The sequence below is a fragment of the Electrona antarctica genome (assembly GCF_951216825.1).
Source record: "Electrona antarctica genome assembly, chromosome: 9".
NCBI classification, from domain to species: Eukaryota; Metazoa; Chordata; class Actinopteri; order Myctophiformes; family Myctophidae; genus Electrona; species Electrona antarctica.
Window position 1 is genome coordinate 6,667,148 of NC_136790.1, and position 51,651 is coordinate 6,718,798.

The window sequence follows — 51,651 nt, forward strand, 5'->3', positions numbered from 1 at the left end:
ACAAAAGCAGGGGACCAAGTATAGAGCCCGGACCCCGGTCAATGAAGTTAAGACTTAAACCCTAATAGACGTGTAAAAGTTTAAGTAGTTCAATACACGGTCACTGTCCCTGTTGAGCATGACATTACACTGTAGGTGAAAAATTCCAAAACTAGCGGCGGGTCGAGCGTCTAACGCCACATGTCTGTGTCGCCACATCTCTGTGTCACAGTGCGAGGGAGTCAGAGGGAGACAAACACAACATTTTCTTTGCCCACTGACCGTGTGTTTTCCATGCTGGGCCGGTTGTGTTGTTGTTGTTGTTCCGTGTTGTTGTCGTTTCTCCATGAATGTCATGTGTCTACTGTACGTGTATATTCTCGGGCCATCGCATCACGGAAAGCCTAACCACGTGGAGCTGGGTGGAAAACGCAGGGGTATAGGGTCAGTGACGTATCGCGCCCGCTGAGCACGGGCGTATATAGAGGGTATGTGTGTGACATCATCATCAAACCAGGAAGTTATGCAGGAACGCTTACCGAGTGGCAAAAAACTACTTTCTGGCCTTGACAGCCCATACATCCACACAGAAAAGTCTTATCTTATTGCATTAAACAACATTAAACAATGTTAAACTCACTTTGCCTGTTGCTTTGCCACTCGATTTGCCACTCGATGTGCCATTCACTTTAAGCGTGCGCATACTCTCTATAGGCGGCACTTCCGCATGATATGACTTGCCCAACTGAACTGCGCACAAAGTGCGAGCTCACAACTTGTTACCGTCTCACTTAGAGAGAAAGCAAACGCATATCTACATTACAAGGTCTACAAGCTCACGTTGCGAGATTCTGTGGATCGCTTTGTTCCTCTATTCTTCGTGTATATATATATATATATATATATATATTACGTGATTAAGAACAGGACACGTTGTGGGTGGAGAGGTTCTGTTGAGACGCAGACGGGGAATAAGGAGGACAAAGAGGAAGAATGATGAGGAGGGGTTGGCAGGGTGGGAGAGAGAGATAGATGGAGAGAGAGAGAGAGAGAGAGAGAGAGAATGAGAGAGAGAGAAAAAGAGTGAGTGAGGAGGAGAACTTGGAGCGAGGACAGGGAAAAAAGGGGAGGAATGAAAATAAAGAGAGAAGGATGAGGTTTGAGTTACAAATTCATAAAATGAAAAGCGTGCTTAGTTACACTCGGTCATATCCGCCTGCCACGCAATAGTCCAGAGAGGGGGACGAGGGGCTCTCTTTTTCTGCGTTGTTTTTTTCCCCCCTCCCTCATTCATCTTGGACTCTACCCTTGCTCGGTGATTCTCTCTCTCTCTCTCTCTCTCTCTCTCTCTCTCTCTGTCACTGTCCCTCTCCCTCCCTCTGTACGTCTCTCACTACCTATACAATTCTTCTCTCTTCTTGCCTCCCTTGGTTTTTCTCATTCATTATGCCATAGATCAGAGCACAGACAGGGCCACGTGCGTTCACCTGGGGGATAACGTTAGTACTGTCATGGGGGGGGGGGGGGGGGGGGGGGGGGGGGTTGAGACAGAGTTATGGCGGGATCTCTGCCGTATATGTCCACTACGTATATTTACAGTATGTCCACTACTGCTCTGCTGTAAAGCATGCTTTATTTATACCACCGATCCTGTCCTCGCACTGTGCTCCCCAGTGGTGGAAAGTAACAAAGTACATTTACTTAAGTAGGCTACTGTACTTAAAGGACCACTTCACCACTTTTCAACATCTCTTCATATAATTGGTCCTCATTAATGTTCATGATAAAACACCACCATTTTTTCCTACTCAGTCTGTGTCTCATAGGAGGGCTTTGGGCAGTTCGGACACCCGTCCACCAGTGACATCATCATTAGGCAGATTTTTTTTTAAACAAGATTTGTTTTAAAATATATTTAGATTTGTATTATCGTGAGAACGATGGCTTCAACTTTTGCATTGCAACTTTTCAGGAAAAGAAAGCCTGCCGTTTCTATTAGCTTGGATTCACCATCGATGATGTCACTGGTGGACGGGTTTCTGAACTGCCCACAGCCCTCCTATGAGACACAGACTGAGTAGGAAAAAATGGTGGTATTTTATCATGAACATTAGTGAGGACCAATTACAGGAAGAGAAGTTGAAAAGTGGTGAAGTGGTCCTTTAAGTACAATTTTGAGGTATTTCTAGGCCTCTACTTTACTTTCCAGCACTTTTACTTCTACTCCACTACATCTCAGATCAGATCGAAATGTGCTTTTCTTTTACTCCACTGCAATCATTTTAAAGCTTTAGTTACTTTGTAGATTTTGACTCTTATTACAATACAATACATAACTACATTAACCACGTCAGAACTATACATTTCGGCCATTTGAAAGTAGCCGATCAACAAGCTCCGAGCTTGTAGATCGTCTATTTTCAAAAGATTTGTGTACGTTTTAGGCATTTGAAAACTTGTGAAATGGGACATTCTGCATCATGAGTACTTTATACTTTTGGTACTTTAAGTAGCCTACATTTTGATACCAATACTTTGGTACTTTTACTTTATAATTCCGGACTTTCACTTGTAACAAAGTATTTCTACATTGCAGTATTGATACTTTTAAAAAATGTGAAAAATATGAGTAGCTTTTCCACCACTGCTAAAGCATGTATAAACCATGTAAAGCATGGTTTATACATGTATGCTCCCCAGTCAGAGTTAGGCTGAGCTCACACCTTTAATGCAATTCTGGTGCTCGTTGGATGCATGTTGTGTAGTGTCATGGCCGCCCAATGTATTTCCAATGGAGGTCACATGGTTTGACCCAACATTGTGTTGTGTGAGGGGGAGGGGCGTTTCGACTGCGCCCCTCCCCCTCACACAACACAATGTTGGGTCAAACCATGTGACCTCCATTGGAAATACATTGGGCGGCCATGACACTACACAACATGCATCCAACGAGCACAGAGCATTGCATTAACCGTGTGAGTGCACCCTTAGGAGTTTGAATGAATGTAGAATTATGTGCAGTAATTTCCATACAGAGGGGACATTTGCTGGTGTGTTTACAGTATCTATTTTGGTGTTTTAAGCATTATGTTATACTTTAGCTATTAGCTATTGAAAAATAACAGATCTACAAGCTCATAGCGCGAGAGAGAGAGAGATGCGCAAATCTTTGAATATATATTCTTTCAGAGCGAACGTTTTTTAACTCAAATCTTTGCTTCTGAGGGGTTTCCTGGAATAACATATTTTCATATGGGGGTCGGTGGCCAATTACATATCCTTTTTGGGGTCCTTGACATGAAATTTTGAGCACCACTGATATAGAAACATGGGTATTTCAGAAAACTGTCTTTAGATTTAGAAGACATTTTTTAAATTTTGACGTCAGGCCTAAATGGGCTAAGGTTGCCTATACCCAGTGGCGTGCACAGATAGACACTAGGGGGTGCTAGAGCACCCCCTGCCCTTTTGGCAATGTGCCCTTTTTTGATTTTTCAAAAATAGCAGACCTACAAGCTCGTAGCGCGCCACTCGGTGGCGCGCTATGAGCTTGTAGATCTGCTATTTTTCAATAGCTAAAGCATAACATAATGCTAACACCAAAAGGGGTTCCCGCCCAAAATAGATTAAGGCAACCGGCCGGTTCCACGCGCTGCACAAGGTGCCCTTTTTTAACTTGAGCACCTGCCCCTCTAAATGTCTGTGCACACCACTGCCTATACCCCTGGTATACTGACAGATCATGTCCTCACAGTACTGTGCGTCCTGCAATGGCCTCTTCTTGTCTGTATTCACCTGTCCTTCATAGCCGCTTCAACTGGGCCCCATTCTGGGAGGGGGGGGGGGTTGCCCTTGCGAGGCATACAAAGTCAACACTGACGCAGGGGTCAGAATCTTTTAGGTCTTTAAAACAACAATCATCTGTGGTTGCCATGTCTCTGTCATGGTTGTGACTGGGAAACAAACTGTAACTGTAGCCACGCACGCGTGCGTACGTCTGTGCGTGTGTGTGCGCGTGTGTGTGTGTGTGTACACTGTGTATCTCTGGTGTGTGTGGCTGGCTGTGGACGTACGGTGCATGCACGCCCGGCAAACATCCTTGTATCCCAAACAGTGGGTCGTGACCTAACCCATTTGTGGGTCGCAGACACATTGTTAAAATTTGTTTCCTAAATGTCCTAACATTTTCAAAAAACTTTCCCAAAACAGCAAAACTTTTCATGAATTAATAACACAATCAACAATTTCTTTCCAGTCATGTCATGAAGAAATTAAAGACAAATCTATAAGAAATTCCATAAATTAGAACAAATATAAATAGTGAAAATAGGCGATCTACAAGCTTGTAGATCGCCTATTTTCTGTAGTTTGCGTCCCGGGGCGAATATCTAATTTCTGTTTTGGGTCACGGGCTGAAAAGTTTGGAAACCTCAGACGACTGCGTCTATAATGTGTGCATGTATACATTCTCCACTAGAGTGTATGCCTGCGTGTGCATGCATGCATTGCATGGTCCCAAGCCTGGTATCGATGACAGTCACTTAGAGTAGTGTTGGAGGAATGAGTCAGAGTGTTTACTGTTTTCACAGATGGAGCACTGACACTGTCTGGATAACTGAGATAAATGGCTCGCACTCCATCCTCGCAGATGGGAAAAACAACAGACACGCGCACGGGCACACACACACGCACACGCACGCACACACACACACACACACGCACGCACACACACACACACACGCACACACACACACACACGCACGCGCGCCCATATGCATGCATGCCGATCGACACACTTGCTGAATACACATGGATGTGATTGAATTCAGGCTCAGAGATCATATTCAGTGCTATGCAGCAGTGCACTGTGCACATATACACACACACACACATGTGCGCACGCGCACACACACATGCATGCACGCACACACACACACACGAGTGTGTATTGTGTTTAGTATGCAATATGCACTTAGGGTGGATGGGGTAAAGCTGCTCCTCTTTGCCTTAAGCCTTAAGCCTTACTATAGCTGGGAAAATAAATGTGTTATTTTGGGCGAGCGACGCAGTAGTGACAGTGTATAACTCAGGCTTTACAGCTCATCTGTGCTCCACGTTAACACCATTCCTGCAGTGAGACCGACACTTCATCAGCGTACAGGAGCGTTTCTTATTAGAAATGATGCGGCACATCCGCCGATATATTTTTGTTCCTAATTACAGTCGTGCAGAAAGCCACAGGAAAGAGTAGCTACTCATTAGCGGTGAAACTTCAGCTTCTGATTGGCTCAATATGGCCACTGAGTCGAGCCAATAGGGAGAGCTCATCTGTTATCAATTAGCAGCTGCAGGAACACAAGTGTTGGTTACAGCCAGGGGAATGAACCATGAACTGGGGAGAGAGAGAGAGAGAGAGAGAGAGAGAGAGAGAGAGAACCTGAAGATAGTGCCAATAACCTTTTCCCTTATGCATCTAACTTTGAAGTCACAACATGGCCCTTTAATAATTTCTTCTCTACAGAATAGATTTTATTAAAAAAGGGGGGAAAAAAGAAAATTGGTTATTTTATCACTATTCTCCAGTAAACTATTTATGAATGACCAAAGCCAAATATTCTTTATCAGTTTTACACAACAGGTTGTTGCAAGTGTAGAGTCATGCTTGCCAATATACATTTCACTGATACACCTTTCAAATACTGCCCCCATGTGGCAGAAGGATTTAAGTAGTGAGGACATCTTGGCTTAACGAATCTAAAAAGGCCAATCCTCTGTTCTGTGTTACAGAACAGAGCAGAGGTTCGTCACCAATGGGATTCAAATTCAAAAAGATAATTTTTCTTAATAATATGCTTTTCTTTTTTCAGTTATTACATGGTTTATTGATAGCTCTGGTCCATAGTCTTAAGGGTCGTTTGCACCAAGAAATATTAAGCCTTAATCTGGTTTAAATCCAGTTGCACCAAACTTTAAACCTAGTTTTCACTAATCCGGTTTAGTTTTAAACCATCCTTTTAATTGGTTTTGTTTTTTTAATCTTGGTTTTAATTTTCACAGTAAACCTGGATTAATGTCAATCCTGTTGCACCACTACTTTAAACTTTGATTTAAGTATCAATAAGGGATTAATTCTAAACCAGCAGGAGAGGAGGTTTAAATGAAAACAACATGCTTATACGTCTGTTGGTTTTTTTTTTAGCGAGCGAGGCGGTTTTTATTATTATATATATTTTTGCTGCAGGCACTATAATTTAATTTAAACATTCTCAAATATGAATGAAATAGTAACGCTAATGATGCTCACGACTGCTGCTGTTTATTTACAGCGCAAAACCAAGATGGCGGACACACAACAAAGTTTAATCCATGAATTAATCACAGTTTAAAGTTTTAATCACAGTTTAATGGATTTTAATCACAGTTTAATGGATTGTAATCACAGGTTAAGGATTTAATCACAGATCTGTTAAGCAATGCTTAAAATTAAGTGGTGCAACACAACTCGAATTAAAATTAATCCTTGATCAACAAATCCTTGATTAACACTAAACTAAGCTTTATTTAATCTTTCTTGGTGCAAACGACCCTTAAGGATTAGGGACCAGAGCTAGTGTATTGAGTGGAAAAGTGCTTAATAAACCACCAGAAACCAGAATGAGAAGTCTCTGTCTGTGTGTGTAATCCAGAACCGTTCGCCCCACAGTCTTCAAATTCGACACACGCGTTCCACACCACCGCAGGGGTCGAAGTCGGTCGGACCCAAGGTTGTCCAGAACCACCCCAAAACGGCTGACATCATTCTGACGTCTGCATAGACTCTACATTTGGGCATGCCTGACAAAGAACTCCATATATGGGCATAAAAAGGACACAGACATAATATCTGGGAGAGGCATGCATTTCCAACTTGCATCGTTAGTAGGCCAGTGCCCAACGGGCACCGCTGTAAACAAAACACAAAAAATATCGCTTTAATAGCCTACCTCTACCTTTAAATTGACAAACATGATTTTTCTGGAATGTTAACATTAACAATGATCAAAGATTCAACCTCAATGTGGAAATGAATCAGTGACAACACTGATCTGTCCCTGTGGCAAACCGGTGTTAGACCGCCATCTTGTGGCCATACAAAGTCTCAACACTGGTGTTGTAGAAACTTTTATTAACAGTTTGTAGAATAGGTACAAAAGTAGTGAAAACAGAACATCTACATGCTCACAACACAGCACAATGAACTTGCAGATATGCTATTTTCTTCTATTTTCAATACTACGCAAAACGTTTGTTTTCTATTTGATTATTCTTGTATTTCTCCATGAAACGAATTAAAAACTATTAATGAAAATAACTTTTGGGAATGTTTTTTTTCTTATCATCATACATCACATTCCCTGCTCAGCCAATCACTTTTCTGCCCTCACTTTTATCTTCAATATGTACTTTGCTCAGCCAATCAAATCATCGCTATGGGGTCCAGTCACAAGCCAATCACAAGCCAATGTTTGTGTTCACAACTTCACACAAACGTGGAAAGCTGGGCATAGGAGGGGCTGGTGCCCCTCAAAAACATAAAAAATCACACCCGTGTGAACTGAGTGGTGTAAGGTCTTATATAGCCTGATCAGCTGTGGTCTGACGTAATGTCTGACGTAATGAAATCACACCCGGGTGAACTGGGTGACCGTAGCAACCATGCTAATTTTTTGAGCACAGACAGACAGACAGACAGACAGACAGACAGACAGACAGACACGTAAACTAACAAAGCCAGTCGTAGGAGTGGTTTACACCACTCAAAAAAAGAAAAAACATAAAAACAATTGTCCATGACCTACAAATGGGCTCCGACCCAGTGTTTGAAACAGTGTTGCAGATTATGTTCATGATATTGATAAACATTAATATAGTATCTATAAAACGAGTAAATCACAAGAATTAACATACTCGTAGAAGAGGTAAGTTACACCTTGAAAGTGACTTGTGGGGGTCATTTCCACACGGGGGTCCTTGATGTGAAGCAGTTTGAACTTGAATCTATTCTACACAACACAGACTCTGGGCAGTATTATGCGTGTCTTAAGTACAAGGTCTTATTACTTAACTTAAGACCTGGAGGCGTGGCCAATGCTGTTTGGCCACTCAGAATAGCCAAATGGCATTGATCACGCCTCCAGGTCTTAAGTTAAGTAATAAGACCTGGTACTTAAGACACGCATAATAGGGCCCAAGACCTGGTACTTAAGACACGCTTAATACTGCCCTTAAAGAGTCTCAAATGAATGATGTAATGTAATACACACGCTACTAGGCTCATGATCAGTGGTGGATAAAGTATGTTTTACTTAAGTAAAAGTATCAATATAGAAATAATAAAAGTCCGGAATTCAAAATATACATAGTAGTATAATAGTAGAATTACAAAGGTATTGGCATCAAAGTGTAATTTAAGTACCAAAAGTAAAAAAAACTTTATTTCAAATGACCAACATGTATATAGGGCTGAAGTGGTTTAAGCTCAGCTCAAGACCCACTTCTACACCCTTGCTTTTAATTGATTTATTTGTCTTTTTAAAAAATGTTATTCATGTCCTCACTGTATTGTTTATGCCCTGCCTTTCTTTTCTTTTTTGTGTAAAGCACTTTGAGCTGCATTTCATGTCATGAAAGGTGCTATACAAATAAAGTTTTATTATTATTATTATTATGTGTTTTGTACAAATACATCAAATTCAAAATTGTACTTAAGTACAGTACTTAAGTAAATGTACTTTGTTACTTTCCACCACTGCTCATGATAAACAAAACGTAACTAAACAGAGTATCAACAACACAAGGTCGAGTAACAACACTGCAGCAGTTTACTGTATGATAACCTTTATTAAACAAACGTTCTACATTTACCAAGATATTACACAGTATCTAAACTACGAGATAACATGAGCTTCTATAACCATCAGCTGACCATGTGTGTGTTCGCGCTGTCAGCATGGCTGTTGGACTAAAGCAATCTACAGAAAGATAATAAAGAAACGTAATGTGTGCAGTATAGCCTAATAGCTCATAGTTCCATAGAATCATCCCATTGTGTAGAATATGTCAGTCACATGATCAATAGAGCAGTCATTTACACCAGGGGTTCTCAACATTTTTGGCCGGGGACCCCCGGAAATGCTTTGGCAATGTCTCGGGACCCCCGCCCCGCCCCGCCCCCCTCCCGACCCCCAATATAAATTGACTGCTACAATAACCTTAAACCATTTTGGGCGGGAACCCCTTTTGGTGTTTTAAGCATTGTTATAATTTAGCTATTTAAAAATAGCAGATCTACAAGCTCGTAGCGCGCCACCGAGTGGCGCGCTACGAGCTTTTAGGTCTGCTATTTTTGAAAAAAAGTGAAAATAAAATGTAAAAATAAATCTTTTTTTTTTTTTTGAAAATAATTTGGGGACCCCCTAAAATAATTTGGCGACCCCCCGAGGGGTCGCGACCCACGGGTTGAGAACCCCTGATTTACACATCCTACCTGGCTTGCGTGTTTTCCCCCCATTCTGAATTCCCATGGACTGTATTTATGGCGTCCGTGTCAAATAAAAAAAAACCCGGTTTGACTCATAATTTATGGATATGAAGAATTAACTGTCGGCGCCGAATTAGTTAAACTTTAGGCAGAAATGGCCTGGATGAATTGAACATGGTGGACATGGTGGACCCTGTTGTAAACAAGTGTAATGCTTAATTGGGTCGTCCACTCACAGTTAACAGCCTTTGTATTGAGTTTGTGCTTGAAATGTACTGTAATTCTGCAAACTGTTAATACAATTTGCAATCAATCAATCAAAATGGCCTAGCAGTCCGGGGACCTAGGCTGGTAATCCTGGCAGCGTGTCACGGGTTCGAGTCCCGATTCCGACAACCTTTGCTGCGTGTCACTCCCCCATCTCTCTCCCTGTTTCCCCTGTCACAATGCTGTCTACCTAACCTAACCTAACCTAAAAAAAGTCATAAAAAGCCACCTCCCCAACAATATCGCGGAGACAGTTTGTTTATTTTTGGACCACAATTCTTATATGAGACGATTTAAAGATGACCCCATGTTATTCTCCATAGAGGAAAAACTGCCGCGACCTAGGGATGAACGAGTGACGTCAGGACTTCTGTGCTCTATAATATGAAGTCTACATAAAAACGTCTAAAAACATTTCTCAAACTATGGTTCCAAGATGAATATCTTCACATAATTATCGTTGCTGTTGGGCAGAAACCTCATATGTTCATAACGGTTGCTCTTCACGATCCAAATATAAAACATAGCAAAACCTTTGAGCGACAGCGTAGTATGACGCAGTAGGGCATTCAATTACGAGGAACAAAACAACAACAACTAAAAGGTTAAAGGTTAAAATATGGAGATACAGCGTTTCTGCCCGACAGAAATCAGTCATAACAAACAATACACTGAATCTCAAACAAATAAATGTACATACAAACTATGCAGATTGTTGTAAATGATAGCGACATGCACGTATACAGGTTTGGAGTATAAACATTATAAAAGTTAACGTACAAAAACGAGAGTTTATCTATGAATGGGCAGGTCAGCTTGATCAAAGAATTGACGTAACTGAGATTTACATGCAGAACTCTTTCCACTTCTATACATGCGGACAGCATCCACTCCCATTGCTCCAGCACTCTGTCTCTCTAGCTGAGTTCCAATACCCAACATCTCGACCACTCGCTCACTCACGCTCCAGCATGGCGGTGTTACGGTGAAATATGTGACCTATGTGACAACCGTGTATAGTGTAGACATCACATAACGTCAGTCAGTGTCCGAACGTAAATCAGTGTGGCCACGCATTAAAAGGAGGTAAGTTATGTGAAGTCCACAGGATGGTCACATATTTTGGCAGCTAGGTCACCAATTTCACCGTAACACCGCCATGGTGGAGTGACTGAGATTTTGGGCATTCGAATTTGGCCTCTCTCTCTGTCTCTCTCTCTCTCCGTCTCCCTCTCTCTCTCTGTCTCCCTCTCTCTCTCTCTCTCCGTCTCCCTCTCTCTCTCTCTCTCCGTCTCCCTCTCTCTCTCTCTCTCTCTCTCTCTCTCTCTCTCTCCCTCTCTCCAACACGACCTACCAGCCAATTAACCTCAAATCCATTTTTGTCCTTTTCTGCAGCCTATATTCTGCACCACTGATCACCCTAATTGTGATCAGTTTGTGATCAGTTCTATACAGCCTATTCTGTACTACCTCAGTAATGAATTAACATGTCTGAAGAAGGGAGCGTCCGGCTGGCACAGGGTGGCACAGCATGGCACAGGGTGGCACAGGAGTCCAGGAAACTGGGGTTTGACTCCCAGTCCACGGTGCATCTGGCTTGCAGGCCTGTTCAGCCCCTCCAACACCAAGATGAAGTAGGCTGACATGGATGGTTGCGTAGCGACATTACTAGCCCTACCCCTAACCGTCTGCACGCGGAATCCACGGGTGAGTCTTAAACAGCCACGTATGTCAGACTGTTGGTACGTCGGACTAACGTGTGGCCCCCGACAAGGATGGAGGAAATTGGGAATTTGTATAATGACTAAAACAAAGGGGGACAAAATGTACGATCAAAATCAAATAACATGTAGTCGTGGTCCTGTCCTTATGAGAGAAAAAAAGTATACTATTACATTGACTAAATGAAATGGGAGAACATTTGCATCTAGTATCACTATCTATGTCTTATATCTGTTTAATTCTACTTAAACCTGCACCATGATACCTTCTGAAACATGTGTGAACATGGAATGTGTGTGCGTGTGCGTGTGTGTGTGCGCGTGTGCATGTGTGAAGGAGGTCCTGTGTCAGTCAGTGGAAGATGTGTGTGTGTGTGCCTGAATGCGCTCTCAGTGGAAGCTGTGTGTGTGTGTGTGTGTGTGTGTGTGTGTGTGTGTGTGTGTGTGTGTGTGTGTGTATGTGCTCTCAGTGGAAGCTGAATCTAGAGTGGTCTCGGGTCTCTGTCGTCTTGATCAGCAGCTTAGGAGCCGGAGAGCTGCTGTTACCATGGTAACCATTAGTCTTAGTACCTGGGAGAGAGAGAGAGAGAGAGAGAGAGAGAGAGAGAGAGAGAGAGAGAGAGAGAGAGAGAGAGAGAGAGAGAGATCGTAAGTTTTATATTTTAGTCAATTTTTGTACCCAATGTATAGCCAAAGGCTGTAATCCTGGGCGCTACTCTCCCTCTGCCAACCTGGGGAGAGCCCCGAACTGAGCTCATGGGAGTTTCCCCAGTTGGACATAGCGCGTGGAAGGAACACGTTTTTCCAACCATAGACATACAAATGTAGATGGTTCTGGGGTGTGTGCTTCTCCAGAGGAGCTCTGGGGTGTGTAGATGGCTCTGGGGTGTGTAGATGGCTCTGGGGTGTGTAGATGGCTCTGGGGTGTGTGCTTCCCCAGAGGAGGCGAGCTTTCCCCAGATTCCTTGCGAAGCATAGCAAAAGCATGCGTCGCAGAAGGGGACGTTCGGTAGGCCAATCAGAGGCAATTTCTCATGCCAATAAAGCTCCTTTGAATTGAATTGATAAGTCCCGGAAAAGACGCGCTGTGATTGGCTAGTAGTCACTTGAGCGGCATCGACGCAGTATTCAATCAATCAATCAATCAATCAATCAATCAATCAATCAACATAGCAGACACTTGTACTACTGTATAAACATGGAATAGAGGTACAGGAAACAAAGACATTGTACTTACTGCTGTACTACTTACTGTAGCAGTTGACTGGCTGAATGCTGACGATGGACTGTTGTCCCAGTCTAAAAGAACAAAAGAAGTGAGTGGGCGCGCAAGCAGAGCGTGCAAGTCAGAGTCTACAGCTGGCATAATGTAGTTGTGAACCACATAGCAGCGGACAGTCTATAGCTGGCATAATGTAGTTGTGTCGAGGCCGGGCACAGGACTCCTTGTCTACTAATCCAATAGTTATGGAATAATCACTAAGAAAATGAGCTATTGCAGACCTAGTTTTGCTCCAATGTGCTGTCCGTGTCACTGACAGAGTCACTGTGCCGTGTAGTACCAAGGTACCGCACCAAGTTGTCATACAGTGGAAGTTTTACTCATAGTGCCGGTGGCGCCACGGTCATCGACTTATCGTGTCATACTTTATGTTTATAAAGCTCTCAATGGTCTCGCACCTTCCTACCTACATGACTGCCTGCCGAAATATGTCCCAAACCGCCCCCTAAGGTCTTCCACTGCTGGCCTGCTCGCTTTGCCTAAAAAAATGGCAACAAAAAAATACGGGGAAGCAGCTTTTTGCTTCTACGGGCCGACGGCGTGGAACAAACTCCCACTGTACCTTCGACAGGCAGCCTCTGTAGACATTTTTAAAGCTCAGCTCAAGACCCACTTTTACACCCTTGCTTTTAATTGATTTATCTGTCTTTTAAAAAAAATGTTATTCATGTCCTCACTGTATTGTTTATGCCCTGCTTTTCTTTTATTTTTTGTGTAAAGCACTTTGAGCTGCATTTCATGTCATGAAAGGTGCTATACAAATAAAGTTTTATTATTATTTATTATACAGTGGAAGTTCTACTCATAGTGCTGGCGGCAGCTGGAAGAAGGTGTCATACAGCTGAGTTCTACTCAAAGTTCTGGAGGTCCTGAAGGACTTCACGACATAGTGACTCTGTCAGTGACACGGGAGAGAACATTAAGCCAAACTATGGCTGCAATAGCTCATTTTCTTAGTGATTATTTCATAACTATTGGATTAGTCGACTGGGAGACCTAGACACAACTGCATTATGCCTAAGTCCACTGCTATGTTTTTTTCACAATTGCAGTATTCCAGCTAGGGATGTTAATTGTTATGTCTATGTAACTAAATCTTTTGCTTTTTTTTTCTTTTTCTGGGTTGCCTGATGCATCATGAGGACACCTCTACACCTGCATCATGAGGACACCTCTACACCAGCAGTGGATCGAGAAGGGCTTTACCCAAATTATGTTTATTTACCCAAATTATGTACAGTGTCTCGCTATTGCAAACATAGTGGATTTATACCAAAAAAGCATGTTTTTGCAATAGGCGCCCCCTACGGATGGAATTGCTTAAACCACCATGTGAATGAAATTTGGGGTGGACTTTGGAAGCCGCTGAACGATATACGGACTATTCTGCCTGTGGTGTGTTTTAATCGGATAGGTCATACGGAATGCAGGGAAAGTGAATTTTTGATTCGAGGATTTAAAAAATCATGAAGGATACTACACTGATGGTAGATCTTGTGATATGCTAGCTTATCCCTGGAATAAAAGTTATGTTGAGATAAGCTATGCATACAAAAATGTAAAAACATGTCACCCAGGTATAAGGATACACTTTAAGTACTATTTAACTGTTTTTGCTGAACTGTAAATCTGTATAAAAAATACAAAAACCCTGTCTACTTGATGACTGTGACACACATATTTCTAACTTACTATGAAACTCACTTTCTATGAGAGAAACTTCCTATGAAACACATATTTCTAACTATGAGAGAAACTTCCTATGAAACACATATTTCTAACTTACTTTCTATGAAACACATATTTCTAACTTACTATCAAAGTCAAAGTCATACGATTTGTCACACACGTTACCGCAGTGAAATTTGTTCTCCGCATTTGACCCATCTCTTGGAGCAGTGAGCCGCAGCCAAGGAGCGGTGAGCTGCAGCCGTGCCGCGCTCGGGAATCATTTGATTAGTAGATTTGACCCCCCAATCCAACCCTTTGATGCTGAGTGCCAAGCAGGGAGGCATTGGGTCCCATTTTTACAGTCTTTGGTATGACCCGGCCGGGGATCGAACCGCCGACCTCCCAGTTTCAGGGCGGACACTCTAACCACAAGGCCACTGTCTGGTTATGAAACTCACTTTCTATGAGAGAAACTTCCTATGAAACACTGTTAGTGTCTTCATTCTCTAGAATGTTAGTCTTTCTTCTCTAGTATTCTCTAGTTTCTTTCTTCTCCAGTGTCTTCTCTAGTATTCTCTAGTTTCTTTCTTCTCTAGTCTCTAGTGTATTCTCTAGTTTCTTTCTTCTCTAGTGTCTTCTCTAGTGTCTTTCTTCTCTAGTTTCTTCTCTAGTTTCTTTCTTCTCTAGTGTCTTCTCTAGTATTCTCTAGTTTCTTTCTTCTCTAGTGTCTCTAGTGTATTCTCTAGTTTCTTTCTTCTCTAGTGTCTTCTCTAGTGTCTTTCTTCTCTAGTTTCTTCTCTAGTTTCTTTCTTCTCTAGTGTCTTCTCTAGTATTCTCTAGTTTCTTTCTTCTCTAGTGTCTCTAGTGTATTCTCTAGTTTCTTTCTTCTCTAGTGTCTCTAGTGTCTTTCTTCTCTAGTGTCTTCTCTAGTATTCTCTAGTTTCTTTCTTCTCTAGTGTCTCTAGTGTCTCTAGGGGGTGTGACACTCTCTCTAGTCACACCCCCTTCCTCTCTCTCACTTCCTCTCTCTAGTCACACCCCCTTCCTCTCTCTCACTTCCTCTCTCTAGTCACACCCCCTTCCTCTCTCTCACTTCCTCTCTCTAGTCACACCCCCTTCCTCTCTCTCACTTCCTCTCTCTAGTCACACCCCCTTCCTCTCTCTCACTTCCTTTCTCTAGCCACACCCCCTTCCTCTCTCTCACTTCCTTTCTCTAGTCACACCCCCTTCCTCTCTCTCACTTCCTTTCTCTAGCCACACCCCTTCCTCTCACTTCCTTTCTCTAGCCACACCCCTTCCTCTCTCTAGTCACACCCCCTTCCTCTCTCTCACTTCCTCTCTCTAGTCACACCCCCTTCCTCTCTCTCACTTCCTCTCTCTAGTCACACCCCCTTCCTCTCTCTCACTTCCTTTCTCTAGCCACACCCCTTCCTCTCACTTCCTTTCTCTAGCCACACCCCTTCCTCTCACTTCCTTTCTCTAGCCACACCCCTTCCTCTCTCTAGTCACACCCCCTTCCTCTCTCTCACTTCCTCTCTCTAGTCACACCCCCTTCCTCTCTCTCACTTCCTTTCTCTAGCCACACCCCCTTCCTCTCTCTCACTTCCTCTCTCTAGTCAAGGACTGTCTAAAGAGGACGAGACGCGAAGACCGTACGGGCAACGCCATGTTACTTATGGTGCTCCATGGAAGGAAAGAAACATGCGCAATGGGCTATATGCAGCCAACACTTCCACGTTCAGCTTCCTTGGTCTCAACTGCGCATGTTTCTTTCCTTCCATGGAGCACTATAAGCAACATGGCGTCGCCCGTACGGTCTGCGCGTCTCGTCCTCTTTAGACAGTCCTTGTCTCTAGTCACACCCCCTTCCTCTCTCTCACTTCCTTTCTCTAGCCACACCCCTTCCTCTCACTTCCTTTCTCTAGTCACACCACTTCCTGTCTCTCTCTCCTTGTATTAAGATTTCAGCCAGATCTGGATTTTATTTTCATAACCACCTCGTTTTATTGTCCTAGACCACCAGGGGGCAACACCGCCCACTCCCATACATGGTCCATGACTTATCAACCGGTAGGAGAACTCGAGTGATGGGGCGCAGGTAGAGTCTTTCACAGGGTAACCATTGCGCCACCACAGCGTTCTCCTGACTGAGTGAGATTTCCGGGTGCTTATATCTTCAAAGTAAAGTTTCAGAGTAAAGAGCAGAGCGGGATTCGAACCCACAACGTCTGGATCATGTGTTCAGCCATGTAACACACTGAGCTACCGGGCTCTCTGTGTTCTGTCATGGTTTCTCCTCTGTATTATCTGACTAACATCCATGATAACACTTAAAGGCACTAAAGACACATGTGATGGAACAGCAAACGCTGTTAAGATGCTCTGTATATGATCCCAAGGCCCCATTTGAAGTGACAACCAGAAGAACCTAAAACAGAAGCCAAACTAGAAAAAGTGCCCTTCTGGGCACAGGTCTCCACCAGGAGGATAGGAGTGTGTGTGTGTGTGTGATGTTTGGCAAAATGTTTAGGAGCAATATAAACGTGTGTGTGTGTGTGTGTGTGTGAGGCGGCTTGGCCTGTTGTAGCGCCACCATGAGGCTGATTTGAAAACTGTTAAGTGGCATTTCTTCCAAAGCCTAGTGGGAATATGCATGCACAGTTTCACGCTGCGTTGAGTAGTTGTGGCGATTTGTACAAAACGGGTACAAAGCGGGCTACTCCTGAAAAGTTTAGAAGCCAATCGTAGCCAATGAGGGTGGATTATGAGAAATCAAACAAACCCGTCTTAAACACATGACTATGAAGAGCATGTGTACCGATTTGCGTGTAATTTGGATAAAATCTGAAGGAGTAATATTAGAAAATGTGTTTTACATATGTCGGCCTCCTGGTGGCGCTATAAAGAGCAGATGTGAAAAATTCGAGGCAAAGGTTTTTCCTTGGCCTCTAGGTAGTTGGCATACAAAGTTATCCACAGATCCGTGCAGTTAGAGGTAAAACACTTTTCGGCCAGTTATAGCGCCACCATGAGGCTGAGTTGAAAATGTTCATGTGGCATTTCCTCCTCGGCCTAGTGGGAATGTGCGTGCACAATTTCACGGAAATCACACGATGTGTTCATGATTTGCAGCATTTTGTTTGAAACTGAGCACTCCTGCAAACTTTGGAAGCCAATCTTAGCCAATCAGGATGAAGTCTGAGAAATCTGAAAGACCTGTTTCGTTGAATGGCTCTAGAGAGACTGTGTACCAATTTGCGTGATGTTTGGACAAAATCTGTAGGTGTACTGTCCAAAAACTTGTTTTGCATAAAGCGGCCTCCTGGTGGCGCTATAACAGGCTGTTCTGGAGATTTTGGGGCAGAGGTTCATCGTTGGCATCCAGGGAGTGTGTGTGCAAAATGTGGCATCGACCGGGTTAACGGTGCCGGAGGTTAGCTGTTCACAGACGGAAGGACGGACGGACACACGGACGGACACACGGACGGACGGAGTGCAAAACATACTCTCTCCCCATGCCTTCGGCCTGGTGGAGACAACTAAGGGACTAAGGTGGTGTACACACGAGGACGTATTTTGAGTTCCCTGGGCAAGTAATTAGCCGATCTGCCCTTTTTGCCACACGGAGACAGCGTTTTGGGGGATTAAAACGGCTAATTTTGAAACCACCTTCCAGAGTGGGAAAGTTTGGAGCCCCGCCTCTCTCTCATTCCCCCCTCTAGCCTTTCCGTCAGACAGCCTGTGCAGCCGGGGTGCGGAGTGTACTAGTGTGGCTGGGAGCAGCCGGGGTGCGGAGTGTACTAGTGTGGCTGGGAGCAGCCGGGGTGCGGAGTGTACTAGTGTGGCTGGGAGCAGCCGGGGTGCGGAGTGTACTAGTGTGGCTGGGAGCAGCCGGGGTGCGGAGTGTACTAGTGTGGCTGGGAGCAGCCGGGGTGCGGAGTGTACTAGTGTGGCTGGGAGCAGCCGGGGTGCGGAGTGTACTAGTGTGGCTGGGAGCAGCCGGGGTGCGGAGTGTACTAGTGTGGCTGAGGGGGTTCCCTCAGGTGGCCCCCAGCTAAATGATGGAGAGTTGGTAACCAAATGAACCCTTATAGATCTTTAACTCTTGAGAGTGTAAAATGAAACCAAGTGGGTCCATTTGGTTTAACTGTACACTCTCAAGAGTTGAATAATTGTTAAACATCTGCATTACTTAAGTTAATTTACAAGAAGTCTACACAATTAGAGAACTTAGAAAACATGTTATTTTGATCAACATTGGCCTGTTATCTCTCCTAATGGTACCAACATACAGTTCTTTAGTCATCAAATGGTGGTCCGTGGCTCAAATGCAGAATAAATAATGGACCTTGATATGAAAAATCTTGAAAACCACTGATTTAAGGTATATTTAGAACGGATACAAAATATGCGATTCATTTGCGTTTAATCGGTGATTAACTATGGGCAATCATGCGATTAATCGCGATTAAATATTTTAATCGACTGACAGGCCTAATTTGCACATAATGTCTATAAATCTCTTCTCCAAAAATAGCCGATCTGCAGCCCGCATGCATGAGCTTGTAGATGAGGTATTTTTGGAGAACAGATATAAATTATGGTGATTACCAATCTGGAAAGACAAGAAAAAAACGGATGATCTTCTACATTATTGTTACTATTAAATGGTGTAGTGTAGAATAGATTAGTATAGGCTATACAAGTTAGGCAGCACAGCCTAACTAGGGGGGAGAGAGAGAGAGAGAAAGAGAGAGAGACGAGTGCATTATATTTATATATCAATCTGTCATAATGCTTATCGCAGTGGTCAGCTGCGCAGCAGCTACACACAGCTACTCGTTCGCACGTTGCATCCATTTCCAATAATGCCCGCCTGTGTGAATCACTTACTTTGTGCTTGCTGCTCGTTTTCAGAAGAATTAATCCAAGGTTTGTCATATTATGGTTTAAAGTAGGCATACACTTTAGCTGGTCAGTCAGTGTTTGCAGACTCAGAGAGAGAAGCAGCACTGCTCTGCTGATTAAATTGATATGACCTGATATGTCATATGCGCATCTGACTGGCAAGATAATTAGTTATTTGGCAACACCTGTGTGAAATACCAATGCTTTCATATAGCCTACTCTTAGAATAAGCTTTTTTTTATTTTTTTGGTGGCCATCTACAGGCCGGCCATGTGTACTACAGCTTTCCCTTGAATGCGGAGCAGTTTACCGGTCTCGTCTATACAGCATAATAATTAACATAACCGCAATGTGGACGAAGGAAAGTTTTATATCGTTCACAAACTTGCGCGGGGAACAGCCCGAGCCGTCCTTGTGTGGAAAGCCTCTAAGATAAGAGCATCTAGCGAGAATTCTACAGATATGAATTTCCACTTACTTAACACAAAAGCACATCGATCTGTTCCACCCATTGTTATGTCTATCAAAAACAACTTTTCTATATTTGGAAATCACGGAGAAGTGCAGAAAGTTCAGAAATGCCGCTGTACTAGGCTAATGGGCTACAGGGCTAGAGTCGCTTCGTGGTCCCTTTTTATCCCAGACTGCTTTGCGCCCACCCAGAATGCATCTCGATAGATTTAAGATGTCAGTATCTGCGAAACGGCTTATGGCATTCAATGTATGTGTTAGGACAATGTTTGTGTTTACACAAACCCTCAGAGCTGGACATAAGAGTCTTAGCTGTGGACCCCCATCTGAAAATATTTGGTGCCAGGGACCCCGTACAAGGTTTTTGTTGTTAAAAATGTTTAAAACATATTCCACTTCCACATATTCCATTTCTTTCTAGATTTCACTTGTCACATCACAAGTTTGCCAGTTCTGGGAACAATTTAGCGAGCCTAGCTTTGCTAGTACTACCCAATGTAGTACTTAGTACTAATATTAGTAGGATTTGATGACCCCTGGGGTCCCCGACTCCCCGGACACCACTTTGAGAACCACGGCGCTATCTGATAATTGATCGAATAAAATATTTAATTGTAACGGATTTCCCTGCCTGTTTCACAACATTGGCAACGGGACTGACTGATGATTACTATATTTACCCAGGGTATCTGGGCTAAGCTCAATAACTTGTTTCCAGCCAGGCCCTGCTCATAGAACACATTTCATCGTAGTGGTTCAATGCCTTGTTCAAGGGCACTTCTGAGATACACACTGTTTTAATTTGTAGGCCCACATTTGTCATTTTAATATTATGACCAAGGTTTTGACAAAACAAATTCAGTGGCCTTATGGTCTCTCACAATTTTAATTTAGACAGCTACACTCAGCTGGTTAACGGAAACATCCAAACAGGGTCCCCCAACAGTATACTTGAAAAACGTGTTTTTTTTTTAATCTGACGTGGGGCCAAGGGGTGATGGGAGGAACGGGCGTGCTCAAGCTACAGTATCTGCTGAACCTAATAAAAGAGAGGATCTGATCTTCCACAGGGAGAAGTTAAGGTGACATCTGTTTTGTGAAGGTAAGAATTTATTTTACATTTCTTTTTGGTCATGTGTGTCGTTATTTGCGTTTTTCCCATTAAATGTATAGGCTAAGTAATTGTGCTATACCTATAGCTGCACCATGTGTACATTTTTTGACAATTTCATAAAAAAAGGTGACTACACATGTCCATATTGAGGGATAGAATATTAGAGCATAATATGGTCAGTGGGATAACGTTGGGGGAAGCAATGCTGTTCTTGCAATTAAGGAAAGAAGTGCACAGACAACTGAATCACTTGACTGCAGTCTGTTGATCATTTAATTTCACAGTTGTTCTTTTGCATTTGATTTGAGTGACTCTCACCTCTTTCTGTCTGTTTTCTTATTTAGATGAAGTGGATTCTTGTGTCTGTTGCTTGCGCTCTCTTGCTCACATGGGCTGTAGGCAAGGCAGAAGCTGGTTTTAATGCCTGGCATGGCAGCAGCGGAGCTTCCACCTCAGTCGGTAGGTTAAGTGTTTGGTTTGATTTTGAAGTAATTTTACTTGTATATGTACATGGCCAATTGGCCATATGTAGGCTATAATGAGCATTTTGTTTTTGTAATTTTCTCCCGCAGCTTGGTGTTACCATCTTCCAGATTGCAGTAAGTCAATTGCGCATAATATTCCTCTAAATACCTAAGCACTATCAGTGGTTCTCAAACTTCTCAAACTCTCAAGGAAGGAGAACCCCAAACAGGGGTCGGTCATCATCACCCTGTGATGGACATTTTTTGTTTGCTACAGACATATCAGGCCTATACGGAGGTCAATTATTACCAGAAACATTTGTGCCAATGTGCTACATTTTTTAAATGGTCTAGAATGTCTGCATTCATATCAGTAACCTACCAACAACAAAAAACAGGAGGGTGGCATTACTATAATTGGATTGTGTGTATGTGTGTGTGTTGTTGAGGACCCCTGCTAAATCAATATGTTAATCCTGATATATTTGAAATAGTTATACAATGAACACCTATGCTATGATATGCTGCTTGATTAATATAAACTCTTGTGTTTGTGCTCTTTTAGATGATACGACTTGGCCGACCATTTCTCCGAATCATTGTAATGGTTCCAGGCAATCTCCGATTGACATCGTCTCGGCATCAGCCACCAGTGACTCCAAATTGGGAGCCTTCACCTTTAACAACTATGGCAGCAACTCGTCGATGACAAACGCCTCCAACACTGGCAAAACACGTGAGTCGCAGCTTTAGAGACCTGCTTTCGGGCAGCCAGAAACCTTTTATTTTTTTGGTAAATTCCGTTCCTCTTAAGTGTTTTGAATGGTGTTTGTCCAACTACAGAATTAAACTGTACAAGATGTTAATACATTAACTTCCCCCCCACCCCCGAACACACACACACACACACACACGCACACGCACACACACACACCAGTCAAAGTAGGACTTAGTGGGGTCAGTATTTCAGGAGGTGATCTAGCGGAGGCCTATGACAACCTGCAGTTCCACTTGCATTGGGGCAACGGCTCTTCAGTCGGCGGCTCAGAGCACACGGTGGACGGCAAGCGCTACCCCATGGAGGTATGGCAGTTTTCAACTATTCATTTTCAACTATTTTTGAGTGGTGCAACCACTCCTATAGACAGATGTGTGTGGCTGTGTCCCTGTGTCTGTCCCCGTGTCCCTGGCTGTGTCCGAGCACAAAAATAGCGTTATAGCATTTGTTCACCACCAAGTGTCACTAACACACAGACACAGACACACACAGGCCAGGGAGGAGGGCTTGTAAAGTACAGTACAGTACAGTACAGTACAGTACAGTACAGTACAGTACAGTACAGTACAGTACAGTACAGTACAGTACAGTACAGTACAGTACAGTACAGTACAGTACCACTCACTTCAGACGGTCTGATTTTTTATCTATTCATGTATTATTTACACATTTTGATATGGTGAACCTATTGTGCTGTCCGGGTAACGGGAATAGAATCGTTCTCGAAATAAACCACTGACCTGCTTATCTACTTCATGTCTTAATTTTCCTCCCTCCTATAGTTGCACATTGTCAGTGCGAAGGCCTCATTTAACGGGGATACAGCGCAAGCTGTCCTGAACTCCACTGGGCTTGCTGCTCTTGGATTCTTCATAGAGGTAAAGAAGGAGATTCACATTAACATCAGATGCTAATAAATGGGACCTGACACGTGTGGTAATAATACAGTGTTTACTGCACTTTGACAGGAAATGTCAGGCAACGAAACTGCTTCACCTGCAAGCTGGAAGACCTTGACCTCCTACTTGGCCAACATCACACAGAAAGGTAAGCGTTCGTTCTTCATCATTTCTCTTCAAATTTGACCTTGTAATGAATTCAGTGAAGGATCAGCTGCAGTTCCTTCACCAGTCCATGTGCATTTTGTCTACAGACCAGAGTGTAGAAATTGCTGCCGGCGTTTCCCTGGATGATCTGTTGAGTGGAGTGGATCGTACCAAGTACTACCGCTACCTCGGATCGTTGACGACCCCCTCGTGTAACGAAGCTGTGGTTTGGACCGTGTTCAAGGATTCAATCAAAGTCAGCAAAGATCTGGTGAGTTTGATTTTACATGAATACATGCAACCGTTTTGAAATCATGACATGATGTTCTGTATTTCACTTTTCCCTCAAATAATGGGTCGCGAGCCATCTTTGGGACGCAGACCCCATTTTAAAAATAAATATTATAAGATAACATGAACAAATGAGAAATTAAAAGAAATGTCACATTCAAAAGAATGTAACAATTAAAAATCTTAAACACTTTTAAGGAGCAGTGGAAAAAAAGCAGATTGATATAATGCGATGCATTGTGATCTTAGATTTTGGGTACCGGAGAGACCTCTTTTGGGTCTCGGGATTACTGCGTATGCATGGGAACGCATTGGCCGCTCTGGGCTAGAAGTGGGAGTCAACCCTTCCGGTTGGGCATCGCTCCAAATGATGTGACGTAGCACGATCCGCCCCTCTAGACCAGAGATCTAACACATTAGCTCAGGCTAACTGCCGTATAGTTGATGAAGTGATGTGATGTCTCCTCTGCAGATCGACCTCTTCAGCACCACGCTGCATGTTGGCGACTCCACCTCGGAGCTGATGACCAACATCTTCAGAGGCGTAGAGCCGGCCCAGCCAGTGACAACCCAGGCCACAAGTGGATCCTCCACAACGTGTTTCTCTCTAGTCCTCATTTATTTATTTTTTTGCCTATTGGAGGAGTGTTTAGACAAGATTCGATACACCACCAAGATACCCATGTACCTGTCTAGATACTTCCTTAATGTTAACCCCTTTATGGCCAGTGACGTAATTGACGTAATGAAATCAATAAATCCATCATGGCTAGTGACGTAATGGACGTAATCGATTGATTCCCAATAATCGGGAGCTTATTGTCGCAAAATTTTGCATTTTTTAGCTAATTTGGCTAACGGCCGATGTAATCTTCCTAAAACCGGCCGAAAATCCGCGCGTGCACGGTCGATCACACACGCGCGTGATCGCGCATGCATCGCTACGTAACATGCAATGTTTTGGGCTTGATTAGAGCTTAATTTGACTTAGTTATGAAAAATACGATGATAGCTTAGCATTCCGGACATCTGAGAGTGTAACACAGTAGCAAAGCTACTGCCGGATATTTTGATCCAAACCGGAAGTGGTCATCGTTCACTCGCTCTCTTTGGTCAGAATCGGCAAAATGGTGACGTTACCGCCACCATCAGGACTGATTGTCCCAATACTATAGTCTTGCCCCGTCAAAATGAGATATAGTGTGTATATCGCGGATTTTTCTATTGGCATTAAAATGACAAATTAAACATTTGAAAAATGCTGGCTGAAGGCACAATCCACTGTTAATTAGGTATAGCAATAAGAGGGTTTTAACGAAGTCCACACCCACAACACCAGAGGGAGTGCAACGAACCATGTACAACCCAGATTCGGCACAAACAAGGGACTAAATTCTTTTCGCTCCTATGCCACCAAAATGTGGAACGCCCTACCAACAGTCATTAAGACATGCGAATCCCTTGACTCCTTCAAAACCGCTCTCAAAGGGCACCTACGGATGGCTGCAATTCGAAACTGGCCCCCGTAAAATCTGAATCCCCCCCACCCACCCCCCTTTTTCCCTCACTGTATATGTTTATTTTCCCTTTTTACCTCCATTATGATGAATTCCTGTTCTGTTCTTTGTCTAGAAGTGTCTATTTGTACGTCTCTAAATGTTTTGATGAATTGAACATGGTGGACCCTCTTGTAAACAAGTGTAATACTTAATTGGGTGAGTCGTCCACTCACAGTTAACAGCCTTTGTATTGAGTTTGTGCTTGAAATGTACTGTAATTCTGCAAACTGTTAATAAATATTTCAATCAATCAATCAATGAGATTTTTTAGATTGTACCTCGTCATCGTGGGGGTGGGGCTCGCTCCAGCGAACACACACTAGTTCTCTACTAGTTCTCTTCTTTTTCGCCGCATCTAACTACTTCCACATACTTTGTGCTAGAAATCGAGTTCAACACTTCAACATGTTCAGCTTTATGCAGTTATTTATGCTTGTATTTTTCTTTTTACACATTTTTCTTTTGTAAAAGTTTTAGCATTGTCTGTCTGTTTGAACGCATTCAAACCTCTGCTGCTTCCTTGGGCAGTGAATACGTCACCATCCATCATCACGGCGCCGGGGCAATTTTTGTTAGGTTTTTTTTTTAAACTTTGTCTTCAGCTTTAATACATTTTCTATACTGTACATCATATACATTGCGGGTTTTCAGCAAGCCCACGCAGTTTCTGCAGGAACTTCTTTTCTCGTTTTAAAATCAACTGCCGCTATGAAATTGTTACGTATAATGTTGTCTGTTATAGTTATTATTATCATGATGTTATTATTTGGCCTCATTAGTTGTATTAGTTTATTAGATTATTATTTGTGGGCACTAAAGGCAAACTAAGGGACTAAGATAAGAGCATCTAGCGAGAATTCTACAGATATGAATTTCCACTTACTTGGCTTTATATCGCCGATTATTGTTGCACATGTAAACACAACAGCACATCGATCTGTTCCACCCATTGTTATGTTTATCAAAAACGACTTTTCTATATTTGGAAATCACAGAGAAGTGCAGAAAGTTCAGAAATTCCGCTGCCAGGGGTTCTCAACCCGTGGTTCTCAACCCTCGGGGGGTCACCAAATTATTTTGGGGGGGTCGCCAATTTATATAAATAAATAAATAAATAAAAAACCTTTTTTGCAACTGAATGGCTGGAAAATGGAAATGAAGAGTTTACATGGTACACATAGTACATGCATACATTTCCTTAAAGATTATATCTGGTTTCAGTATTCATTTATGAATGATACATTTTCTCTATTATTAGATAAAGTTATTTTTGCAGTCAGTTTGTATTGGCGGTGGGGACTGGGGAGGGGGGGCAGGGCGTGGGTCGCGATACATGGCCAAAGCATTTCCGGGGGTCCCCAGCCAAAAACGTTGAGAACCCCTCTATAGGCTAGAGTCGCTTCGTTGTCCCTTTTTATCCCAGACTGCTTTGCGCCCACCCAGAATGCACCTCGATAGATTTAAGATGGCAATATCCGCGAAACGGCTTATGGCATTCTATGTATGTGTTAGGACAATGTTTGTGTTTACACAAACCCTCAGAGTCTTAGCCGTGGACCCCCATCTGACCCCCATCTGAAAATATTTGGTTATACATATTCCACATTTTTCTTTTTAGATTTCACTAGCCACATCACAAGTCTGTCAGTTCTGGGAACAATTTAGCGAGCCTAGCTTTGCTGTAATGAGCCCAATGTAGTACTTTAAACTGGATTATAGAGGGTCTTGCACAGGAAGAAGAGGCGTTGATGGCATTGAGTGCCTCTGGCCAATATTAGTAGGATTTGATGACCCCTGGGGGTCCCCGGACACCACTTTGAGAACCACAGCATTACCTGATAATTGGTTGAATTAAATATTTAATTGTAACGGATTTGCCTACCTGTTTCACAACATTGGCAATGGGACTGACTGACATTTGTCATTTTAATATTATGACCAGGGTTTTGTCAAAACAAATTCAGTGGTCTCTCAGAATTTTAATTTAGACAGCTACACTCAGCTGGTTAAAAATAAATCCAAACGGGGTCCCCCAACAGTATACTTGAAAAACTAGTTTTTTAACCTGAAGAAATAGCCTCTACTTCAGGGTTTAGGCCAAGGGGTGGTGGGAGGAACGGGCGTGCTCAAGCTACAGTATCTGCTGAACCTAATAAAAGAGAGGAGCTCATCTTCAACAGGGAGAACTTAAAGGGATAGTTCAGATTTTTTGAACTTAAGTTGTATGAAATACTTGCCATTAATATAGTGGTTGCAACTGTATTAATTGATTGCCCGAGTCCTGTGGTGGGAGTTCTGCTCTGGTTTTGTTGAAATATCAAGTAGTTCCGGTCATTTTGTGGGGGGCACTGGGGGCCACGCAGTAAAAGTAAATTAATCCACAAAACTAACGTCATTTGTATTGTTGACCTATTTCTAAAATATTAGTGCAACTTCCGTTCTTTTTTTTACCCCTCTATCACACAGAACTATGTTTTTTGTGTCCATATCACTACGCCCAAAAAATAGTTCCATGTGATAGAGGGGTCAAAGTTGAACGAAAGTCACGCTAATATTTTAGAAATAGGTCAACAATACAAATTACGTTTGTTTTGTGGATTCATTTACTTTTACTGCGTGGCCCCAGTGCCCCCCACAAAATGACCGGAACTACTTAATATTGACCAAAACCAGAGCAGAACTCCCACCACAGGACTCGGGCAATCAATTAATACAGTTGCAACCACTATATTAATGGCAAGTATTTCATACAACTTAAGTTCAAAAAATCTGAACTATCCCTTTAAGGTGACAACATCTGTTTTGTGAAGGTATGAGTCTATTTTTGGTCATGGGGGTTGTTATTTGCGTTTTTCCCATTAAATGTATAGGATAAGTAATTGTGCTATACCTATAGCTGCACCATGTGTACATTTTTTGACAATTTCATAAAATAAGGTGACTACACATGTCCATATTGAGGGATAGCCTATTAGAGCATAATATGGTCAGTGGGATAATGTTGGGGGAAGCAATGCTGTTCTTGCAATTAAGGAAAGAAGTGCACAGACAACTGAATCACTTGACTGCAGTCTGTTGATCATTTAAGTTCACAGTTGTTCTTTTGCATTTGATTTGAGTGACGTGAGTTGCTGACTCACCTCTTTCTGTCCGTTTTCTTATTTAGATGAAGTGGATTCTTGTGTCTGTTGCTTGTGCTCTCTTGCTCACATGGGCTGTAGGCAAGGCAGAAGCTGCTTTTAATGCCTGGCATGGCAGCAGCGGAGCTTCCACCTCAGTCGGTAGGTTAAGTGTTTGGTTTGATTTTGAAGTAATTTTACTTGTATATTATGCATGGTCATATGTAGGCTATAATGAGCATTTTGTTTTTGTAATTTTCTCCCGCAGCTTGGTGTTACCATCTTCCAGATTGCAGTAAGTCAATTGCGCATAATATTCCTCTAAATACCTAAGCACTATCAGTGGTTCTCAAACTTCTCAAACTCTCAAGGAAGGAGAACCCCAAACAGGGGTCGATCATCATCACCTCGTGATGGACATTTTTTGTTTGCTACAGACATATCAGGCCTATACGGAGGTCAATTATGACCAGAAACATTTGTGCCAATGTGCTACATTTTAGAAATGGTCTAGAATTTCCGCATTCATATCAGTGTCCTACCTATTAGAAAAAAATCACACCCGTGTTAACTGAGTGGTGCAACCCCCCCCCCCTCTCTCTGTCTCTCATTAGCAGGCAGCAGTGCAGCACTATCTCTCTCTCTCTCTGTTTCTGGCACAACAGCGCCACTTTTGGTACTCATTGGTACTCGTGCTCATAGTGACATAGTTAGGTGAACACATAGGTGAACACGGACATTGCTGTTCATTGGAGTGGTTGCACCACTCAAAAAAAAAAAAAAAAACAGGAGGTTGGCATTACTATAATTGGATCGTATACAGAGAGTGCTTTCATCGCACATTCAACTAGAAAAAGTGCCCTTCTGGGCACAGGTCTCCACCAGGAGGATAGGAGTGTGTGGGATGTTTGGCAAAATGTTTAGGAGTAATATAAACGTGTGTGTGTGTGTGTGTGTGTGTGTGTGTGTGTGTGTGTGTATGTGTGTGTGTGTGTGTGTGTGTGTGTGTGTGTGTGTGTGTGTGTGTGTGTGTGAGACGCGGCTTGGCCTGTTGTAGTGCCACCATGAGGCTGATTAGAAAACTGTCAAGTGGCATTTCTTCCTCAGCCTAGTGGGAATATGCATGCACAGTTTCACCGCAATCGGACGCTGCGTTGAGTAGTAGTAGTAGTGGCGATTTGTACAAAACAGGTACAAAGCGGGCTACTCCTGAAAAGTTTAGAAGCCAATCGTAGCCAATGAGGGTGGATTATGAGAAATCAAACAAACCCGTCTTGATCACATGACTATGGAGAGCATGTGTACCGATTTGCGTGAAATTTGGATAAAATATGAAGGAGTAATATTAGAAAATGTGTTTTACATATGTCGGCCTCCTGGTGGCGCTATAAAGAGCAGATGTGAAAAATTCCAGGCAAAGGTTTTTCCTTGGCCTCTAGGGAGTGTGCATACAAAGTTTTACACAGATCCGTGCAGTTAGAGGTAAAAACACTAATCGGCCAGTTATAGCGCCACCATGAGGCTGAGTTGAAAATGTTCACGTGGCATTTCTTCCTCGGCCTAGTGGGAATGTGTGTGCACAATTTCACGGAAATCACACGATGTGTTCATGATTTGCAGCATTTTGTTTGAAACTGAGCACTCCTGCGAACTTTGGAAGCCAATCTTAGCCAATCAGGATGGAGTCTGAGAAATCTGAAAGACCTGTTTCGTTGAATGGCTCTAGAGAGACTGTGTACCAATTTGCGTGATGTTTGGACAAAATCTGTAGGTGTACTGTCCAAAAACTGTTTTGCACAAAGTGCCCTCCTGGTTGCGCTATAACAGGCCGTTCTGGAGATTTTGGGGCAGAGGTTAATCGTTGGCATCCAGGGAGTGTGTGTGCAAAATTTGGCATCGACCGAGTTAACGGTGCCGGACACACGGACGGACGGACACACGCACACGGACGGACGGACGGACGGAGTGCAACACATACTCTCTCCCCATGCCTTCGGCCTGGTGGAGACAACTATGAGGAATCTCAGAGAGCTGAATCAAAGTGAGCTCTGTGGCTCCCGTGTTAAGGCAATGTCTATGTGAGCCAGAGGTTGTGAGTTCAAACCTAGCTGAGCTCATTCTACTTTCACTCTGGAGCATGTTTTGGAGAAGAACACTGGAAAGAGATGGAAAGCTGAGGAGGAGCATGGTGGCTCTCTGGGTTAAAGACACTGTGTATGTGATCCTCAGGTTGTGGGTTCAAACCCAGAAACCCAGACAAGGCTCATCTATCTGAATCATAGATGGGTGTGTGGCCAAATACTTATTCATTTGGGTGTCCTTCACATGAAGATGTTTGAGAATCATTGTGTTGATAAGAAGAGGCAGCTGAATGGGTAGAGGTGCTGCCTGGCAAGCAGAAGGTCCTAGGTTCGAAACCCGGTCCAGGCAATGTGGCAAGCCCTTAACTGCTCTTGTGTGGGATAGCAACGTGAAGCTTTCCCTGTGGCATTAAAGCATCACCATCATCATGTAGTTTGGTATATCTGTGGCTAATTTGGATACAAACAACATGGCAGCTGACTTCATTACCCAAGAGTCTCTGCAAACATGTCCGGCGAGGACGTTCTAATATTTGCTTTGACTGGCAATGACACCCCCTGTGTTTATACATTTATGGAAGGATGATTGTTATTGCTTAAACATGTACAAACTGCTATGAATAGCTCTATTTATTATTATTAGAAAGGTGGGCATTGTAATGGTAGCCTACTTTTTATTCAGCCTAACTAGCCTGCACAGGACAACAGTTTTATGTCCACGTGCCTCCCTGTACAGTTATGATTTTATCTTCAGTGGTGGATGTAATGTACAGATGTGAATTATATTCTCATACTGCATTATAACTCATTACACCTGTGGTGTACCGTGTGGCCAACAGATGGCAGTGCAGTACACCATATACCAGTGCAGCCACATGCAGTCCTGAGCATGCACAACAATACACTGACCCTAACTGAGAACTGTATAATCGCTGGTCCTGCTTGATGTTTTACAAATGGTCTCCACATTATATTAGTATTATTGTAGACCTTTTTATTTCTGGGAAAAGAAACCTTCCTCAGTTCAAATAACCATAGTTATGTTAATAGACTGATAGTGATAGCCACAGCAGTGAATGAGTGGAAGAGACAGTGCTTTGTAAACGGAACATCTTTGTGCTTTGAGACCAGGAGTAGCCTACTATACATGTGGAGCACAAAGGGTGGAAGTAACATTTTCTGAATTTTAACAGGAGAGCAAAAAACATTTTTTTCATTGATTGTAACGATTTAATCTATACAGATTATGTGGTCATGCTGACACTGATACTGACCATGATAAATAAGATCACAATACATATTATTCATTTAGGTGTATTGCCATGAATATGTTTGAGAATCATTGTGTTGAAGAGGCAGCTAGCTGAATGGATAGAGAGGCTGCCTGGCAAGCATAAGGTCCTGGGTACGAATCCCAGTCGCGGCAATGTGTCAAGCCCTTAAATGCTCTTCTGTGGAAAGCAAAGTGAAGCTGAAAATCTGAGCTTTCCCTGTGGCATTAAAGCTGTATGTAGTTTGGTTTATCAGTGGCCACTTTGGATACAAACAAAATGGCAGCCAACCCAAGAGTCTCTGCAAGCTGTCTGGTGACGTTCCAATATACACCCCCTGTGTTTAGACATTTATGGAAGGATGATTGTTATTGCTTAAACATGTACAAACATAGTGCTACTATGAATAGATCTAATTACTTGCGCAAGCAGAGCGTGCAAGTCATGTTTTCAGTCAGGTGCTACGATGCACGTGTCCGGGGCCAGCACATGTTATGACGTCATATGCTGGCCCCAAGCTGACCGTGCAGGTGTGTTTTTGTCATGCTACGAAGCATATGTCCCATGACGTGATGAAGATATGTACCAATGTCCCTTAGAATGCACGTGATATGATGTCATACGGACATACGGAAGCTGACCGTGCAGGTATGTTTTCTGTGAATCGTGATGAAGATTATGTACCAATGCCAGGGTATAATTGGTTGACGATGGTGACGTAATGATGATATGTTTCAGTGTCAAGTACATACGCATCAAACCACCCAGCTGATCACATTATACCACTAACCACTCAGAAAACTACATATACATACATATAGACATGTACACATATATGGACATATGAGCATATGACGTGATGAATATATGTACCAATGCCAGGGTATAGTTGACGGTGACGTAACGATGATTTTACCATACTTAAAAAGTTTTCCTTCAGAAGCAAGGTACGTAGCAAATAGCTAAATCTAATAATTCAATATGTGAGACTAAGATTTGAAAGTTTATAGCGGTCTACAGCACTTGCACGCTCTGCTTGCGCACTAGTGTGCAACAAGCAAGTAGGCACTCGACAGAGTGCAGTTCTAGTTGTCATTGCGTTTACAAAACAAACATTGAACTAAAGACAAAAATTATAAGACGGGCTAGCGCCCCTCAAAAATCGTTTTGTCCCGCCCCGACCCTTTGGTGTGGTTTGGGTTTTACATGACGTTAGTGCCCTAAGCAAACATTAAAGACTGGCTGGCAAACAATTTACGTCAACTGCTCTAAACAAACTTGGCTTAGCCTCACGTAGCCATATGAAGCTGTCATAGACCTTATGCATAGTCTATACAATGTAATCACCACTCTCCTATAGTCTCTACAATGTAATCACCACTCTCCTATAGTCTCTACAATGTAATCACCACTCTCCTATAGTCTATACAATGTAATCACCACTCTCCTATAGTCTCCACAATGTAATCACCACTCTCCTATAGTCTATACAATGTAATCACCACTCTCCTATAGTCTCCACAATGTAATCACCACTCTCCTATAGTCTATACAATGTAATCACCACTTTCCTATAGTCTATACAATGTAATCACCACTCTCCTATAGTCTCTACAATGTAATCACCACTCTCCTATAGTCTATACAATGTAATCACAACTCTCCTATAGTCTCTATAGTCTCTACAATGTAATCACCACTCTCCTATAGTCTATACAAAGTAATCACCACTCTCCTATAGTCTCTACAATGTAATCACCACTCTCCTATAGTCTATACAATGTAATCACAACTCTCCTATAGTCTCTATAGTCTCTACAATGTAATCACCACTCTCCTATAGTCTATACAATGTAATCACAACTCTCCTATAGTCTCTATAGTCTCTACAATGTAATCACCACTCTCCTATAGTCTATACAATGTAATCACAACTCTCCTATAGTCTCTATAGTCTCTACAATGTAATCACCACTCTCCTATAGTCTATACAAAGTAATCACCACTCTCCTATAGTCTCTACAATGTAATCACCACTCTCCTATAGTCTATACAAAGTAATCACCACTCTCCTATAGTCTCTACAATGTAATCACCACTCTCCTATAGTCTATACAATGTAATCACCACTCTCCTATAGTCTCTACAATGTAATCACCACTCTCCTATAGTCTCTACAATGTAATCACCACTCTCCTATAGTCTCTACAATGTAATCACCACTCTCCTATAGTCTATACAATGTAATCACCACTCTCCTATAGTCTCCACAATGTAATCACCACTCTCCTATAGTCTATACAATGTAATCACCACTCTCCTATAGTCTCCACAATGTAATCACCACTCTCCTATAGTCTATACAATGTAATCACCACTCTCCTATAGTCTATACAATGTAATCACCACTCTCCTATAGTCTCTACAATGTAATCACCACTCTCCTATAGTCTATACAATGTAATCACCACTCTCCTAGCCTCTCCAAGCCTACCAACTATTCACTCAGCTCTGAATTCTTACAGTCAATACAGTGTGGCAGCGGTGGCCGAACGGATTGCGGAGCGGTCTTGATACCGGAAGGTCGCCAGTTCGAATCAGCGGTCCGACACGTTAAAATTACCACCGCTGAAGTGCCCTTGAACAAGGCATTGAACCACTACGATGAAATGTTCTATGAGCAGGGCCTTTCATTTCATTAGTGTGTAGAGCATTGGTTCTCCAACATTTTTGTCTCTGTAAATAAACGTTATATCCTGTAAATATCTTTTTATGTCGACGGGGATGCACCGATACATCGCCCACATATTTGCCGGTCAATATCAGTATCGATCTGTTGTTGATAAGGCATACATTTTGCGTTGGCTATGTTGTTTATCTGCAGCCTAACCAAGGTGTAGATTCTGAACCGTTATTTATCCATACTCCAGTTTTAGATGATAAGCTACTCACCAATTTTGGTGACAGAGAGATGTGTTTGGGTGTACTAGTAACTAGTAATAGGCAATATACCGGGGTATTCCAAATCTGCCGAGGGCAATACTTATTTTTTGCAATGACAGATTTGTCTAGTCTAGTTAGTCCGCTCCTCCTCTCCTCTCACCTGTCCTCCTCTCCTTCCAGCAGCTTCCTGTAGGTGGCGATCTCAATGTCCAGAGCCAGCTTCACGTTCATCAGGTCCTGGAGTAGGAGGAGTAGGGGGGAGGGGAGAGGGAGAAGAAGAAGACGAAGAAGAAGATTGAGAGTTCATTCGTCACCATTTGATTATGCCTGAACAGTCTGTCTGTCTGTCTGTCTGTCTGTCTGTCTGTCTGTCTGTCTGTCTGTCTGTCTGTCTGTCTGTCTGTCTGTCTGTCTGTCTGTCTGTCATACCTGGTACTCTCGTAGCTGTCTTGCCATGTCCTGCTTGGCTCTCTGCAGAGCATCATCCAGGTCTCTGGTTCTGGCTCTGGCCTCCTTCACCGCCAGCTCTCCTCTCTCCTCTGACTCCGCCAGCTGGTTCTCCAGGTTCCCACGCTGTGGAAGGACGTTATATACTTTATAAAAAGGTTCCCACGTTGTGGAGGAATGTTAGAGCAGTGGTTCCACACTTTTTCCGTGCTACAAACAACCGACGGCTTGGAATAAACTCCCATTACGCCTAAGACAGGCAACCTCTACTAGATAGCTTTAAAGCACAGCTCAAGAAATACCTATTTCTTCACTCTTGCTTTTAGTCCAAAATTTCTGTGTTATTCATGTACTCACTGTTCTGCCTGATTCGCTGACTTGTTTTGGCTGTTATTTTAAAGATAATTGTTCTATGTCCTTTTATATATTATTTTAAAGTTACTTTGTTTTTTTTCTCGCCGTCAGTTGATTCTGAGACAAACCGGTAGGATAATTTGTTTATTTTTCTAACACGGTTCTTATTTAAGAAACGATAGCGATAGCGATATAAGAAACGTGTGGAATTCAGAATGGGGGGCAAACACGCGACCCAGTTAGGATGTGTAAATTCAGACTATTAACTAACCACTTTTTGACTCTGTCAAAAATGTTCAATGGTTTCCAAGTAGAAATAACTAATCTATAAGCTCACAGCACATCGGTTGAGGGTCATAAAATGCGAACTGTGTGTTTGTGTTTGTGTGTGTGTGTGTGTGTGTGCATGTGTACGTACATGTGCTTTGACAGACTCAATCTCACTCTGAATTCTGCTGATCAGCCTGCAGACCTCAGCGATCTCTCCCTTGGCCATGCGCAGCTCGTCTCCAAACTGACTGGCCTGCACCGCCATCTGGTCAAACTGCAGGCGCGCGCGCACACACACACACACACACACACACACACACACACACACACACACACACACACACACACACACACACACACACACACACACACACACACACACACACACACACACACACACACACACACACACATTTTTGAATACAAACAATAGTAGATGCACAAAATTGGGAAACTCAACAAGTGTTTCAGGATAAAGGAAGCATCATTTTCATTATTGGGCATGAACATTTTAGATGATGAAACACTTGAACTTATAACAATTCTGTCGTGCCCAGCAATGTACATTTCCTTATATATGTACATAGCAGCCATTAAGCATATGTGACAGAGTTTATATACATAGGCATAGCAGCCATTCAGAATATGTGACAGAGTTTCAGTAACTGGGTTGTGGTCATAGTGCAGACAATGAGGAGGAAACGTATTAGAGGGAAAACATTGAGTCTGGTCAACTTGGAAGGACCTGTAATCTGGCTTTGATTGTAAATCAGCAGGAATTAAACCAGTCCATTGTTGCTGTTGTTGTTTTTGCAGTTGTAACATTACGAGGTGGCTCAGTGCATTGACCGGTGATACATTATGTTCTACATTGTTAACTGAGATCATACAGTTGGTAATAATGTCCTCAGAAACTGCTACAGTTTCAGCGTCAGGTCAAACATACTGTAGCTCAGGGATACCTCAGTTCTCACACAGAGGTCATTGAGGTCAGGAATTCGCCCCTGCCAATGCCTTCCATTCTGAGCAGATTTGCTTGAGGCAAGAACTACCCCAGGTCCATGAACCGAAAGTGAAAGCCACCAATGTTAAATCTATTGGATCACATATCTAAGTCATCCAAAACCTAAACTTGCAACCGCGACTAGCGACGTGGCCAAAACAGACAGTGAATCAATGAGTGTGGCGGCCATTTAGATTTTCGGGTCATACCCCGTCTACATCAAGCTAGCATTTACAGAGCTAACGAGATGTAGCTTAGGGACCAGAACTGGGACCTGCTACATTAAGGCTGTGCTTTCTTCTGAACCCTCTGAAGGAAGCTTGGCCCCTCTTGCCAAGGGCACTATGCCGTTTCATGTCTGGAAACAGAAGCTCTATAAGTTCCCTGACAGTCTTGTTTGTCATCGTTGTTTATCATGTTTATCAAGTGAGGGAAGTCAGGGTCACAGGGGTCACCTACCTTGGTCTTGTACCAGTTCTCGGCCTCGTCTCGGCTGCGAGCTGCGATGTCTTCATACTGAGCTTTGACTTCAGCAACGATCTGCTCCATGTTCAGACTCCTGCTGTTGTCCATCTGTACGACCACTGAGGTGTCCTTGATGCTCCCCTGAAGCTCTCTGAGCTCCTAGGATATTAATGATAATAACAATAACTAGAAATGCACTCTGTCGAGATGCCAACTTGTGCCTTGCACACATGTATGTCTGCTGATTCAAGCTAAATATCAATGCATTGCTTATGTATTGCTCAAACGCGTAACCTGAATGATGAACTGAAATTCTCGTGCGCATGGCTCTAAAGTAAACTATAATTCAATGTTGTATAGCTCTAATCTGATTCAATGTTACAATGCATTCAAGTTGTATGTTTTAAATTTGCACGCCTCACGTTAATCTCATTAACTGTCTTGATATGTGCTTGTTCTTGTATACCCAATTACCCATGAGGGGTTTGATAATGTTCTCTGATTTTGCTTAGCATGCTACTTCAACAAAAGCAGAGCAGAGCCTTTAACACGTTTAACTGTATTCCATTTTTTGTTGCAACTTTGACTTGAGTGTCTGAATAATAATAATAATAATAATGGTAATAATAATAATAATAATAACCTCTTCATAGATGTTTCGTAGGAAGTTAATCTCGTCAGTCAGAGCGCCCACTTTGTCCTCCAGATCAGCCTTCACTAGGTAAGCTGAGTCCACGTCCTGAATGCACACGCACGCGCGCACACACACACACACACACACACACACACACACACACACACACACACACACACACACACACACACACACACACACACACACACACACACACACACACACACACACACACACACAGTGTGTTGAAGTTAGGTCAGAGATTAAACACTGTAGTGACCTCAATGAAGGGGTGGAAACAGGAGACAGAGAGAGAGACAGACAGACAGAATAGGAACAGTGGATTAGGGAGTGGACAGTATGATCTAATTCACACTCTAGTGTGTTGTGTGTCACTGTGTGTGTGTGTGTGTGTGTGTGTGTGTGTGTGTGTGTGTGTGTGTGTGTGTGTGTGTGTGTGCGTGTGTGTGTGTGTCTGTGTGCCTGCGTGCATGCGTGCGTGCGTGACCTCACCTTCTTCAGGATAACAAAGTCATTCTCCAGGTTGTTTCTTCTGTTGATGTCATCCTCGTACCTGACAGAGGACGAGAGGTTATAGGGTTAATATGATGATGTCATCCTCGTAGAGTACTACTACTACTACTTATTACTACTACTACTACTACTACAACTACTACTAATAATGATAATAATACTACTAATAATCATACTTGTGTTTAAAGTCCTCCACCAGGCCCTGCATGTTTCGCAGCTCTCCGTCCAGTTTGGTCTTGTCGTTGTTGACCAGGTCCATCTGTCTCCTCAGCCCTGCCAGGTAGGACTCAAACAGAGGCTCTATGTTGGAGCGACTCACCGTCTGACCCTGGAGGAGGTCCAGCTTCGTCTCCAGCATCTTGTTCTGCTGCTCCAGGAACCGAACCTGACACACACACACACACACACACACACACACACACACACACACACACACACACACACACACACACACACACACACACACACACACACACACACACACACACACACACAGAGGAGAGGTGGGTTTAAAATAACGGAACCCCTTTTGGTGTTACCCTTCAGGATTAGGCTGCAATCACGCAGCCCGTTCGGCAAACAACGACTTATGTTACATATTTCGTGTAATGTTACACATGTTTTGGAAAAGGTTTTTATTAAATCAATAGCCAAAAATGATGCATATCCACAAATTTTACAGGCATGTACCGATTCACTCAACTCACGATACGATTTAAATGCGGTTTTGAAGTTTTGTTTAAACAAAAAAATAAGTTTTATTATTTCTTTCGTATTATTTCTCTTACAAAGATCCTGTATTTTCTTCTCTTTTTTACGACATTTTAAATTGTCACCGGTTCCATTTGCGATAAATCATCACATGCATGGTCTGTATCAGAATGGACTTCTCAGTCAGTCCTTGGCTTTCCTCCTCAGCCTGTACTAGGCCATCACTACAGCTTGTATTTCCAGCCTGTAGCCAGGAGGGCTCTCTCTGTCCATGATATGTGTTCTCACTCTGACACAAAGAGCTGTGTTTTGTTCTGTTCTGTTGTGTTGTGTTCTCTCAGGCCACTAATCCCCCCGGGGCCGGGCCGGGCCGCCCGGCTCGCCATCAGCTTACATTACAACCCTAATCATGGCATAATGGGCTGGAAAATGGAACACATGGATTGACTGGCATCATAATGACCCATTTTAACTTTTAAATTGATCATTTTAAATACACCAAGAAAAACAAGAATGACCCATAACTGCCAGGTGTAACAAGCTCTTCTAGCGCCCGCTTTCGTTCATTGCCGACATTTGTTGGTTCACTCACTGTGGCTTGTTATGTTTGTCCTCTAACATTGGCTTCTGTTAAGTTCTGTTGCCACTCGCCCCACGGTTTTTATGCCGTTCAGACTATCATTGGCTTAGGAGGCAGCCAATCGTGACTAGGTCACTAGTAAGGTGACTAGGACTGAGGCAGCCAATCATGACTAGGTCGTCACTAAAGTTGTCTTTACGGCTGGTTGCAAATTAATGTAGTCCAGGCGCTTCCAGGCGCTTTTCAAGCACCTGGCAAAAAAAAGAAGAAATCCTTACAATTCACACACAAAGCCACGTGGTCAGAGTAATGGGATGTCGGAGTCGGAATAGAGGCTGTGCGTGTGACATCATCATCATACCCGGAAGTTATGCGGGAACACCTACTGAGTGGCAAAAAACTACTTTCTGGCCTTGACAGCCCATACCATAGATATTTAAAAAATATAAATGCCTCATTTGTCGCTGCACTTTCGTTGGAGAGACCTGTCTCCAACGGGAGGAGGAAGTCAAGCAGAATCTCGGAAGGGAAGTGCTGCTGGGAAAGAGGCTCTGATTGACCTACCGAACGTCCCCTTCCGTTCTTCCGTTTTGCTTCCTCTATGCTTCGCAAGGAATCTCGGGAAAGGTTGCCAATACAATCAATCACGCATCGCCATCGCCTCCCGTTGCCTCCATGTCGCCTTCCGTTGAGATACAGACGCCCCAGAGCCGTCTACCTTTATATGTCTATGGCCCATACATCCAAACAGAAAAGTCCTATCTGATTGACAGCCCATACATCCAAACAGAAAAGTCCTATCTGATTGACAGCCCATACATCCAAACAGAAAAGTCCTATCTGATTGACAGCCCATACATCCAAACAGAAAGGTCCTATCTGATTGACAGCCCATACATCCAAACAGAAAAGTCCTATCTGATTGACAGCCCATACATCCAAACAGCAGAATCCAAATTCTGTCGGAATTACCATCGGATCCCCATGTGCATACCCTCTATAATCCCTCCTGCTATAATGGGCAGTACGTCAACCTGCCAGGTGGAACTACAGCAGCAATAACTGCCAGGAGGAGTGAACCACATAACCTTGTTGTCAGGCAGAAACCTCTTTTCTCCATATTCTAACTTCAAACAACGCCCTACTTGACCATACTACAGCGTCATACAAAATAGCAAGTCACGCCGAGTTTTGAGCTCGTGGATCTGCAACTTTTTATGCTTTTGAATTTGAATCCTGAAAAGTTAACGGTTTTGGACATATGAGGTTTCCACCTGACATGTAAAACCAAACAGGAAGAGCTCTAATAACAGCTGAGGTAAATAAAGAGAGAATGAACAGCTGACCTAGATGGAAAATAAAAGACGTTGCCCCGCGCCTCGCAGCCAAACACAACGCGACAATGGCTGTGTTGTTGTGTGGGTGTGGCGTTCATGCGAGGTCGTCAGACCTTCTCATTCACACAGTCACGTCTCACAGGGGTCAGCAGTAGCACTTTCAAACATAATGGTTGGGAGAAGAAAGAGGTTTTCAAGTAGGTCCAGAAAGATATACTAGTGTTGTTGTTGTTTGAAAGCTACAAAAACATGTTTCCTGTGTGAAACAGTATAGCTGACACGGAGCATGTTCTTTTGGGTATGAGGTGAAAGGTTTTGTTGCAATGTTAACTTTAGTATTGTCTTGTGTTACTTATGCCTTATTTTAGGGGGTTCCCAGATGATTCACTTAATTAATGTGAAACATTGTTTTATCTCACTCAATAGTAAACAAATCAACATACAGTATAAGTGTGTATACAGGCCCAGGTATCTGTAACATTTCTAAAGTTACAATGTAATGACCTTTAAAGACCTTTTTAATTCCAATTTGGCCAAATATGATGTCAAATATTACATAAGAGAGAGGCAGTGTGAGGCGTTGTGAGCTTGTAGATTGGCTATTTTCACAATATGTATCTGTGTGGAACCGAGTCAAACTATACGTATATACTATACGATCGAGTCAAACCATCATATATCTGATCGGGATCATGCTGACAAATGCATGCTCAAATAAACAACTACACCAAATAACCAACCCTTTAGAAACAAACTCAAATAAGCAACTACACTTCAGAAACAAGCTCAAATAAGCAACTACACTTTAGAAACAAGCTCAAATAAGCATCTACACTTTAGAAACAAGCCCAAATAAGCAACTACACTTTAGAAACAAGACCAAATAAGCAACTACACTTTAGAAACAAGCTCAAATAAGCAACTACACTTAATATACAAGCCCAAATAAGCAACTATGCTTTAGAAACAAGACCAAATAAACAACTACACTTAACCAACATTTAGAAACAAGTCAAAATAAACAATTAACCTACACTTTAGAAACAAGACCAAATAAACAACTAAACTTTAGAAACAAGACCAAATAAACAACCACACTTTAGAAACAAGTCCAAATTAACAACTACACCAAATAAACAGCTACACTTTAGAAACAAGACCAAATTAACAACCACACTTTAGCAACAAGTCCAAATAAACAACTAAACTTTAGAAACAAGATCAAATAAACAACCACACTTTAGAAACAAGTCCAAATAAACAACTACACTGTGGCTCATGGGGAGAGATGGGAAAACTGTGAGGTTCCCAGTTCGATCCAGGCTCCCCCAGAGTTAGTGTCGAAGTGTCCTTGAGCAAGACTCCCTAATTGCTCCTGATGTGCAGGTTGGTGTCTTGCATGGTTTCCTCCGCCATCGGTGTATGAATGTGTGAATGTAATGCACAATATATGCAAAGTGCTTTGAATAAAAGCACTATATTTTTTTTAACAAAATGTCACTTTCACCACCTTCAACGTTGAATCTTTTTTTAGTTTTGTGATCTAGACCAGGCCTGGGCAACCTTTAGGCACGGGTTCCAACATTGGCACAGTGGAGGGTGATCACTGGCACACTGGCACTGGCCGTGCAGTGAAACCGTTTATATGTAGCAGAGAGGCTGTGTGACTCCGGGCCGTGCAGTGAATCCGTGGCGATGTGGGGAGCAGTACAAACAATAGCTCTTTTGTGAGAGTTGTCAGCGACTCCGTGAGAAAGCAGAGTCCGTCCCCGGAGCACGGAGGGTATCGGTGACCAAAATATTATCACACATAATGCCCTCTGTGTGTCTCGTTCAGCGACGTCACAAAAGATGTATTTGAAAGTCATAGTTCAACAACACACATCATCTATACGTTAATTGCTGCCCAAACAGAAATAACATGCACCATTAAAGTATGAATTTCAGATTGTGTTGCTGATTAAATCATTTAGAATAATGCTGTAGTCAACACTTTCCCCTGTATCAATCTCTCTCTCTCTCTCTCTCTCTCTCTCTCACGCACACACACACGCACAAGGGGATCCTTGGGGGGGTTCCTGGGGATCGGGGCTAAAGTAGTTAACGCAGCATCACAATCCCCGGAACTTCCAGATCCACAGGAACGTGCCCAGGGTGCCGGCCCGGTTCTGGCGAGCCGCCCCGCGTCCGAAACGGTCGAGAAATGACAGAGTTACCGTGTGGGGGTCCCAGCTGGTCCCTCTACTGTACTGTACTGTCACTGTACTGTACTGTACTGTACTGTACTATCACAACCGAAATCATCATATATACAGTTAATGTGTGTGTGTTTGTGTGTTAGGCTGCACTACAGTGACACTTGGTGATGAAAACCAACCAAGCGCTATTTTCGTGCTCGGACACAGCCAGAGACACACAAAGCTCCCTATGAGTGGTTGCACCACTCAAAAAAAAGAAAATGTTTAAATCTGTCACCATAAGATTATATGTTGTTGATAATACCAAAAACAATAATAGTATTATTTATTTATTTTTAAAGATATTTTTTTGCGGCTTACGCCTTTTATTGTTTTTTTTTTTTTTGAAGGGACAGACAGTAGGCTGACAGGAAACGGGAGAGAGATGGGGGAAGACATGCAGTAAAGGCCGTGTCGGGCTCGGGAGTCGAACCCGCGGCACACTGCGACTGGATTACCAGTCGGGTGCCCAGACGGTTACGCCACCGCCTGGGCCAATAATAGTATTAATAATCAATAATATTCTAATAATAAATATATAATAAAATAATAATAATAATAATAATAATCTTGCCGATGAAAGTAGCGAAGGGTTTTTGATAATAATAATAATAATAATAGTAATAATAATAACCTTATCGATGAAGGTAGCAAAGCGGTTGTTGAGGCTCTTCATCTGCTCCTTCTCGTGGGTGCGCGACATCGACAAGTTGGGATCGATCTCCAGATTGAGCGGCGCCAGCAGGCTCTTGTTGACGGACAGCGATGCCAGCGAGGAGCCCAGGCCTCCTCCCAGGCTGTGGTGCCCATTGGTGCCCGCGTACAGCGAGCTGCTGCTGAGCGACGCTCCGCTGAAGCCCCCAAAACCTCCGTACCCGCTCAGCCTGCGAGCTCCACCCCCTCCACCGCTGCTGCTACGCACAGAGCTGCTGGAGCTGATCCGCTTGGAGCGACTCAGACTCATGGTGGAGAGTTGTTGTGTGAGTCGAAAGAAAGTACGACAAATTGTGTTGTTTGAGTCGAAAGAAAGAAAGAAAAATGTTTTAAGACGAGAGAAGGAATAAAAGCGATGCTAAAATAGCTGTAAACGGAGAGTGAGTGAGTGAGTGAACAAAGATCAAAGCAGGATAGAATGAAACACAGTGCAGTGAAGAGACTAGAGACAACCACAGAAGGAAAGGCTTCAGGTCTCAGGTGATACCGTAGTACGTGACCCGTTATTTAAAGCCTCTGTCTGGTGGGCGGATCCCGAGGCAGGACAGGACAGGAGTCGGATGGCAGGCCCATTGTTGTGTCGACACTGATATTGTAGGTGTTGCACTGTGACTTTTTGTGTATGTGTGTGTGTGTGTGTGTGTGTGTATATGTGTGTGTGTGTGTGTGTGTGTGTGTGTGTGTGTGTGTGTGTGTGTGTGTGTGTGTGTGAGTGAGTGAGTGAGTGAGCAAGACAGTGAGATTCCTGTGTGTATTTGAGAGTCAGTAGTTCTAAAAAATAATAATAATAAAAGATCTGAGCTGTAATAGAAACAATTACAATTGTAGTGTTCGGTCACACTTTGCAGATATGGGGGTGCCAGATATGGGGGTGACATGTGAGAATGTTGGCTGGTTGAAGACCAAGCGTGCTTCAGAATTCTGAAATATACTTCCATCGGAACTAATATGCAGACAGTTGTGTACTGATAGTTACAATTCTTTCATTTGAATTACTTACTTGATGTCATTCGCTACAAAAAAAGAAAAGAAAAAGAAACAAAAATGAACGCAGGCACAAATAAAATGAGCTATGTTTTGCCAGAGAAGCAAGTAGTCCCTCAACATCCTTACTAGGTATTGTCTTTTTAAAATGACCTTCCATCTTCCATCTTTCTGGTGACGCTCAGCTCCACCTGACGATCAGTTACTGGCCAAATTTCAATACCAAAATCTCGGCCACTCGCTCATTCACACTCGGTTGCGTTCCGGCCAGGTGGGCCTTTCTCAGAGGACGTCCCTTGTCTCGTCAGAGGAATTAAAATATGTAAAAAGGACATTTGTTGTGTGCTGGCACTTCCTTCTTTCAATTTCGTATTTTTGAGCCTTGCACCTACAAGAATATACTCTTCCCGTGTTGCGGGTTGTCTGCTTCTGCAGTCTTTGTTCCTCTCAGTACAAGAGATGCTTATATGGAAGACATACTGGTTGCTGTGGAATCCCAAAGACTGAATTCAGTCGTGGCGACTGAGAACTTCAATCCACGCAGTTCACCTTAGTTCTGGAGCACAACAGTTACTGGGACTTCACCGTTGACCCATTAGGCAATTTTAATACAGGATAGTCATGAATCCTCATGTGTTCTCAGATGTCCAGAATGACTAAAGCTTTTGTTACAAACTGCACAAGCAAAGGGCTTCTCACTAGGGGTGGGACGATACGGGTACCTCACGATACGATATCTGTGGTGATATTAGGCCCTCCATAATCATAATAATATCACGATATTCAATAAGATTTGTTGTGCCACAAACTGGCCAATAAGTGCATGAATCTTACCTCCTCCAAACAGTAAAACACTGACTGCTACAATGGGTAGCCTACTACTACTAACTAATCAATATCACGATATTGGGAGGACGACACACACACACACACACACACACACACACACACACACACACACACACACACAGCGATATGTCGATATATCGATATACTGCCATATCGATATATCGTCCCACCCCTACTTTTCACCTGTATGAATCAATTTGTGTGCTTTCAGATTCTCAGGACGGTTAAAGCTTTGATTACAAACTGTGCAAGCAAAGGGCTTTTCATCTGTATGAATAATCATGTGGGATTTCAGATGTCCAGCACGTCCAAAGCTTTTGTAACAAACTGTGCAAACAAATGGTTTTTCACCTGTATGAATACTCATGTGTTTCGTCACATTTCCACTATCGGTAAAGCTTTTGTTACAAACTGCACAAGCAAAGGGCTTCTCACCGGTATGAATCATCATGTGTCTCTTCATGTTTCCACTAGTGGTAAAGGTTTTGTTACAAACTGCACAAGCAAAGGGATTTTCACCTGTATGAGTCCTCATGTGTGTTCTCAGAGTTCCAGCTTGTTTAAAGCTTTGACTACAAACTGTGCAAGCAAAGGGCTTTTCATCTGTATGAGTAATCATGTGTGTATTCAGATGTCTAAAGCTTTTGTTACAAACTGTACAGGTAAAGGGCTGTACCTCCGTATGAGTCGTCCTCATGTGTATTTTCAGATCACCCTTTCTACCACAGACTTTGCCACACTCAACAAAAGCTTTTCTTTCCTGTTTGACTACTGATGGATGCCGTTTGTTTTGATGATTTCGGGTCCCGGGGCGGCTTGTTTGTCAACGACAATATTTGTCCTTCCACACATTGGTCCTCATTCACAACGGCGTTTACGCTCATAAAGTGACGTTACGTGAGCGGAGCGTGAGCGGACAGGCATTTACGTGGATTCCCACATTATGTGGGAATTCATGAACTTGAACGTGAACTTGACGCTGACGTTGGTTGGTCGGAAATTCCGCTAAAAGCTGCGCCAGCTCTCATGGTCGTGTACGGCTTGCGTAGATTTATTAAGAAGGCTTTAGTCTTCATGCTGAATCAATTAAAAGTCCCCAAACCTCAGATAAAATATGTAGGCATGTGTACTCAACATTGGTCAGCACATAAAAAAATGATAGCCTATATAAAAGCCAAGTATCACTTGTATGCCTATATGCATGCATTCTAGAGGCAAGTTAGTCTAGAGTCCCATACAGAAACTGCCCCCGAGCCCGACACCTTTTTATTTATTTATTTATTAGGATATTTCTAGCATGCGCGATTGGGGCTGCTCACTCGGCAGCCTTCTACTCGCAGTGCAACGCGTTGTGAGCTTGTAGATCGGCTCTCGCGCTCGCGCTGCATGTTAAAAAACAAACTCACAATTATAATAAGAACATACACTTATCTGCATTCTGCACTGTACGAATCCAACGTTGTTTAGTGTAGTAATGTCTGCAGTATAGGCCTATTTAAATTGTTTAGTTATGGAGCTCCTTTGAGTCAGTCTGACTGTCGGTGTGTGTGTGTGTGTGTGTGTGGGGGGGGGGGAATTAGCCCTATATAAAAAAATAGAAGACCACATTAGCCTATTTGAATGAATGGCATCAGCGTGTTTGAAAGTCGGCCAGTCATATCATAGTTTTAAGCCAGCTCACCTCCACTCGCGCTTGTTCACAAACATGACGGACAGACAGACAAGAAAGGCTGTTGATGATGATGATTATTGTCTCCACCAGGCCGAAGGCATGGGGAGAGAGTATGTTTTGGATACTCTCACACAGAATGGAAGACATTTAAATGGCTGACATAACCAAACTCAGTAAAACTATACCTAAACCTAACCTGAACCCAAAAAGCAGCAAAAGACCTGAGAAGAGGCCCTGAGAGGATTCCCACCCTGGAGAATAGACTTTCAACAACACAAAACAGCTTTTGTTTCGGTGAGTGACAGCAAAGTAGTTTTGTTTATTTTTACTAAAAGTCAGGAGCCCACACATGGCAGTGGAATCTTCTGTCCATGTGCAGCAGTTAGTGCCTGGCCAGGCGTTAGAGAGAACTCACTAACGCTCTAGAGTCTAGACCAGTTAGTGCCTGGCCAGGCGTTAGAGAGAACTCACTAACGCTCTAGAGTCTAGACCAAGGCTAGGAGGCGTCCCTCATCCCATCTGGTACCAGCCAGATGAACAGCCAAGCGACAGCTCCGCAGCCCTTGAAGTGTGCCTCACTTATTGTGCGTATTGCATAGTCTTTTTCTTATTGCTGCAAATTGGCCCCCTCGATCATATCGCTGCTTGCAGCTATATTTTTTCTTGATGATGATGATCTACGATGGAGTTAAGAAGCTAGACTAAAAACAGCCTGTTCCACCCAAAGAAAATACCAAATAAAAATACACAATGCAGCTTGTTGAGTTTACCAAGACTTAAAGACACCAATGCAACCCCGCCCAGACATTTCATTTGTTAATGACTTTCATTCATATGTAGAATCTAATTCATGTCGTTTGTAAGAATGATTTGCATTCACGCAAACACAGAGTCTGTGAATACCAGCAGTTCCATACAAACAGAATGCTGACAAACTACTTCACTCTATGTATGGTTTGTATACTGTATGTTTGCATGTCTTATTCACTCTCTCTGGTCCATCACTTACACTAACAAAAAATAATCATGAAAACCCACTACCATACAATGAAATGATGGCTTCATGTCCTGACCTATAGTCACAATTTGAAGACTGGATGAGTAAAACAAATAAAGCATTGATATTGAACTAATGTGTTTTGCTTAACAGAACTGAACAACTGAACGCAAATCACACAATATAGTATAGACATTTATTTGAATTAAACATATAATTCCATGATTTCTTTACAGATATATATCTTTAAAAGTCAGACCAAAATAAATCAATTGTATTGCTTCATTATTTTCTAGCATGACAAGATATTTAAATGGTTCAATAAAACCTTGAGATTGATGCAAAAATGATAGTGATTATATTTTATGAGGAAGTAGATGCTCGTCCTTCATGTTCTCATCATCAAGAAAATAAAATACAAAATAACTAGACAGCTGTTTTAGTCAAATCTTACATGCCAAAGAACACACACTACAATAACAAAAATAGGCTAGAATCATGAAAATCCAACTACCTCACTTTAAACCAATGAATTTTTCTATAGTCTAGTCATCACTCATGATCATCATCAACGTCATTGTTCCTCAGAACCCAGGACAATGTCCAAGTGGTCAAACCTCAGTTCTCACACTGGTCAGATCATCAGACAGGACGTGTCCTGGTTTGGCAGTGTTGGGGTCCAGAATGACGTAGGGCACCATGTCCTTCATCTTGTCCCAGACTCTGAAGGTCAGGTTGCCCAGGTGTTTGACCACGTCTATCAGTACCCCCGAGACCAGCTGTGGGTCCTGCGGTGTGAACTGGACTCTTTCCATTGTTGTCTTGTAGTTCTGTAGGAATGAGATGTGTTCAGCTCTCAGCTCCTCCTCTATGTCTGTGATTGTGTGTGAGAGGGTTAATATGTCTTTGTTCAGACCCTCAATCTTCTCTTTCATCAACTGACACTTCCTCTCCTCTTCCTCCTTCAGAGCAGTGATGCTTGTCTCCTCTTCCTCGTGTAGAAACTGATGGAGCTTTTTAAACTGCTTCTTAATTCTACACTTTGTGTACCGGGCCTGGAACCTAATGTATTCTGCTGTTTGCACACATTTACTCCTAACATCATTGAATGTCTTCAGTTTCTTCTGCAAAGGCTTCAATGATTTCTGGACTTCCTCCTTGTGGTCCAGTGCAACTTCGCCGATGGGTCTGAAACGGTGGTTGGTGTGTTTTTCAGAATGAAGACACACAACACACACTGGCTGTTGACATTCCAGGCAGAAGAGCTTGAGTTTCTCAGCGTGCAGACTGCAGTCAACCTCAGACCCAGATGAAGTTCTCTGACGTTTTGAAGCTCTCTGATGTCTCTCCTGTATGAAGGCCTCACACAAGTTCTTCAGAGCCAGGTTACAGGGTGGATGATCCATTGAAGATATCTTCTTACAAACTGGACATTGCTGTATTTGTTTCTCTCTCCACCATGTATGCAGACATGCTCTACAGAAGCTGTGGCTGCATAACAGGACAACAGGCTCTTTAAAGATGTCACGACACACAGCACAGGAAAAATTCTCCTCTGAAAGACACGACTGCGATGCCATAATGCCTCAATGAAGCTACAGTCACTCTGATCAAGACAATGTTCCCTGCAATCGACTCCTGGTTGAATCCTGGCAAAGCAGAAGTTTTGGTCAGTAACTCAGTATTCCTTCTTGTAGCTGTGGTAAGACAGACAGGCTGTCCTCCCTCTCTCTCAGTGGAAGTGGTTTGTTTGGTCTGAGGAACTGAAGGTGAAACTTATAGTCTGGTTAGGGGCGGAGCTTTGACATGCAAATTACCCCCCCACCATCACACACACACATTCACCCTATTGTTGCATTCACACGGGCAGATTAAATTATGCAGTCTACCATTCATTGTCAATGGAAGCCAGCCAGCGACATGGCTTTGCAACTGAATAATGCGTGTAGTGGATCAACTCACAACGCGTCTTTGCATCGTTTCATCTGCCTGTGTGAACACACCATAGCCTATGTGTGTGATACCAACTCTTACAAGATAGGCCATAAGCAAATAAATTAAAATGAGCTAGAGCCATATATTTGAGTGGTGTAAACCACTCCTACAACTGGCTTTGTTATTGTTGAGTGGTGTAAACCACTCCTACAACTGGCTTTGTTATTGTTGAGTGGTGTAAACCACTCCTACAACTGGCTTTGTTATTGTTGAGTGGTGTAAACCACTCCTACAACTGGCTTTGTTAGTGCAGAAAAAATGAGCATGGTTGCTATGTTCACCCTGTTCACCCGGGTGTGATTTCATTACGTCAGACATGATTTCATTACGTCAGACAGGCTATATTACACTAGCCTGGCTTGGCCAGCCTCATAGCGGAGATTCACTGAAGATTCTTCCCGGGGAGAAAACATCAGTGAACCCTCGCTATGAGTCTGGCCGCGCCAGGCTAATATTACACCACTCAGTTCACACGGGTGTGATTTTTTTATAGCAGTACATGGCATTGTTTTGATAAGCTGGTAAGAGTATATTACCTCTGACTTCAGTACATAAATAGTAGTCCATATTTTGTTGAAACCTTTCTTTTTTTGGCATGAGCGGACATTTTTGAGGGGTTACAAGGAAGGTAATCACACGCAATTCACGGTAGATTGCATGTACGTGAATAAACAGCATTAAAAATGAAAGCAATGGCGTTTTAGTCCACGCATATAAAGGTAAAATTAGAAAGTGTGTTTTATTTTCGAATTTCCAAGTAACCTTTCACGCCCAGGTCTGTGCTAGACAAACTTTGAACTGGAACATTGAGCTGATAAATGAGCAACACTCTGCACAGTCAGACACACAACATGGAGCAAAACTGGATGTCCACAAGTTCTGGGCCCAGTGGCGTGCACAGATAGACACTAGGGGGTGCTAGAGCACCCCCTGCCCTTTTGGCAATGTGCCCTTTTGAAAAAAAAAACAAAAAAATATACATTTTTTTTCCTTTTTTTTTTTTGATTTTTCAAAAATAGCAGACCTACAAGCTCGTAGCGCGCCACTCGGTGGCGCGCTATGAGCTTGTAGATCTGCTATTTTTCAATAGCTAAAGCATAACATAATGCTAACACCAAAAGGGGTTCCCGCCCAAAATGGATTAAGGCAACCGGCCGGTTCCACGCGCTGCACAAGGTGCCCTTTTTTAACTTGAGCACCTGCCCCTCTAAATGTCTGTGCACGCCACTGTCTGGGCCCCTACACACAAATATATGGTGTGTTTTTTGTAGTGGTTCTTTGTGGTGGTTGAGGTCAGGTGTTATTATATACTGTAGCACCACGTCACGGTCATACACAACCTGACCTGCCCTGGTGGAGACCTGTGCCCCGAGGTGCACTTTA

At 42.9% G+C, this 51,651-nt stretch overlaps 3 protein-coding genes across 3 annotated transcripts; 1 reads left to right on the forward strand and 2 right to left on the reverse strand.

Moving 5' to 3' along the window:
- Positions 1–11,946: 11,946 nt before the first annotated feature.
- On the reverse strand, positions 11,947–44,021 carry LOC306929159 (keratin, type II cytoskeletal 8; the record flags this gene model as incomplete). Its single annotated transcript, XM_079509576.1, has 10 exons — positions 11,947–12,057; positions 12,740–12,786; positions 34,646–34,722; positions 34,915–35,058; positions 35,705–35,830; positions 37,019–37,183; positions 37,668–37,763; positions 38,172–38,232; positions 38,369–38,577; positions 43,692–44,021. 10 exons carry the CDS (start codon positions 44,019–44,021, stop codon positions 11,954–11,956), a joined length of 1,359 nt encoding a protein of 452 aa, XP_079365702.1. The 3' UTR covers positions 11,947–11,953.
- LOC306929205 (carbonic anhydrase 4-like) lies at positions 16,489–31,158 on the forward strand (the record flags this gene model as incomplete). Its single annotated transcript, XM_079509646.1, has 12 exons — positions 16,489–16,510; positions 18,163–18,444; positions 21,333–21,392; positions 21,506–21,532; positions 21,963–22,133; positions 22,335–22,480; positions 22,958–23,053; positions 23,144–23,222; positions 23,329–23,492; positions 23,985–24,122; positions 28,293–28,352; positions 31,111–31,158. The coding sequence occupies 12 exons, from the start codon at positions 16,489–16,491 to the stop codon at positions 31,156–31,158; spliced, it is 1,293 nt and encodes a 430-aa protein (XP_079365772.1).
- A 4,810-nt stretch (positions 44,022–48,831) lies between the features above and the next one.
- LOC306929346 (E3 ubiquitin-protein ligase TRIM35-like) lies at positions 48,832–49,907 on the reverse strand. Its single transcript, XM_079509792.1, has one exon. The coding sequence runs from the start codon at positions 49,851–49,853 to the stop codon at positions 48,885–48,887; it is 969 nt and encodes a 322-aa protein (XP_079365918.1). The 5' UTR covers positions 49,854–49,907; the 3' UTR covers positions 48,832–48,884.
- Positions 49,908–51,651: the final 1,744 nt, after the last annotated feature.

Excerpts from the sequence above, each read along its gene's own strand:
- LOC306929346 (XM_079509792.1), bottom strand. The coding sequence starts at position 49,853 with ATGGCATCGCAGTCGTGTCTTTCAGAGGAGAATTTTTCCTGTGCTGTG.